At 63.1% G+C, this 66,465-nt stretch overlaps 4 protein-coding genes across 19 annotated transcripts; 1 reads left to right on the top strand and 3 right to left on the bottom strand.

The window, feature by feature from the left end:
• Positions 1 to 8,172: 8,172 nt before the first annotated feature.
• Positions 8,173 to 12,730, top strand: SFTA2 (surfactant associated 2). Of its 4 annotated transcripts, XR_014795602.1 has the most exons (5): positions 8,173 to 8,284; positions 8,654 to 8,759; positions 11,790 to 11,887; positions 12,360 to 12,448; positions 12,551 to 12,595. XR_014795602.1 is itself a non-coding variant. In XM_084890810.1 (3 exons), exons 1-3 carry the CDS (start codon positions 12,116 to 12,118, stop codon positions 12,632 to 12,634), a joined length of 234 nt encoding a protein of 77 aa, XP_084746936.1. In that variant the 5' UTR covers positions 11,992 to 12,115; the 3' UTR covers positions 12,635 to 12,730. The 4 variants fall into 4 exon arrangements, 1 of the variants encoding a protein (XP_084746936.1); XR_014795603.1 differs by lacking the exon at positions 8,173 to 8,284 and having other exon boundaries at positions 8,615 to 8,759; XR_014795604.1 differs by lacking the exons at positions 8,173 to 8,284; positions 8,654 to 8,759 and adding an exon at positions 10,893 to 11,268.
• A 2,973-nt stretch (positions 12,731 to 15,703) lies between these two features.
• On the bottom strand, positions 15,704 to 26,354 carry VARS2 (valyl-tRNA synthetase 2, mitochondrial). 3 transcript variants are annotated; one of them, XM_084890702.1, is made up of 30 exons: positions 26,162 to 26,354; positions 25,609 to 25,822; positions 25,415 to 25,496; positions 25,208 to 25,308; positions 24,855 to 24,976; positions 24,698 to 24,764; positions 24,517 to 24,614; positions 23,679 to 23,760; positions 23,416 to 23,535; positions 22,976 to 23,087; positions 22,436 to 22,524; positions 20,988 to 21,078; positions 20,696 to 20,823; positions 20,503 to 20,606; positions 20,261 to 20,342; positions 20,013 to 20,089; positions 19,853 to 19,931; positions 19,536 to 19,641; positions 19,359 to 19,429; positions 19,132 to 19,257; positions 18,852 to 18,956; positions 18,667 to 18,735; positions 18,468 to 18,546; positions 18,237 to 18,364; positions 17,983 to 18,135; positions 17,225 to 17,431; positions 16,595 to 16,706; positions 16,309 to 16,484; positions 16,057 to 16,185; positions 15,704 to 15,974 (listed from the first exon to the last, which is right to left on the bottom strand). In XM_084890702.1, exons 1-30 carry the CDS (start codon positions 26,266 to 26,268, stop codon positions 15,879 to 15,881), a joined length of 3,312 nt encoding a protein of 1,103 aa, XP_084746828.1. In that variant the 5' UTR covers positions 26,269 to 26,354; the 3' UTR covers positions 15,704 to 15,878. The 3 variants fall into 3 exon arrangements, with proteins under 3 accessions (XP_084746828.1, XP_084746829.1, XP_084746830.1); XM_084890703.1 differs by lacking the exon at positions 26,162 to 26,354 and adding an exon at positions 25,985 to 26,122; XM_084890704.1 differs by lacking the exons at positions 24,855 to 24,976; positions 26,162 to 26,354 and having other exon boundaries at positions 25,609 to 25,747.
• On the bottom strand, positions 26,345 to 31,380 carry GTF2H4 (general transcription factor IIH subunit 4). Of its 7 annotated transcripts, none has more exons than XM_084890706.1 (15): positions 31,156 to 31,373; positions 30,443 to 30,585; positions 30,129 to 30,233; positions 29,672 to 29,803; positions 29,363 to 29,459; positions 29,193 to 29,281; positions 28,885 to 28,996; positions 28,724 to 28,792; positions 28,445 to 28,528; positions 28,115 to 28,247; positions 27,806 to 27,936; positions 27,217 to 27,264; positions 27,001 to 27,079; positions 26,460 to 26,669; positions 26,345 to 26,413 (listed from the first exon to the last, which is right to left on the bottom strand). In XM_084890706.1, exons 2-14 carry the CDS (start codon positions 30,580 to 30,582, stop codon positions 26,497 to 26,499), a joined length of 1,392 nt encoding a protein of 463 aa, XP_084746832.1. In that variant the 5' UTR covers positions 30,583 to 30,585; positions 31,156 to 31,373; the 3' UTR covers positions 26,345 to 26,413; positions 26,460 to 26,496. The 7 variants fall into 7 exon arrangements, with proteins under 7 accessions (XP_084746832.1, XP_084746833.1, XP_084746834.1 ...); XM_084890707.1 differs by having other exon boundaries at positions 26,345 to 26,420; positions 26,489 to 26,669; XM_084890708.1 differs by having other exon boundaries at positions 26,345 to 26,669; positions 29,676 to 29,803; positions 31,156 to 31,380.
• A 7,235-nt stretch (positions 31,381 to 38,615) lies between these two features.
• Positions 38,616 to 58,168, bottom strand: DDR1 (discoidin domain receptor tyrosine kinase 1). Of its 5 annotated transcripts, XM_084889515.1 has the most exons (18): positions 58,033 to 58,168; positions 48,065 to 48,191; positions 47,880 to 47,982; positions 47,456 to 47,684; positions 45,598 to 45,745; positions 45,316 to 45,424; positions 44,784 to 44,970; positions 44,456 to 44,702; positions 43,968 to 44,063; positions 43,688 to 43,839; positions 43,035 to 43,200; positions 42,323 to 42,433; positions 41,206 to 41,450; positions 40,966 to 41,093; positions 40,563 to 40,781; positions 39,969 to 40,203; positions 39,491 to 39,640; positions 38,616 to 39,395 (listed from the first exon to the last, which is right to left on the bottom strand). In XM_084889515.1, the coding sequence occupies exons 2-18, from the start codon at positions 48,147 to 48,149 to the stop codon at positions 39,255 to 39,257; spliced, it is 2,751 nt and encodes a 916-aa protein (XP_084745641.1). In that variant the 5' UTR covers positions 48,150 to 48,191; positions 58,033 to 58,168; the 3' UTR covers positions 38,616 to 39,254. The 5 variants fall into 5 exon arrangements, with proteins under 5 accessions (XP_084745641.1, XP_084745643.1, XP_084745642.1 ...); XM_084889517.1 differs by lacking the exon at positions 58,033 to 58,168 and having other exon boundaries at positions 47,456 to 47,522; positions 48,065 to 48,185; XM_084889516.1 differs by lacking the exons at positions 42,323 to 42,433; positions 58,033 to 58,168 and having other exon boundaries at positions 48,065 to 48,185.
• Between the last annotated feature and the right edge of the window lie 8,297 nt (positions 58,169 to 66,465).

Here is a 66,465-nt window from a genome sequence, read left to right as displayed (position 1 = left end):
GTGGTCTTCTCATGGGCCCATGTGCTGTGTTGAACATGGGATGATGTGCTGTGTTGAACATGGGTTGATGTGCTGTGTTGAACATGGTCCGTAGGCATTGCCGGAGATCTTGTGGTCTTCTCATGATCCGATGTGCTGTGTTGAACATGGGCTGATGTGCTGTGTTGAACATGGGCCGATGTGCTATGTTGAACATGGGTTGATGTGCTGTGTTGAACATGGTCCGTAGGCATTGCCGGGGCTCTTGTGGTCTTCTCATGATCCGATGTGCTGTGTTGAACATGATCTGATGTGCTGTGTTGAACATGGGCCAATGTGCTGTGCTGAACATGGTCTGTAGGCATTGCTGGGGATCTTGTGGTCTTCTCATGGGCTGATGTGTTGTGTTGAACATGGGCCGATGTGCTGTGTTGAACATGATCCGATGTGCTGTGTTGAACATGGTCTGTAGGCATTGCCGGGGATCTTGTGGTCTTCTCATGATCTGATGTGCTGTGTTGAACATGGGCAGTTGTGCTGTGTTGAACATGGTCTGTAGGCATTGCCGGGGCTCTTGTGGTCTTCTCATGATCTGATGTGTTGTGTTGAACATGATCTGATGTGTTGTGTTGAACATGGACCGATGTGCTGTGTTGAACATGGCTTGTAGGCATTGCCAGGGCTCTTGTGGTCTCATGAGCTGATGTGCTATGTTGAACGTGGGTTGGTGTTCTTCCTTTGGAGGTAGTACATGTTGTTTTGCTCTTGGGTCTTGGGGTTGGATATTTTTCATTGGACAATTTTTTATGTGTGATACCAGATTCAGCAGAGCGTCCATTCCGGATAATTGGGTCTTTTCCTTGATTGCTAGGGTTTTGTTCAGAAGTGGGAGGAGTTTCATGATGCGTTGTAGAGTTTTTGGAGTTATCTATTGATTTGTGAATAGGTCTGAAATTGTGTGTGGTATTGCAATGGTGTTTGGGCTGATGGGTTTTTGTAGGTTTAGGATGGTCTGGACTACTATGTCCTAAATGAAGAGCAGTGTGGTGTGAGGGAATACTATAAACAGGGTTTGGAGTAGGAGGGGATAAATGATCAGATATTGGGGATTCACCAGTGTCCTGAAGTTCTTGAAGTGTGGTAGCATCTGTAAAGAAAGAGAGGCAAGTAAGAAACTTCCTCCATGTTCTTCCCTGCTCTCCTGCCCACCTCCATCTCTAGGAGTCCGTTTTTGACCCCAGATATAGCTCCTCATCCAGTCACCTCAGAAAACTATGATATCTCATCCTCATCTTCACCTCGACTTTCTAAACCTGTTTTCAGGCTGTGTCTTCAGCAAAAATGTTACCTCCCCCTTCTCCACCTCTAGTCCCCAATTCTGAAGTTTATATCTTTCTCGCTTTATAGAATTTTTCCTGGTCCTTTCAAGCAGATAAGATGTAACCTCACCTCAGAGTTAAAAAAAATTATTGTGAATTACTCAACTTTAAATGCTAGTTGAGTGTACCTCTCCCTCTGCCCTGCCTATCAAACCATACCGCTGAGAACAGATACTGATGGCATTTTGCTGCACACATGCTCCTTGAGGGTTTATATGGTGCTTATGGAATGGAGTTCCCTTTCCATGGCTGCGCGAGAAGAAAGGTAGTAAGTATCAGAATCTTTGTTTTTCCCTAACATTCCAAGTCCATCCCAAGTGTACCAGCCTGAGAGGCTGAGATCAGACTCTGGCAGAACTTCCCACAAGGATTAGTAAGAAAGCACAGGTGATGAGTGAGAAAGGCATTAAAAAGGGAATGGAGGGCCAAAGCCAGTTTGGCTCAGTGGATAGAGCGTTGGTCTGCGGACTGAAAGGTTCCGGTCAGGGGCATGTACATTGGTTGCGGGCATATCCCCGGTAGGGGGTGTGCAAGAGGCAGCTGGTTGATGTTTCTAGCTCTCTATTTCTCTCCCTTCCTCTCTGTAAAAAAATCAATAAAATATATTTAAAAAAGAAAAAGAAAAAAAGGAATGGTTGAAACTTTCATCTTGGTGGTGGAGTTTGGTCTGGGTAAAGGCAAGTAGAATAGATGGCTCAACCCTCTAGTTCCTTCCCTGGATGCTCCTCTTAGCCGCTCACAGCTGGAGCCTCTGGGGAGGTAGCACTCTTTAAAGGAAAAGAAGTCTGCTCAGGGTCCTGAGAGGAGTGAAGGAGGCGGCTGCATTCTGGGAGAAGCTGACTCTGTTTAAGGACAGGGTGTGAGGGAAAACACCCTATCACTGAACAGATATGATATGGGCCTTAATTCCATGAAAAGCAACACGGGGACAAAGGAGATGTCTCTGAGTGAGCCAGGAGATCGCCAAGGAATGAGAGATAGTGCTGTTACGTAACTGAGATTTCCAGCTGTTAGCTCAAGGTGGCGACCAGAGCCTGGACCCGTTCCCAATCAGGGGAGCCACAGTCCACTCAGCTGACAAGGACAGTGGGGGCTGGGGAACGCAGTCCTTGAAAGAAGTGTGGGCGGGAGGAGAAGGGGGAGGTGGTAGAGAAGCCCACGTCCCTGAAGGGGGTGGAGGCTGGGGCGAGAGAGGAAGGCTGGACAGCCAGGCCATCCCTTCGCTGTGCCAGCCATTCTCCCACCCCCTCGTTCACTGGGCTCTCGTTCACCGGGCGCCTTCCCTGGGCCACGCTCCACGCTCCTCACAGACATTCTCTTTGTGGATTCTCCTCCCATCTCCCCGGTCCCCTCAGGGCACCTTAGAAGCTGTCTACTTCCTTATTTTCCAGCCAAGAAACTTGAATTTCATGGAGAAATGGTGACTCACACAATCCCTGACAACAGCAATGGTCAGCCTTTGTTTTTTTTAATCCTCACCTAAGGATATATTTTCATTGTTTTGAGAGGGAGAGAAAGGGGGAGAGAGAGAGAGAGAGAGAGAGAGAGAGAGAGAGAGAGAGAGAGAGAGAGAGAGATCTGCTGCCTCCCTCACGCACCCCAGCTTGAGAGAAAACCCACAACCTAGGTTTGTGCCTTGACCAGGAATCAGACTCACACCCTTTGGTGTCTGGGATGACGTGCAACCCACTGAGCCACCTGGCCAGGCACCAACCTTTCTTGACTACGGACTGTGGAGCAGGCAGGCCCTACAAATGAGGACATGCACAACCTCACTTCCTATTCATCACAACCTTTGTTACTCTCCCCTTTTATAGATGGGCAAACAAGGGGGTTAAGTAATCTCCCCAAACCCTCAGCAAGTAAGCGGTTGAGCCAGAATGGACTCCATTCGGGCTCCTGGCACACAGGCCACGCTCACACCTGTAGGCCAGCCTTGTCCCGCGGGGCAGGGAGTGCAGCCCTCAGTGGGCCCTGGAGGAGGCTGCGTCTGTTCGCTTATTGCGTCTTTACCACAGACCGTGAGGCCAGCATGGACCGCGGCGGTGAGACGGTGAAGGAAGGAGGTTAAAGCGATGACGTAACTGGGAAAGGCAGGCTGCTCGCTGCACCCAGGGGCTCCCAAAGGAGATGAGGGAGCAGTGGGCGGCACAGCGCAGCCCGCTGCCCCCCAGGCCGGAGCCGGGCGCAGGGTCCCAGCTCTGTCCTTGCTCAGGTCACCGCACCCCCGAGGCGCCGGGTCCTAGCGCCTGCCGAGAGGCTGCCCCGCAGCGGTGAGGACGGGCGGGCCGCGCAGCAGCTCTGTACCGTCCCTCCAGTCTGAATGTCAGCTTTGAAACCGTCTCACACTTGCCCCGGCGGGGCGGCATGCAGCCCTGCACCCCGGGCCTCTCGGGACCACTGCTCTGTGCGCCTCTGCCCGGAGCGGGGCCGCCGCCCGGGTTCGATCAGGGTGGCTCCCCACTGCCTAGCAGATGGCACGTATGTAATTCCCACCGTGACCGGGTTGTCTGTCTGTTCGTCGGCGTCCCCAGCCCAGAACAAGGGCCGGCCCAGGAGCGTGCCTTCGTAAGTACTTGTTGGACGGATGAACCAGAGACTATTAGCCTGGTGGGCGCCCAGAGCCGGTCAGAGCCGGTCACTACGCACCTGGAGCGGAAAGCAAAGGCCTGCGGCCGGGGGCCTGAGCTGGGGGGAGGCCTCCGGGGGCCTGGGGCCCCGCGGGCACTGCCGTCCGGGCCGGCCTCAGACCCACATCTGGGACTCGGGTCCGTGTCCCACAGCAGTGGAGCCAGCGGCCAGACACTCGGACCCCCAAAACGGCCGCCCATTTACGAGTGGAAGCCCCGGCTCCTCTGCCCTGGCCCACCACAGGCAAACAGGCTGAACCCGGACGAGCTGACAGTCTTTCTCCCCAGAACACCCACCACCGCAGCGGCTGTTTCCCTGGAAGCTCACAGGGCGCTTCCCTGACAGCAGAGGCCGGGAGGCTGCTCCGTTCACCGGGTTTTTGTTTTTTAACATTTTTATTGATCAGAGAGGAAGAAAGAGGGAGGGAGAGAGAAACATCAATGCTGAGAGAGAATCATTCATCAGCTGCCTCCTGCACGCCCCACATTGGGAATCGAGTCCACAACCCAGGCATGTGCCCTTGGCCAGAATCGAACCTGGGACCCTTCAGTCCGCAGGCTGATGCCCTATCCACTGAGCCACACCGGCCAGGGCTGTCACATGTTTGACAGGAAGGCAGCGTTCCCGTGGCTGCTTGCCTGTCCTTGGCAGTCGAGTGGGGGGCTTGTTCAGATGTCTCCATGGCCCCACTGGGTGACACAGGAACAGCAGACGGGGGAACACACCCAAATGGTTACGGTGTATTTCCGGTGACCAGAAAGGGTTAGGAGAGTTTTCTTTCTAATTGTTTCTATTTTTTGGTTTCTTGATGTCTATATATTGTTTTCGCCGCAGAGCTTAAATGAAATAGCACTCCCATGGGTCTCCAGGACCCCAGGACGCCAGCCCCGCGGGGTCCCCTCAGAGGCGGCCCTCTCCCCCCGCATGGCGGCCTGCGGCAGCACCCCAGGCTAGGCACCCCAGCCGCCCTGTGGGGAGAGGCTGGTCCCGTGGATCAATGGTCCAGCCGCCACCTTCCCCCCTCCCTGCTGGACGTCACTGCTCACATGCATGTCACTCGCCGGGCCTCGAGCCCCCACTGTCCCCGCCCTCGCTGCTCCCCGCCCTGGCTCTGCCTGCAGGTCTGAGCGCCCGCCGCCCTGGCCTGGCCCACCGCCAGCCATCGCCAGGCTCACCGCCCACCGACGCCCCGCGCTGGCCCTCGGAGGTGACCGTGCTGGGGTTGATGCCCCGATCATGCCCTTCTGCCCCTCCAGGCCCGGCGGGCGGGGAGCAGAGCAGAGGGCAGCCCCGCAGGAAAGGGACAGGGCACGGAGATTGGGGCTGACCGTGGCTCTGTCCCTGACCTCGGAGCAGGAGGACGCAGGCGAAGGCGCTGCTGAGACCTGGCAGAGGCGGCCCAGGGCTCCTCAGCCGCCCTGTGCCCGCCCCGCGCTGGCCTCCGCCCCAGAGGCCCTGAGCTTCCCTGATGTCACCTGAGCCGCTCCGGAGAAGCTGCTGCCTGCTCTGCCCAGATCCTGCCCCAGCAGCCAGGCAGACCACCCCCTCTGCGAAGGGAGTCTCAGTGCTGGGCTCGTCGTCTGCCTGTCTGTCTGGCAGCCCTCCCTGGGCGCAGGCTCAGAGCTGCTCCCCATTGATGATGGGGGTCGCTCTGTCCTCCAGGGCCTGCCTGGCTCGTCCACGCTCACGTCCTCCGGGCAGCCGGGGCGTTTCCCAGCGGTGGAGCGGGACGTGCGCCCGCCGCTGCGGGAGGACCCCGCGGCCAGGCGCTGCTCCGGGGGTGGCGGGGCGGAGCAGGTCAGCACAGATCCGGACTCTCGGGTGGCGCAGCCGTGCCGGCGGCGGGCAGTGCGCAGCCTCGCCCTCTGAGCCTCGCTCTCCTCTGCGGCTGATGCCACCGGCCACTCCGGTTCCGGGAACGACGGAGAGGAGGCCCCGGCGTCCGGAGCCCCCGCACCGCGGGGCGTGCCAGGCGGCAGATGCAGGCGGGTCCTGGCCGCACCCTGGCCGCCCGGCGCGCAGCCCGCACTGGAGGCCGTGGCCCGCCGGCTGGCACGTTCACTGCGGCTCGTTTCCGTGATTGCTCGTTCAGCCCCAAACTCAGAAGCCCGTCTCTGCCTGTCCTTCCCCTCGGAGGGCATCTTACCTGCTTCCTGAGCAGCGAGGAGGAAGAGGAGGCAGCAGCCGAGGCCGAGGCCGGAGCGGAGGCCAGGGCCGGAGCGGGCGCAGTGGGCCAGGCCTGCCATGTCGCAGAGGGGGGCTGCTTGAGGCTGAGGCTGCGGTCCCCTCACCTTATACCGGGCCAGCTCTGACGTCACGGGGGCAGGGGCCCCTCGGCCTAAACCTTAAGCAAACGGAGCCGCCCCACCCCGCAGGCTGCCGATAAGGAGACCGACCTCGGCTGCCGGAGAGGGAGCCAGGACTGGACTTGGGGGGAGACACCCCTGCAGGGCTCTGGGAGGGGAGCAGGTGGCAGGTGCCAGGACTGGGTCCTGGCCGGCGGGACGGGGCGGGGGCCGGTGCCTGTTCCGAGGGAGTCAAATTCTGCTTTTTGCCACCTTCGTCCTCTCTCCCCGGCGGGCGGGCGCCTGCCTGCCCCACGCCCCTTGCTCACACAGGGCCCCTCTCGGGCTGGGTGGGGCAGCCGGGGGTCAGAGAAAGAGCAAAGGCGGGGCGCCCCGCAGGCCAGTGAGGGGCTGGGCGCCTGCAGGTGCCTGGCGGAGGGCACGTGGAGACAGGCTGCGAGGGGAGAGCGGACAGGGACCGGGAGGGACAGGCCGGGCCACCCAGAGGCCCCTCCCCCTCCTCCACCACAGAGACGCAGACCCTCATGCGAGGGTCCCCGGGCCCCTCCCTCCCTCCTGCTCCGAGCCCGAAGCAAGCATCAGCTCAGAGGCTGTCCAAACTCATCCTCTGGCCCCGGGCTGGGCCGGGCCGGGGGGAGGCGGAGGGGCCAGCCCCCTCCCTGTGCTCCCTGAGGGTCTCCTCCGGGTCTCCTCCGGCTCGGCCTGGCTCACAGCAGGACGGGTGGGTGCCAGGGGCCGCCCGGAGCGAGGCCGGCAGCACGGCCCTTGCCGGAGGGCACGGCACTCGGAGCGGAGGACCAGGACGGGGCCGAGGGTCGAGCGTGGGAACGCCGCCCATCGCGAGGCGTGACCAGTCCCCAGCCTGGGCAGGGCGGCAGTGGGCGGGAGGGAGAGCAGGCCAATTGCTCATTAATGCGATCAATGGGAGATTAATGAGGCTCCCTGGCGTCAGGCCAGGACTGGCTCCTCGGCGCCGGCACGCCGCACCGCCCCGGGCCCCTCAGGGACATCGGGCCTCCTCGCCGCCCCTCCACACGGAGCTCTCCGTCTGTCCGCAGTGCGGGGTGGGGGCTCGTTGTGTAAATAAACGCCCCCTCTTTTTAACCACAACTTCCCCAGAGGACCGGGCACCGGGCAGAAGAACCAGGACGGAGGGCTGTGTCCGAGCTACAGGCTGAGGGCCGGTCCCAAGCAGCCCGGCCAGCCCAGCGCGCTCCGTGCACCGAGTGAGGCAGCAACGCGGCCCGGTTACAGATGAGCAGACGCACCTCGGGCCTGGCGAAGCTGGCAGCAGCGGAGCCGGACGTGGCTGGGGCTGCCTGGCGCAAAGCCCTCGTACTCGGGCAAATGTCAGGCCGGGACCGGGGGGGAGGGGGGGGGCGGGCAGCTACCCTCAGCACCCACCCCACGTCCGGGGTCATCACAGGGGAGGGCCCTCGCCGCAGAGAGGAGGATGGGGCTTGGGACAGCCGGGCCCGTGCTCCGTATGGAAGGAGATGTGAAGGGGCCCCTTCTGTGCTGGGGACCCAGCGAGGTGCTCAGCTGCAGGGGGTGGAGGACTCGGTGAGGCCACGGAGAGAACCCTCGGGGAGAACACTGTGGGGGCGGGCGGGGGCGTGGAAGCTCGGTGCCATTCACAGGATTTCCTGTTACCCAACGTCCTTTATTGAGAACACACAGGCGTGACATGCACCCCTCTCCGCTGGACAGCGTCACACTGACCCCGTCCACCTGCACGGCCTCCACCCGAGTCTATTCCCGCCCCCGCCCCCCACCGCTCCGAGGGCTCTTCCTCCGGCTCTTTCTGCTTCCGGCTGTCCTCCTACGGGTCTGTTTCCAAGAGCAAGGAGGAAGGCCAAGGGAGGGGTGCCAGCCCAGCCCGTCACTTGACGGAGAAGCGCTGGGCGGTGACCTCGTGGTGGCAGCCGTACGGGGTCACGGAGCCGCAGCCGCACCCCACACTCATCTCCTTCCGGAACTGGCAGGCCTGTGAGGAGAGGGGGTAGGTGGGTCAGCCGAGGCCCCTCCCCAGCTCCTCCTGTCTCCCCCTCCCACCCCTCCCTCCCCCTCCCTTCCCTTCCCCCCTCCCTCCCCCTCCCTCCCCTCTTCTCCTCCCTCCCCCTCCCTCCCTTCCCCTCCCCTCCCTCCTTCCCTCCCCTCCCCCCTCTCCCTCCCCTCTCCTCCTCCCTCCCCCTCCCTCCCCTCTCCTCCCCCCTCCCCCTCCCTCCCCTCTCCTCCCCCCCTCCCCCTCCCCACTCCCCCCTCCTCCCCTCCCCTCCCCCCACCCCCTTCCCCCTCTCCCCTCCTCCCTCCTCGCTCCTCCCTGTGTGCGGCCAGCCGTCACCCTTCTCTCCGAAGCCTTGCTCTTGTCAGGACCTGGCACAGGTCCCCGCCCCTGCGTTCGGACACCGCGTCCCTCACCTTCTTGACGCCGTACAGGGAGCTGCCGATGGCTGCCACCACGGTGAGCGTGATCAGCACGATGGCCCAGTCTGGAAGCGCGGGGCCTGAGGGGCAGAGCCTTGCCGGTCAGGGACCCAGGCCCGAGGGCCTCAATTCCGCCTCCCGCTGCGACTAAGACCACTCCTCTGGGTGGAGTCCCCGTCCTCTTGGGAAGAGAACCTCGGCGGGGCGGGCGGAGGGGCCTCAGTGGAGTCTGGCAGACAGACCTGCCTCCCCAGAGGCCCTGCACAGCAGCGGAGGGCGGCGAGGGTCCGGGGGATCAATGGTTCTGGGAAAACTTGAACTGGAGCCCCTCCATGCCCAGGAATTAACCTGCGATGGCTCCCAGGCTTCAGTTTGAAACTAATAACAAAGCTTCGGGGAGAACATGGTGGAGAATGTTTTCATGGCCTGGCAGTCGGCGGGCGGCTGTCTTGGCGGCTACAAAAGGCAGTCACCACAGGGGAGGCGAGGAGCTGAAGAGCAGAGGCCCCCTCACGGCGCTCACAGGCCGCAGAGAAGCCCGCCCGCGGCCGGAGGGACTGAGAGCAGGAGCCTCACCTGGCAGCGCGCAGCCGGGGCCGGGAGTCAGAGGGTGACTGGGGAGGTTTCCAGAGGCTGAAGACACGGACACCGTGGGGACAGTCGCAGACACAACGCCAGGGACCGTGGGGAGGCCCCCAGGGACAGAGGGGAGGCCCCCAGAGACAGAGGGGAGGCCCCCAGGGACAGAGGGGAGGCCCCCAGGGACAGTAGGCAGACCCCCAGAGACAGAGGGGAGGCCCCCAGAGACAGAGGGGAGGCCCCCAGGGACAGAGGGGAGGCCCCCAGAGACAGAGGGAGGCCCTCAGGGACAGTAGGCAGACCCCAGAGACAGAGGGGAGGCCCCCAGAGACAGAGGGGAGGCCCCCAGAGACAGAGGGGAGGCCCCCAGGGACAGAGGGGAGGCCCCCAGAGACAGAGGGGAGGCCCCCAGAGACAGAGGGGAGGCCCCCAGGGACAGAGGGGAGGCCCCCAGAGACAGAGGGGAGGCCCCCAGAGACAGAGGGGAGGCCCCCAGAGACAGAGGGAGGCCCCCAGGGACAGTAGGCAGACCCCCAGAGACAGAGGGGAGGCCCCCAGAGACAGAGGGGAGGCCCCCAGGGACAGAGGGGAGGCCCCCAGGGACAGAGGGGAGGCCCCCGGGGACAGAGGGGAGGCCCCCAGAGACAGAGGGGAGGCCCCCAGGGACAGAGGGGAGGCCCCCGGGGACAGAGGGGAGGCCCCCGGGGACAGAGGGGAGGCCCCCAGAGACAGAGGGGAGGCCCCCAGGGACAGAGGGGAGGCCCCCAGGGACAGAGGGGAGGCCCCCAGAGACAGAGGGGAGGCCCCCGGGGACAGAGGGGAGGCCCCCGGGGACAGAGGGGAGGCCCCCCGGGGACAGAGGGGAGGCCCCCGGGGACAGAGGGGAGGCCCCGGGGACAGAGGGGAGGCCCCCGGGGACAGAGGGGAGGCCCCCGGGGACAGAGGGGAGGCCCTCTGGGACATCCCCTGAGAGAGCGAGACTGTCAGAGACAGCGGGGAGGCCTGCAGATGCTGTGGTCCTCCATGGGTTCAGCTGAGCTGTTGGAAAGAACAGCATCAGTGAGAAGAGGAGATAGAGGAGACGTCCCTGGGTCTTCGCCTCGGCACCCGGCTCCCCGCACCCCGCACCCGGCACCCGGCTCCCCGCACCCCGCACCCGGCACCACTTTGGAGCCTGCTTACTGAGTGCGGCGAAGGCCTGCAGGCCCAGGAGCAGCACCCTCGCGGTGTCCATGGTGCAGCCTGGTGCCTTCGCAGGCCACGGCCCGGCTTTTAAAGGCCCTGGCACCTGTTTGTGCCTCTGGACCTCCATCAACACCAGGATCTCCGTCCCCAGGGAGAGGTCCCCAAGCTGTCCCCAGAGGATTAACCCATCCCAGCTTGATCCCAGGAAGCACTGGGCGAGGGGGGGCATGAGTAAAAGCCTGAGGACTCCCCTACCTGGCCCTCGGGCTCCTCCCAGACCAGGCGCCTACCCCCCAGCCTGAGTCAGCGCCGCAGACCCTCCTGGGGAGGGCGTGCCCCGCCCCCGCCTGCTGCGCTGGGAGCGCTGCCGTCGGGGAGGACACGTGGTCTCTGGGAGGAGCAGGGATTGGGAGCTGGTGAGTGAGGACGTCCTGGCCTGGGGTCGCACTGACCCTCCGGAGACCCTGGGAGGGGGGTGGACACCGGAGTCCTGCCGCACCCGGCTGCAGCCAGAGCAGCCCCGTCCCAGGGGAGAGCAGCAGGGAGGACCCCACGGTGCCAAGGGTCAGGGCCAGCTCCGGCCTCCCAGCTGTGCCGGCACGTCTGTCACAAGAGGATCGTCGCTCCCCAGAGGGCTCCCGCCGTTCCAGGGCCTGCAGGGCCGGCCAGGGAATGTCCGCTGGGACCGAGACACGACGCCCCTGCGTCCCTCCGGGCGCCTGCCGCTCCCCGAGCCTGCTGGCCTTCCTGGGTGCACACGTCTGGGTCCCGCTGCTGGGCAGGTGCCTCTCTCTGCTCCGTCTCCTGTGCTGGGCCCTCTGGTTTTGGGGGTGGGGGAGGTGTCACATACAGAGGCAAACAGGAAGACAGACTGGGGTGTCCATCTTGTCAGTCAGAATGAGGGGTGAGTTCTGAGCCCGCTGCTGCTGACTTGTGTTGGCTGAGTAAGCTATGTGCCCCCTCCGACCTCCCTTCCCGGTTTTAAAGGAAGATGGTGCGTGGATGGCTCCAGCCCGCTCCACATCTGCGGGAGTCTGCGTGCCCGCCGAGCCTGGGGCGCGGGGTCCTGCCCCAACGGAAGCGGGAGGGTGTTGGTGAGGCCGTGCCTCCACCTGAGCGTCCTGGGATGTTTGGAGCGACGGAGGCTCCAGAGGAAGCTGCCCGGCCGGGACTTGGCTGCGGAGCGGGTTCCTGGTCGGGAAGAAACTTGGCTAATCCACCCCTCCCTTGTGGCCCCACATTCCTGAGCCCTTCGTGGCCCGAATGGTGAAAATTAATTGTGGTTAATAATTAATCCCTACAGAGCGATGAGAGGCCCAGCTGGGTGAGGCCCAGACAACCTGCAGGACCGCATCCATGAAGGAGGCCGAGGAGGGACCACCCACTCTCCCCAGCAGCCCAGTGAGTGGCTCTCCTGGGTCCTCAGAACCATGTTGGGAGAACCGGACAATCCAGTTACCCACCTCTCCCCTCCACACGGACTCAGTCGTCCCCGCCCCCCTAACACACACACCCACACACACACACACACACACACACGCCTGTGCTAAGGACAGGCTGTAGGAGGCAGGCCCGCAGGCCAGCGGGCTCAGGCGCCTCTGCTACCCGCCCGAGGAGAGCTGGGCCACCATGGGGGCCAGGCTGCCCCTCTTCCTCCTCCTGGCCCTCCTGGGCAGCTCCCAAGGAGCAGGTGAGGGCTCAGGGTCCTCGAGGCAGGAGGCCGGGAAGGGGAGCCGGCAGGACGGAGGCAGGGTCCTGAGCTGAGCCCCGGAGACCCGCCGCGGAGGGGCTGGAAGGGCTGGTGCGGAGGGGAGAGGGAGCAGGGGCCCACTCCTCGGCGGGGCTGGGTCCTAAGCTGTGTCTGGGTCCCCAGGGCCCGGCCTGGCTTTGCGGCTGAAGCTGAAGGATTCCTTTCTGGCAAATGCGTCCTATGACTCGGGCTTCCTGGAGCTGCTCCAGAAGGTAGCTCTTCCGGAGGGGAGGGGTGGGGCTGTGGAACCCGTGTGTGCGAGTGGGTTTGGGCTCCTGGCACTGGGTGAGAGCCATTAACCCTTCTCTCCGCAGCTCTGCCTCCTGCTCCGCCTCCCGCCAGGGACCCGCATGGCCCCCCGTCAGGCAGGAGCCCACCACGTCACCTGCCCAGGCTGAGCGGTCGGAGCTGGCTTGGGGGGGGGGGGGAAACTTTAGCAGGCCCCCTGCTGTGTGGCAGTAAATATGCTGAATTCCGACTGCGGGTTCTGATACAAGGCGGCTGTGGGTTCTGGTAGAGGGGCTGCGGGTTCTGGTAGAGGGGGCTGCGGGGCGGCTGCGGTTCTAAGGTGAGGGCGGCAGGAAAAGGACCCGGGCCCTGGGCAGCAGGGGTCCAGGAAGGACATGCTCCCACGGTGGCGTGTCACGGGCCTAGAAGGATCGGAGGAGTGAACGGGGCACACCCTCAGGGAGCACACACTTCCGGTGAGGTCACAGAACACGGGAGGAGGGGGCCACTGAGTCCGTTGGGAGTCCGTCTGGTCCCAGGCTGCGCCCGGGTCAGCGCCCGCAGCCGCACCGTCCCGACGCAGGGATCCACACAGGCCAATCCGGTGAGGGTGGGGAGGCGGCTCAGTGCGAGGCCCGGGTTCCACTGATGACAGGGTGGCCGCTGGCCCGGGAAGGGGGTGGGGGGCAGCCACACAGACCCACACTGAGTCCTGGGGGTTTCTCACCGCATGCAGCCTGCACAATGGAACTAGCACTGCTTCGGCGGGATGCCGAGGACCCACGGCCAGCCACTGGGCACAGGCCCCGTGCCTCCAGGAAGGGCCCGGCGGGAGGGTGTTATCTGGGTGGAAAGCCGTCCCATCAGTTTCCTCATCTGACTCCCCACTTGAGACCGTCTTGACTTATTTTTTAATCCTCACCCAAGGATATTTTTCCATTAATTTTTAGAGTAAAAGAGAGGGAAAGACGGAAATATCGATGTGAGAGAAACACATCGATTGGTTGCCTCCTGCATGCGTCCAACCAGGGCCTGGGCCGGGAAGGAGCCTGCAACCACGGTACTCGACTGATCAGATGGAGATGGACCCGGGACCCTTGGGCCCACAGAAGACGGTCTTGACTTGTCAGCACCGTCGCACACTGTGAGCACGCCGCCCAGACCTGACGGCCTGGGTGTGGATATGATGGCTGCCTGCTCTCCACAGGCCCACCGCCCCTGTGCGCCCACCGGCACGGCCACCGCCTGGGCAACGAGAGCCGGCTGCTCGGGGGAGGGGCTCCCTGACACGAGGGGGGCACAGGAAGTGGGAGAGGAAAAGCAAGCTCAAAATCCCCCATTCCCTCGGCACCTGCGCTGGGAGTTAGCCCAGAGAGGCGGCCGAGGGCCCCGAAGGGCCCCCATGTCAGGACTTGCCCCAGCCTGCCTGCACAAGTGACCCCTCTGCCGGCCCAAACAAGCTGGGGGACTGGACATCTGGATCCCCAAATGTCTGGAGGAGCAGACTGACTGCTGCAGAGCCTGGTTCTTAGACCTCAGGGCCTGAGGTGACTGGCTGTGACTCCAGATTCTCTTCTCTAAGACAGAGCGGTGCAGTGCTGTGGGGTCCGTCAGACCGCGGTGGCCAGCTCTGATACGCACGCGCCTCCGTTTGGAGCCGTGTGAACCTCAGCGCGCACCTGGCCAGACCCAGCCATCGCCGCTAGCCACGGCCGCGGTTAGGGCCCGACTGGGTGTCCGCGGGAAGCGGGCAGCTTCCTGGCACCATCTGGCTGCTTCCGAGGGAGGGCAACAGCCCTTACGATGGCCAGCAAGGGCCTGGCCGGCACTGGCAACAGGGCTTGCCGAGATGACGGAAATGCTTGGGAGCCGCCGAGCGGCGTGGGAGCCACCAGCCACGTGCGGCTGTCAGGTCCTTGAAGTCGGAACTGAATGTTGAACTTTTAATATTACTTTCGACAGCCAAATGGCCCACTTTGGGCAGCACACCCTAAACAACCCTCCTGAGCCTCCCCGCTCCCGCCGCTCCGCCCTGACTCGGCCCCGAGCCGCTCCCGGCCGTCCGCCCGGAGTCCTCGTCACCTGACCGTCCATCACCACCCCCGCTGTCCCCCACCAGGCCCACGGGCCCCCCGCCCTCGTGCCTTCGGGCACGCTCCACACTGCGCATGTACACCGGTTATTTCCGACTCTCCCTGCTAGGACCAAAGCACTACCGGGCAGAGACCTTGGCTTCTTGCATTCACCGATGAACCCAAGGGTCCGGACAGGCCCAGGACCCAGCGGGTGCTGCAGACCGTGAGCGGGGCCCGCTGCCGCGCTCCGGCGGCTGTGGGTGTGCTGGAGGGCCGGCAGACGTCATCTGGTTGGAAGTGCGTGAAGCTCGGTTACAGCCCGGAAAGCCGCGCACGTCAGTCACTGGGCTAAACCCCGGGCGACAGCTACACAAGCTGCTTATTCTCTGCGCGCATTTCGTCTCAGAAATGGAGAACGCCCGCCGTGAGGTCTCGGTGCAGCAGCACCAGGCGGCCCAGCTGCCAGCGGCCACCATGGCAGGGGCCGGAAGGGCCAGGCCTGAATGCCACTGGGACAGGACAGCCGCTGGGGAGCCCTCCCAGCGGCCCCTCCGGCCTGTCTCAGCCCCGCCCAGAGGAGCAAGGCGTGCGGAGGGCAGGCCCAGAGCAAGCCGGGCATAGGTGATTTGGGTCACTGTGCCAGCCACGACAAAGCCCCGCCTTCCTCCAGCGAGGCCGCCCCCCCCACTCCCACACCCCCCACCCACTCCCACACCCCCCACCCACTCCCACACCCCCCACCCACTCCCACAGCCCCCCAACCCACTCCCACGGCCTCCCCACCCACTCCCACGGCCCCCACCCACTCCCACGGCCTCCCCACCCACTCCCACGGCCCCCCAACCCACTCCCACGGCCCCCCACCCACTCCCACGGCCTTCCCACCCACTCCCACAGCCCCCCACCCACTCCCACGGCCCCCCACCCACTCCCACGGCCTCCCCACCCACTCCCACGGCCTCCCCACCCACTCCCACGGCCCCCCAACCCACTCCCACAGCCCCCACCCACTCCCACGGCCCCCACCCACTCCCACAGCCCCCCAACCCACTCCCACAGCGGCTGAGCCCGAGGCACAGGCAGCCTCCTTTCCAGGCAAGAATCTCGGGAATGGGGGAAGGCGGGAGTCAGCACTGGGGGGAGGAGGACAAAGAACCACGCAGACGCATTTGAGAGAGTTTATCTGCACCTCCCCTCCCCGTGCCAGAGCCTCCGGGCGCACGGGAGCGGGCAGGAGCACGGGCCGGCTCCCGGGAGGCGAGCGAGGGGCACCCGTGTTTCCGAGGCCCCGCCTGTCTGTCTCCACAGGCAGGTCTGCGGGCGGAGCGCCAGCCGAGGCTCACGGGTCCCTGGGGCTGGGAGACGCAGCCATCAGCTGCCGGAGGTGAGAGGCCGCCTGGTCCAGTTTGGACAGTTCCAGGTGGAGGGCAGAGAGCTGGAGGGCGAGAAGCAGTAAGGGCCGGCAGGAGCCCCCCCTCCCTCGGGGGCGGGCTCCCTGGGCAGCCACCCAGCCTCACCCTCTGCTGCCGCCGCGCCTCAGCCTCTCCCTCTGACGGGGTCCGGGCCACCAGGCCGTCCAGCTGCTTCTGCAACTTGTGCCTCCGGGCGGCCAGCAGAGGCAGGTGGGCCTGCGGGTCCACCAGCCCCTGCGGGAGGACAGGCATCGTGGCCGCCCCGCGCCTCCCACACGAAGACCCTCCCCGCTTCAGAGCCCCGCGCCCACGGCCCCGCACCCCTCGGGCCCGCCCAGCTCCCAGCCCCTCTGGCACCTGCAGCTCCATGTGGACCTGGGCGCCCCCGCCGAGCGGGGCCTGGGCCCAGCCGGAGGGGGCGGGGGCACCCGCGGGCAAGAGACCCACAGCCCCGCAGCGGCCCAGGGTGCCCAGCGGCTCCAGGAAGGCCTCGAAGACAGCCCGCTCTCCGGGCTCCGAGCTCTGCAGCAGGACTGGGGAAAGGGCCGGTCAGGGTCAAGGCCTGCCCGACCGCCCTGCCCGACCGCCCCCGCCCTGCCGGTGTGCTGCTTCTCCCCAGGCACTGGAGCCAGGCGCGCCTCACCTCGGGGCCGGGCCTTGGTGAGCTGGTACGTGGCCCGCAGAGCCCTCAGCGCCTGCACGGCCTCCTGGACCCGGGAAAAGCGCCGCTCCAGCTCGGGGCGGTGCCAGTGCTCCTGCAGGCGGAGGAGGTAGAGGCGGCTGCGGGCTCTGGTAGCGGCTCCCGGACCTGCCAGCGCTCCTGGCTCTCCTCTGCCCACCCGCCCGCCTGCCTGCGCCTCTGCACTGCCACAGGGATGCACCCACCAGAGGCTGATGTCTGTCAGTTGCTCTGACGACACCAAACAACCAAAAATAAGACATTTAAAACACAAAACCACTTAACTCACAAAACACATCATTTAAAAACTCAGTTCAGCTTGCAAATGGTTTTGGGTACGTTTGTGGCATTCATCCTTCGCAGGTTACTGAAGCTTAGAACTGCAGAGCCCGAGCCCTCCGGGCCATCCACTCTCATCACAGCACGGCCCTGCCTGCTGCCGTCCTGCTTACCGACAGGGAAACTGAGGCACGGTGCTAACAGGGCCCCCACTGCAGAACCCCCAAGCCCCACAGGGAAGTGCCAGCTGCTAGTGACCCACACTACGCCTTTCGGAAGACCCCGCCCACAGGCACCCAGGGATGTGTGACTCACCAGGCTCAGGGCACTGGGATAGGGGGCAACAGAGATGCTGGGGGCGCGGGGGCCGCCCGGCCCGGGGGGCAGCCTCTGCCAGAGCTCCTCCGCCAGGAAGGGCATGAAGGGGGCCAGCAGGCGGAGACCGACATCCGCACAGCAGAGCAGCACCTGGGGCGGCGCGGGCGGGCGGGGGCCGTGCGAGAGCCCGGGCTTCAGGGCCTCCTGCGGAGGAAGCCTGCGTCACGCCACAGCAGGACCGGGCCACAGCAGGACCGGGCCAGCACTGGCTGTCCCGTAAGGAGGGGAGCCCCAGGCAGGACTCTCAGAGGTAGGCGGGTAACCGAACTGCAGGGAGGTGATGTAATTCGGAAAGAAAAGTATTGTGTTCTGCTCATCGAGGGGACAGTTTTTAGAAGACCGAGAAGCAGCATCCCGGACAGCGGTCCTGAGCTACGGCACCCCGGGGACAAGCAGTGGCCATTTCCACAGCCGCCGCCTGGGGAGCCCGCGCCGGCCCTCCCGCGGCATCGGCTGGGAGACCGGTGCACCCCACGGCGCTCCCGCCCGGCCAGCCCAGCGCCAGCGCCAGTGCCAGCGCCAGCTGCCCGGCCTGACCCGAGTCAGGCTGAGGGAGAAGCTCCCTCCACCTGGGGCCTGCCTGTCGGACCGCTTCAGAAGCCCCCGCCTCCCGCCGCCCCGCGCCCCCGCCCAGGCGACGGGCAGGGCAGGCTCGGCAGCCCCGGGGAGTCAGGCTCCCGGCTCGTCGTCCTCACCAGGTAGACGGCACAGAGGCTGTGGAGCCAGAAGTGGTGCAGGGCGTGGGTGGCGAGCGGCAGCTCCCGGGCCAGGAAGCCGCGCTCGCACTCCCGGGCGGTGCGGGCCAGGCGGCTCAGGATCCAGGCGTCCATGGGGGACGCGGGGCTCAGCTGCAGGTGAAGGGGCTGCAGGTCACAGGGGGCTCGATTCCCACGCCCCTCCCTTTCCCCAGACAGCAGACAGACAGCCCCACCGCCAGGCTCTCCCTTACCTCCTCCACGGGCTGCGGCGTGAAGTTCTCCCCTAGGACGCCCAAGATAAAGCGCAGGGCGTTCCAGACCTTGTTGCAGAAGTGGCGGGAGCTCAGGACCTCAGAGACAGACAGGTGCAGGTCCCCCGCTGGGAGGAGAGAGGGGAGCACATGCAGGCGGGCCGCGCTGGCACGGGGCGCCCTCAGCCCTGTCAGCCCCTCTTCGAGACCCCAACGCCTTGCCCGGCTTACCCAGGGCCCCATGGGAGCACAGAGCGAAGCGCAGGGCGTCTGTCCCGCACTCGGGGATCCCGTGAGGAAAGTCCTTTCTCTGCAACCAGAGGGAGGAGGGGTGGCAGATGCCCATGAGGCTGCAGGGCCAGAGCCTGGGCCGCAGAGAAGGCCAGTGGCTGTGAGCTGGAGGCCGATGGGGCAGACACTGGGGACACACCTGGGCGGCAGCCGCGATCGCCAGCTCTTTGGGGTCCAAGTTCCCATCCCTCAGCTTCTCCTGCAGCACCTGGGACAGGAGAGTATCTGCTGGCCTCAGTCCCAGACCCACTCCTACAAGGGTCCCCCGATCCCCCAGATGGCTCCTCCCCCCACAAACTCAGCCCTACCCGGCTCTCATCCTACCTGCAGCTCCGCCCCCCGGATGATGTCGCGTGGGTCCAGCACGTTCCCCAGGGACTTGCTCATCTTCCGGCCCTGCCTGTCCCGGACCATGGCGTGCAGAAGCACCTGGGGCAGAGGGCGGAGGGCGGAGGGCGGCCTGGAGAGCCTTCCCGGGGCCCCGTGGGCTTTAGGGTTGAAGGTGGGGAGGGATTCGGGAGGGGAGACCACCAAGGCAGGGGTTAGAGCGAGGACAAGGTTGGGGACATGAGCTACCGAGGGACAGGGCACGACAGGGCGTTACCTTGCTGAAAGGGAGCTGCCCCGTGAGCTGGGTCCCCAACATGACCATGCGGCCCACCCAGAACAGCAGGAGGTCACTGCCCGTCTCCAGCAGCGACAGGGGGTAGAAGCGAGCGAGGTCTGGCGTCTGGGAGGAAAAGACAAGCGGAAGAGGCCCTGGTGCCATCTCCTCGAGACAGGCCACACGGTCCTTCACCTCCACCTCCCTCTGCGGCTGCAGGACCTCACCTGCTGAGGCCAGCCCAGGGAAGAAAAGGGGAAAAGAGCTGACGAGAACCACGTGTCCAGGACATCGGGGTCTGCGAAACAGAACCGGAACCTCAGCTTCCAGGCCTCAGCCTGTGCGCTCAGCCCTGCCCTCCCCGCCAGCTTCCCCTCCCCACCCCCTGCAGGCCTGGCCCTCACCGCGCTCCAGGGTCAGCTCGGCGCCTGGCCTCCCTGACAGCTCTGCGGCCGCCTCCCTGGCCTCAGCCTCCGTCCGCCCGACCACCCAGCAGTCCTCCCCGTGGCCCTGCAGAAGGAGGTGCGTGAGGAGCCGCCGCAGGCGGGAAGCCCATCTCTGGGTCTCCCAGGGCCTCCGCAGGGAGAGGAAGGCCAGAGCCAGCGCAGGGAGGTCACAGGACCTGAGGCTGGACCACGGCGAGATGGCCTGAGCCCCCACAGGCCTGCACCTCCAGGCTAAGCCCCATCTGCCCGCTCCGCCCGCCGGCTCCGCCTCCTACCACCGTCCCGGGCTCCCCCACGAGCAGGTAGGCTGGAATCCGATGGCCCCACCACAGCTGCCGGGAGACGCACCAGTCCCTGCGCAGAGCCAGAGCAGAGTGGCTTCTCAGCGGGCGCAGCGCCACCCCTCCCCGCCCGCCCGCCCCACAGCCCTCTTACTCAGTGCGGGAGAACCAGAGCCGCCAGGTCTTCTCGTGGAAGGAGGGGCTCAGCTCCAGGGCCCCCGACGCCACAGCCTGCGGGAGACACTGCCAGTGCTCGCTCCCTCCCGCCCTCTGCTTCTCGAGCTCAAAGGACCCCCGAGCCTCCCGGAAGGTCCTGGGCTCGAGGGAGGACACGAGCCGCCCGCTGGGCCACGCCGCCGCCCTGCCCCCAGCGTCCTCACCGCACCCCGGGCCCTGCCTCACCTGCGCCGCGCGCTCCGCCATCTCCCGGCAGCGGACGAACCACTGGCTCTTCAGCAGGTACTCCACCACGTCCCCGGAGCGGCTGGAAGGGAGATGGCTGAGCCCTGGCCCAGCCCCGCCTCTCCCCTGGGCTCCGCGCCCTGAGGACACGGTGCCAGTGACATGAGGCGCCTGCAATCCTGCCCGGGAGCCCGGGCCCCCTCCCCCGCCCCGGAGCCCGCGGAGCCCGCCAGGGGTGTCACCTGCAAAGGGGCAGCACCATGGGGTGGCTCTGGAGGCCCCGGAGCAGGCCCCGCTCCCTCAGCGCGGACAGGATCTTCTCCCGGGCCACGAAGCGGTGCAGCCCCTGGGAAGGCGCAGTATAAAGCTTCAAGGCCTCCACAGGAAGGAGAACGGGGCGCCCCCCACAGGGTGGGGACAGTAGGCCGGTCCCACCTGCAGCCAGTCCCCACAGGCGGGGGCCATGGTCCCGTCCTCCGCAATGACGCTCAGGGGGCGCAGGCCGTGGCGGGCCCCCAGCTCGGCGTCCGCAGGGCTGTGCGCTGGAGTCACCTTCACTGCCCCTGGGGAGCACGGAGGCCGACAGTGTAGGCTCCTCATGGCCCGTGCCTCCCGGCCCTCCCTCCTCCTGCTACCCCCCACCCAGACCACTCCATGCGGTCCCGCTCCCCCTCCTCCCGCCCCATCCCGCATGGCCTCCCCCTTCCCCACGGCACCACGCACTCACCCGTGCCCACGTGCGGCTGCACAGCAGAGTCTGCGACCAGGGGCAGGCGCCGCCCTGTCAGGGGGTGACGGAGGTGCCGCCCGTGCAGGTGCTGCGGGAGGGAGAGGGCAAGGGCGGCCCTGTGGGCAGAAAGGCCTGGGCAGGCGGGGCCCGAGGACAGAGGGAGCCAAGTGAAGAGCCAGAGGGCAGCCATCGTTTCCTCAGGGGCTGGGGTGACCACTGGAGGCTCTGCGCGGAGGGCCAACCGCCTCTGGCTCCTCCCCCTGCCTGGAGGTGGGCGCGTGGTCGGCAGCAAGGATCTGGCCTGCCAACCTGGTCAACCCCAGCTAGAGGAAGTGTGACACGAGAATGGCAGCCTCAGGACCCCTGGAGGGCTGAGGGGAGGGAGAGGGAAGCTAGAGAGCAGGAGCCACCGGGGGGGGGGGGGGGGGAGGGAGCCGTGGAGAGGGAGGGGGGAGCCGTGGGGAGGGGGGGAGCCGTGGGGAGGGAGGGGGGAGCCGTGGGGAGGGAGAGGGAGCCGTGGGGAGGGAGGGGGGGTGGGGAGGGAGGGGGGAGCCGTGGGGAGGGAGGGGGGAGCCGTGGGGAGGGAGGGGGAGCCGTGGGGAGGGAGGGGGGAGCCGTGGGGAGGGAGGGGGAGCCGGGGGGAGGGAGGGGGGGAGCCGTGGGGAGGGAGGGGGGGAGCCGTGGGGAGGGAGGGGGGAGCCGTGGGGAGGGAGGGGGAGCCGTGGGGAGGGAGGGGGGAGCCGTGGGGAGGAGGGGGGAGCCGGGGGGAGGGAGGGGGGAGCCGGGGGGAGGGAGGGGGGAGCCGGGGGGAGGGAGGGGGGAGCCGTGGGGAGGGAGAGGGAGCCGTGGGGAGGGAGGGGGGAGCCGGGGGAGGGAGGGGGGAGCCGGGGGGAGGGAGGGGGGGAGCCGTGGGGAGGGAGGGGGGAGCCGGGGGAGGGAGGGGGAGCCGGGGGGAGGGAGGGGGGAGCCCGGGGGAGGGAGGGGGGGAGCCGGGGGGAGGGAGGGGGGGAGCCGTGGGGAGGAGGGGGGGAGCCGTGGGGAGGGAGGGGGGAGCCGGGGGGAGGGAGGGGGGGAGCCGTGGGGAGGGAGGGGGGAGCCGTGGGAGGGAGGGGGGGAGCCGGGGGGAGGGAGGGGGGAGCCGGGGGAGGGAGGGGGGAGCCCGGGGGAGGGAGGGGGGGAGCCGGGGGGAGGGAGGGGGGGAGCCGTGGGGAGGGAGGGGGGGAGCCGTGGGGAGGGAGGGGGGAGCCGTGGGGAGGGAGGGGGGGAGCCGTGGGGAGGGAGGGGGGAGCCGTGGGGAGGGAGGGGGGGAGCCGTGGGGAGGGAGGGGGGAGCCGTGGGGAGGGAGGGGGGGAGCCGTGGGGAGGGAGAGGGAGCCGTGGGGAGGGAGGGGGGGAGCCGTGGGGAGGGAGGGGGGAGCCGTGGCAGGATGGTGGGGCAGGCATTACTGTGTATCGGGCATCATCGGGATGAACAGCCACTGCCACGTCTCCCGGCAATGTCTCTGGTCTCGTGGTCCCTACCACGACCTCTGCGTCTGGGGGTAAAGTTCAAGCACATCCAGCTAGAGGTCGTTCTCACCCTCACCCCAGACACAGCTAAAGGCAGGGGGACTGGGAGAGGGAGGGACTGAAATAGGAGACAAGAGGACCAGGCCTAGGAGCTGGGACAGAGGCTGGTGCCTGGCATTGGGAAGGCCCGGGGCCAGGGACCGGGGCGGTCGGGCCCCAATCACAAATGCTGCGCCTCCCACCACCAGCACCCTGACACTGCAGCTCATCTAGCAGCCCCGCCTGGAACCCAGGGCACCGCCTGCCCACACCCACTCCAGAGCGGACCCGTCTGCCCGGACGGCTCCTGCAGTCACTCTGAGCCCGGGGCCCAGGAGCAGGCTGACTGCCCAGGGAACACAAACGCTGCCAGGTCTGCCCCGCTCCCCAGCCTCGTGGGCTCGAGAAACAGGGAACAGGGGTGAGTGGTGGCCTCACCAGGCTCTCCATCCACGGGGAAGGCCACCGAGACGAGGAGGCCGAAAGTCACAGGCGTGGGGCAGCCGGGCAGCCGGAGCTCAGTGGGGCCAGGCAGGGACCGGAGCTCCACCTAGAGGGTGGACGAAGCAGGTCTGAGGGCAAGGCCCACACCCCGGCCGCCCAGCCCCTGCAGCACACCTGCTGAAGCCCAGGGGGAGGGGCCGCTGCACAGGGCAGCTGCAGTGCACAGGGCACAGCCACACAGGGGCTGGGCTGACCCTCCCAGGAGGCCTCCCCACGCCCTCACAGCACCCAGGGCTCCCCATCAGCCCTCATGGTCAGACTGCGAAAGCCGAGGCTCAGCGCGGTGGCGGGGACTTGGACGAGCCGGGCAGCCTGGCTCCAGCCTCCGGCTCCCACCCGCCACGCGCTCCGCAGCCGCCTCTTCCCCGCCTCACCTCAACATCCGAGATGGCCGACCTCAGAGCGCACGACCAGTTGACCAGCTGCCGGCTGCGGTACAACAGCCCTGCCTTGTGGAGTCGCACAAACGCTTCCGTCACAGCCACCGAGGAGCCCTAGGATGACCGAGCGTCCACACCCAGCAGCCCTTCTCAGCCCGCCCCGGTCAGGGCCGGCACTCCCGCCGCTGCCGACACTCCGCACCCGCCCATCGCGCTCTCTAAGCCCCTCCGGCCCACAGGGCCTGGCGGGCACTCACTGCGTCCATAGTGAAGCACTCCCGGTCCCAGTCCAGGGAGGCCCCCAGAGCTCGGAGCTGCCTGCAGATCTCGCCCCCTTTCCTGTGCCCAGAGAGGTCTGTCAGCAAGCGTGTCCCAGCACCAAGGCCAGGCCAGGGACACGCAGCCGCACTGGGGGCTGGCGGAGGGAGCATGGCCCAGCCTCCGGAAGCTAATGTACAGCATGGAGCCTTCTAGAACACTGAAAAGAGCAGAGCCCCCGGCGAGGCTCAGTGTTGAGCGCTGACCTATGAACCAGGAGGTCCTGGTTCGATCCTCAGTCAGGGCACATGCCACGGTTGCAGGCTGGATCCTCAGGGTGGGGTGTGCAAGAGGCAGCCGATCAATAGTTCTCTCTCTTCATTTATGCTTTTACCTCTCTCTCTCTTCCTTTCTGAATTAATAACATTATATATACTGTAAAAGCATGAAGTTCTATAGTAACAGGGCGGCCGACTCGGGAAACGCAGAGCAGCTTTGCAGAGGAGCTGGCATGGGCTGCTGACCGGGGAAACCAGGGCAGGCTCGGCAGAGGGCAGGTGGCCGTGGGTGAGGAGGAGGATAAAATCTAGGCAGGAAAATGGGGCCAGGGGGCGAGTGTAAGTGCACACACATACACGTACAACAATAAACACACCTCACTGTGTCACACACAGACACACAGACACACACACGGCCTGGAGACCCCACCAACGCTAAGTGGCTCCAGCACTCAAGTCTCTGGAAGTTAGGGAAGTGGGGGATGGGAAGAGCAACCACAAGCTGGGAGGCTGGGAAGGAGGTCCCACCCCATGACCTCCTCGCCCACGCCGCACTCACTCCTCCTTCCACTTCCACACCTCGCGGAGGAAGTCTTCCCGGCCCAGCTCGTGTCTGCTCACCCCCTGCTCCTTCCACAGCTGCTTCTCCACCACAGCCTAGGAGTGAGGCAGCCGGTGAGCCGGGGCTTCGGGGGAGAGCTCTCTTGCACCCGAGAAAAGGAAACTGGCAAAAGACATACCTGGGTAGCAATCCCTGCATGATCTGAGCCAGGGACCCACAGCACGCAATCCCCACGCATCCGGTGCCTGCAACAGGAGCACGCACACGTGAAGCCCTGAGCTTACACACCCATCCTCCGCCCCCTCCCCCCAAACTCCAGGGCCCCCTCCCCTCACCAGCGCACAAGAGCGTCCTGGATGGCCACGGTCAGCGCGTGCCCCACGTGCAGGGACCCGGTGACGTTGGGGGGGGGCAAGCACATGGAGAAGGTTTCCCCGGTGCTCTGGGGCAGCCTGGTCTAGGAGCCAAGGCAAAGGGCGAGAGAGGGGTGAACAGCTCCCTCTGCTGTCTCCAAGGCGTAAGGACTGGCGGGAAGGAAGGGTCCTGCAAGTTACAGGGAGGGGGACCTGCCCAGAGGAGGTGAGGGGACCTGGAGCAGGGGACAAGCTCTCCAGTGACTGGCTGTGGGGGACTCAGCCCGCCCACCTCACGGGCACTGCCCTGGGGCCCACTCCCCGCCAGGACAGACCTGATACTCGGGCTTGAAGAAGCCCTCTCGCACCCACCAAGGGTACCAGGCCGCCTCCACGTAGCGGGGGCTGTAAGCAGCAGGCAGCGGCTGGGAGATGTCTGTGGAGGCGGGCAGATGGGAGCCATCAGTGGGGCAGGCAGAGCTCCTCACTCGGCCGCTCGGGCTGCAGCCCCACGGGCGACCACGGGAGAGAGCGGCTGTTACCTTTCTTCTCACCGGGTTCCGTGGGGATCTCATACAGCACGACTTCTTTGGGAGTCCAGGCCTTACTGGATTCTGCGGGGGGCTGGGGGAGGGGCCGGCGGGAGGGGCTGCAGCTCCCAGTGTAGCCCAGGCACCGGGTCGTCTCCCCAGCCCCTCCCGTCTTCCCAGGGACCCCGACAAGCGGTGCCACCCACCTGGCTCTCCCCGGCTAGCCCGGCCTCCAGCGCCGCCTGCTTCTCTCGCAGGCGCTGCTGCCTGGCCTCGCGGTTCCTCCGGGAGGTGGGGGGCCCAGAGGGCTCCGACTGGGTAGAAAGGGGATGGGACCTGGGGAGGCCCCGTGAGGGCCTCAGCCCCCATGGCCGGAAAGAGGCCAGAGGCCAATGCGGCATCGGAGGCTCGGACAGGCGCCTGGGGAGGACACGGTGCGGGCGGGTCACACCCCTCAGGTCACGCTTTACTCCCGCCTCCTCCTCGCACCGCGGTCACCGCATCCACCCGCCCTGGGCACCAGGCCGGAGCCACGAGGGGCCCTCCGGGGCGAGGGTCAGTTTCTGGCCCCAACCTACGCACGTGCGAAGAGGGGTGACCGCTGACACGCGGGAAGGTGAAGGGCTCGGGGAGACGGCCGACACCGGCGCGCCGAGAGCCAGCAAGGGTCCGGCCAGTCACCACGACCCCGGCTGCCCAGCGCCGCCCGCGCGTCCCGGCCCCGCGCGTCCCAGCCCGGAGGCCGCCCCACGCGCTCACCCGGCGGGCGCGCACCGCCACCCCAGGGCGCCCCGCAGCGGCGACGCGGAGGACTGAGCTACCGGAACCGGACCCGCGGCGCAGGGGGCGGGGCTCGGCGGGCGCATGCGCGGCAGTCGAGGCCCCGCCCACCCCTCCCAGCCAATGGGCGCGCGGGGGACGGCGGAGAGGGAGGGGCCGAGCCGAGGAGCAAGCACTCCACTTTATTGAGCGGCAGCGTCCGACGTGCACACCCGCCCCCAAGTCCCGGGGCTCCCGGGGCTCCCGGGGCTCCCGGGGCTCCCGGGGCTCCCGGGGCTCCCGGTGCTCCCGGTGCTCCCGGCGCCACGCCGCGCTCAGGAGCTGTGCTTCTGCCGCTTCCAAAAGCGCTTGACGTCGCCGTGCCCCGCAGGCGTCACCACCATGAGCCGCTTGGCCGCGTTCTCGAACACCAGCACGCCCAGCTCCCGCGCGTGGGCCAGCAGCAGCTCAAAGTCCACTTGCGACAGGAACTGGTTATACAGGACGCCTGCGGGAGAGGCGGCGAGGGTGAGCCCCGGCACAGGCCACCACCATCTCCATCTCGCCCTCCACGTCTCTCCCATGGCTCATTCAACCATAATCAGGACAACACAGTACAATAAGAACACCCATAATGCTTCCCCAACCAGAGAGGTTAATAACCCTCCCAATTTCCCTCTTCTAAATCCAAATTGCACAGATTTGAGACTCACCCGAAAATAAAGTGTCTTGTCAGCAAGACAAAAAAATAAAATGCATCAATAGCTTTTTCAGCTCATCAAGATGGAACTGTCCTTCCTCTGGCCAATGGCTGAGAATCAACCAGCAAAGCCACTCACCCTCGGTGAAGCGGAGTCTGTCCCTCTCCAGCTCCCACAGCCGAATCTGGTCTGTGATGGTGGGCGGCAGCACAGGAGTCTGCGGGCCAGGGGATGGCCGTAAGACTCCGGAACCCTGCTCCAGAGGACCAGCCCTCCACGCACCCCCAGACCTTCCAGCGCTTCACCACCAGCGCCAGGGCTGTCAGCCGCCGGCAGCGTGGTACCTGTCTGTACCTGTTTAAGCATCACTGGGTGGGCCCTTGTCCTTAGGAAATGAATGATCTAAAACAACAGAGAAGAATGAAATCAAGGGCTTGAATAAGAGGGCAGGAACACTACCTCGGCCATCACCCAAAGTCACTGGAACATCACCTTCTGTTTACAAGCTTAGCCACATGCGTCAGCAGCCCATGGCCTGCTCACTGTTGTCCCAAGCTGCTGTTCCCACCATCATGTCTGCCATCCCATCACCCTTTGCACAGTCTTATTTCGTTTTCCCTTACAATAGCAGAACTTACTGTGTGGCAGCTCTGAGCTCAACGTTTTACTGCTGCTCCTCACTGAATCCTCCCTTCAACCCAGCGAGTGAAAACTCATGGTTCCCGTTTCCCACGTAAGGAGACTGAGCCCGAAAGGAAGCACCGCGCCTGCGCATGCAGCTAGAAGCAGTGGTGCCAAGACACATCAGAGCTAGCCTCCTCCCTGCAGCCTCTCCCTCCTAGAGCCGCGCTGCTCCTCACTGCCTGCTCTGTGCTCGGCAGCTCGTCACACCACCTGCTGCAATGGTGCACCGCGTCTCCCGCCGCACCCCGAGGGGGGCTACCTGCTGGGCTGTAATGCCGCTGGCGATGGCCTGCTGCACGCTCTCCCGGGTGACCTGAGCCACCACCATGTTGGGGAAGCGATAGAGCATCTCAGAGAAGAGGGCAATGAGGGCAATCTGCAGCTCCGACTCTGCCCGGGGACAGGAAGAGAGGATGAGGGGGCCGCCCCACACCCAGCTCCCTCCCCCGCCTCATGTGTAATCCGAAGTGTCGGGAAACTGTACAGTGTCAGGTAAACTGAAAAAAAGACACTTCCTCCAGCCCCTTCCCTCCCCACTCCCATCCCACCTGCTCTCCCAGGGCCTCACCTGTGTAGGCGTACAACCGGTAATTGGTTTCCACGACGATGAAGCCTGGCTGGTGTGCAGTGCCCCCGGCCCCAGAAACACCGGCTGAGAGGTTGATGGCCAGGCGCGTGGGGTAGTACCGCCGCGACTTCCTCTGGGAAGGGGGGGCAAGGCAGAGCCCGCAGCTGTCATGCCTTCCTTCCGAGACACCGAGCCCGCCCAGTGCACAGAGCCCCACCCCAACTCCTCTCCCAAGGGGCCCCAGCATCCTGGGACCGCTTCCTGCTGCCTCCCGAAGGCCACGGCAGCATGGACCCCCTCTCCCCGGCAGCTGAGTGTGGGTGCGCATACCTTCCTCTGGAAAACAAGCCCAAACTCACGCAGGTGCTGCAGGAAGTTCAACAGAGAGTCACTCATGCCCTCCACAGAGTAATCCTGGGGAAGAGGTAGCCAGCTGGGGTCCGAGACACCTCCCATCCCCCCGCCACGCCCGCCCACTCGCTCTCCTCCCACCTCCGGCCGAGCTATGTTCCTTCTCACCTTCCACTCCATAGCCGCACGGCCGCACTTCCCCTTCCCACCTCACCCCTTCAGCTCCCCTCCAGCCCCCCAGCTCCAGCCCCTGCGTACCTTGCCCAGAGTAGAGAAGCTGAGCTGGAAGAGGAAGGAGAGGATCTCCACCAGGTCCATGCCCCGACTCTAAGGAGGGGTGGGCAGAGACAAGGAGAGGAGGGTCAGGGAGCAGGCTGCTGGCAGCAGCCTTGGAGGGGCCTCGGGAAGAGCGCCCTCACCTGGGCTGTCTGCAGGTACTGCAGCATGAAGTACCAGAGCTGGGCGGGCGTGTCCAGCAAGAGGAACTGGAAGCCAGCAGAGGTGATGCAGGGCGGCTCTCCAGGCTCAGCACTGGGGACGGGAGAGGGACGGTGGGAGAGGCAGTGGAAGAGGCCATCCACCCCCCAAACCCCATCCTCTCCCGGCTTCTGCTTTATCTCCGGCCGCCCTCCGCTCACTCTCCCTCAGCCAAGCCCTCCACTCCTAGCCCCGGACGCTCGGTTCAGAAGGCAGGTGCAGCAGGCAGGTGTTCGTGTGGCTTCCTCACCTCTTCATCAGCCCCGCCTGGCTGAGGAGCTGAGCCAGGTCCTGGCTGACGGCCGCGCTCGGGGAGCCCACCATGAAGTGAAGGACCACCTGAGGGATGCGAGAGCAGATGGCTCTAGGGCTGGGGAAGCAGGAGCACAAGCAGAGGCACCCAGTGTCCCGAGGCCTCACCTCCCAGCGCTCCTCGGCATACTTATCCAGCGAGGGGACATCCCGGGCGTGCTTGTCTGGTCCCAGCTGACTTGTGTCATCAGACCAGGCCTTGCCCCTGTGCCCAGATAGGCCAAGCGTAAGGAGCCCTGCCTGTGTTCCATGGCCACGCCCGCCCTCCTTCCACCCTCGTCCCCATGGGCCATGAGGGGAGGGCTTCCCACACTGCGCAGCCACGTCCATCCCACTCGTTCCTAAGGGACTCCCTCAGGAGCTCTGCCTCCACCAGCTGAGTCCCTGGCCCTGCCAGGAAGATCAGGAAGGACATACCCACCCAGAAGGGCAATGCGGAGGTTCTGGCGGAAGACGGGGTTCAGGATGAGGCCCTGGAGACCACCAGGAAGCAGCTGCGTGTGCCAGATCCGGAGGCCGCTCAGCAGCCCTGTACTCTCCTCCTGAGCTCTGACACAGAAACAGAGAGTGAGGGGGTGTCTGGAGAACAAAAACAGGAGGCCCAGGATGGCCTCCTTCCCTACCTTTTCTGAACTGGTGATCCATGGAGCTGTTTCTGCGTGAAATCAGAGCCTTCTTCAGGCAAATGTCCGCACCGCAGCCCTTACCAGAGCCTCGCTATGGACAGCACAGCCCGCCCTCCCCGAGGAATACAGCATGCCGAGCTTCCCAGCCTTATTTCTCACAAGCTCGGGCTGTGCCGTTAACATTTCCTGAAAACGTTCCCAGGAACAGCAGTCTGGGAATGTGGCTGTTGAGAACACAGCAGACTCACTTGCTGAATTCCTTCTTCACCCACAGGGCCACCGCGGCCTGTGGCAGAGGCTGCTCCAAAAACAGCATCCGCATCACCCAGTTCTTAGCCAAGGACGGGAGCTCCCTGCAAGGGGCAGAGACAAAGCGTAATGTCAGCACCTGCATCTCAGCCCTCCCCCCACAACCTGCCCGGTTCGCTGCCCACAAACACCATCTGTTCTGACTAACACGCTTCAGTCTCCAAGCCCCTTAGCATCATGCTTCTACCCAGACTCACCCAGTCTGCAGGCCCATTTCATCTCCCACATGTCCTGTCATGGAGGGCCTCCTCACCTGAAGACAGCCAGACAGGTGGCAGGGTGCCCGTACAGTCGGTCCAGCACCCCAGGGCTCAGGCCCCCGAGGAACTCCTGCAGATTCCTGCACTGCAGGTGTGCTCGGTTCAGTCCACCCCGCGACGGGGTGCTCTCCATCACCTGAGAGATGCAAGTGTTAGAAACGCAACCCGCAGTGGTGCCACGTCACCCTCTCCTTTCTCATTCAGGTCCCAGATCCACTGGCCCCACCGTGACCCATCTTTTCTCCGGTTTCCCTTTCCATGCTATTCATCTCTTGTTTCTCCCAAACTTCTTCCTCTCCTGCCTCCTCTCCCCACTCTGGCCTCAACTCCAGTCTTCTCTCAATTTCCAGGCAACAAAACTGTTAATTGTCCCCTATTTTCAAAATAACTTTGTACTTCGGTAATCTGTCTCCTCTTTACTGAGCAGTGACCTCTCCTGGTCAGAGGAGCCATAAGCTCCACATCTATCAGACCTTCGCATCTTCCGGTATTTCTCGGCCCCACGTCTCTTGCTGGGCAGGCAATACGCTACCTCTCCCCTCCCTGTCTCCCAAATCCAATCCTACCTCTTTCCTTTTCCTTCCCCCAAGACTACTCACCCAACTCAACCTGATCCACAACGTCCCGTCTAACTTCCTGCTTTTCTCCTACTCCTCCCTCCACTCGCCGCTCCTGCACTCCGCCATCCCCGCTCCCGGCCCCTTACCGCTCGGTCGACCCCAACTCGTGAACGTCGCTTAATCGGAGTCAATGTCTCGCATTGGCTCCAGGAAATAGGGGGGAGGACGGTTAAAAATTAGAGAAAGGGGTAAGGAGAGCGACGAAGGATTTCACAGACAGGGGTCCCGAGTGGAGGATTTAGAAGAGAAGGGAAAGAGTGGGAAAGTGGGGAGGATAAGAGCAGGCGCTGCACTCGCCCGCCGCAGGGCATACTGGGATTTGTAGTTTTTCCTTTGTCCATCCAACAAACTAGCTGAAGCGCGTCTGACTACAACTCCCAAAAGGCACCGCGGGGAAACAGCAAGTAAAGAGAGCCCGGGACACCCGAGCCCGGGACATTTGGTTCCGCGTCGCACTCCGCTCTCGCCGCCCCTCGGCTGGTCTAACCCACCGGAAGGGGAGGCAGGCCGGAGGACTTCCCGGCGGAGGCGCGGAGACAGCTCGGTGGTGAGGCACTTAGTTTAAAAAACCAGGAATCTGGGTTCCGTGGACTTGGTTGCTCCAGGTAAAATTGGGATACTGCGTTCTCCAGAGCGTTTGCGCGAGTTGGGAGTTGTTAACACGATCCAATGCGCTTACTGGGCACCTTAAGGAATAATCTTAATGGCCATGTGCACCGTGCCCCGCCCCCTCCTCCTGAAGTTAGAAGAGCCTAGTAAAATACAGTGTTTAACTCAATTGCTCGCTCTGATCTGACTTATGAACCTAATTCAGGAAATGAAAGCTACATACGTCCCTAAATTCCTGTAAGGCCAGTTTTATTATTCCCGTTTTACAGACTGCAGGGCCCAAGTCAGGTGAGATCTGCTAGGTGTACTGGTTACAAATGCGGATTTTGTGATCAAAGAGAACACGATAATTTCAAGAGAAACATCAGAAGTGCTTTATTCAAAGTAAGGTCCATCACTAACTACACATTTCCCCATCTTTCAGGTCATTTGTGGATACCGTCCCCAAAGAACTTCTTGTTTTGAGGCAAACCATTCAGAGACCGAATTTTCCACTTCTTCATACGTTTTGAAGTGCTGCTCAGAAAGTGCATGTGCCATCTATCAGAACAAGTGGTCATCTGAAGGAGCAAGGTCTGGTGAACATGGCGGGTGGGTTAATACTTCCCAGGCAAGATCTTTTCACGTGTCTTTAACTGGTTTTGAAGTGTGTGATGGTGCGTCATCATGAAGCAAAATTACTTTGCCGTGTATTCTGGCACAATCTGGTCGTTTCACGATCTAAGTGTGGTTCAAATTGATTATTTGTTGTTGGTAGCGATCAGTATTAACGGTTTCACCTGTTTTAGAAGTTCATAATGCACCACACCTTCCTGATCCCACCAAACGCAGAGCAGTGTCTTCTTTCTGAAGCAATTTGGCCTTGCAGTCAATGTTGATGGTTGACGTGGATCAACCCACTATTTTGTGCCTTTGGGATTCTCAAAATAAATTCACTTTCAATCGCCAGTCACAATTCGATGCAAAGAAGACTTTTTCTTTCATGCCATTGAAGCAACATTTTGCTGATGACTTTTCGGTTTTCCATTTGTCTTTCCTTCAGTTAATGTGGCACCCACTTTCCTTCCTTTAAAATCTTTCCCATTGCTTGTAAAGGATCTGAAATTGTTTGCTGAGCAATGTTTAATCTTTCTGCAAGTTGCTTTTGATTTTGACATGCATCTTCATCCAATAATGCTTGTAATTGTTGTTCTTCAAACTTTTTCAGTTGACCTAGTCGTTCGTTGTCTTTCATGTCAAAGTCATCACTTTTAAAGTGTTTAGGCCAGCGTTCTCAAGTATCTTGAGAGGGAGCATGTTCACCATAAGCTTCCCGAAATATTTGATAACTTTTTCTTCAAAATAATGAATTAAAACTTCCTGCAAATGCTCTTTTTTTAAAAACGAAATTCAACATTTTTAAGTGTAAAAATATCTATAATGTTAACACCTTCAGCAAATTTGATATATGAAGTTTTGAAGCTTGCTACCAATACATGTCAAATCTTATATATATCAACATATGTGTAACTCCAGCTATTGGAAAAAATCCGAATTATTAACCAGTACACCTGGTATTCACCCTGGACCAGGGCTGACTGCGTAACTTCGTCATGTCTGCTTTGTTGTTTCTTCTTTAGCAATTAATGTTTAAAGTCCTCAAAGAAGCCATAAAATTAACAAGGCTTCTCTATGCAAATGCTAAGTTAACAGACAAGTTACAGTCTGGGAAGAAGTGTTTGATAAAATGGACAAAATACAAAGGGCTCTTCTAAAGCAATAAGAAAAAGAAACAACATAGCAGAAAGACTGACAAGAGAAATAACAAGCAGAAACTGAAGAAATATAAGGGCAAACCTCTCAACTTTACTCGTAATTCAGAAACAAGTAAACCAAAGAAACAATAACATCAATTTAAAAAGCATTAAGAACTGTCCACCTTGCCGAAACCGGTTTGGCTCAGTGGTAGAGCGTCAGTCTGTGGACTGAAGGGTCCCAGGTTTGATTCCGGTCAAGGGCATGTACCTGGGTTGCGGGCACATCCCCAGTAGGGGGTGTGCAAGAGGCATCTGGTCGATGTTTCTCTCTCATCGACGTTTCTAACTCTCTATCCCTCTCTCTTCCTCTCTGTAAAATAATCAATAAAATATATTAAAAAAAAAAAAAAAAAAAAAGAACTGTCCACCTCGATGTTGGAAAGCGTACTTATGCACTTTCATTGAAGGTTGACGTAGGCATGCTTTTTTAAGGACAATTTAGCAACCCCCGCCCCGCCCCCTTTAAGAATGTTTCATACTAAAATTCTACCACCTGGGTACAGAGCTATACATGCAAAGATGTTTCTGGAAGTGTGTCTGTCGTGTTATGAAACCAACGGGAACAGCCCAGGCGTCGTCGCTGGGACTGGCTGTGAGGTGGCTCTTTGCCGCGTGAAGAACACGGGGCGGCCCTCGGGGGAGGAGGCACAGCGGCCGCCTCGCGCTCCGCACCACTCATCAGGAGGGAGAGGAAAGCAGAGTACAAAACGCCATGCCCTGTGCCACCTTTGTGGAAGCTGCCCCGCGTGAGTAAGACTCCGCTGGGGCCTATGCTTCGTGCTGTGCGAGAGAGACGGTGGGGCGGGCAGGCCAGGCCACATGTGAGGAGAGCTCTGAGGCTCGGCCTGCTAGCCACCTGTAGCTATTTCCTTCAGCGCAGACACTGACACTTAGTTCTCAGGCACACTTGCCCGTCTCGGTGCTCAGCAGTGGCTACCTGCTGACCAGCGCGGGAGAACCGGCTCCTCCTCGCGTGTCCTGCTCGGGGGCACGTGCTCCTGCAGGAAGTGAGCAGTTCCTGGAACTGGCCTTCGGAGCAGTCAGCCTGGGCCCCTAGAGCTGATTGTAGAAGGCGCCTGGTTTAGGGCTATCCAGCCTGTGCTCCAAACTCGCTGTTGAAATAGGAATTTGGGGGTGAAAAAGGCAGGTGTAGGGAATTTTTTATATATATATTTTTTTTATTGATATTTCACAGAAAGGAAGGGAGAGGGATAGAAAGCTAGAAACATCAATGAGAGAGATACATCGACCAGCTGCCTCCTGCACACTCCCCACCGGGAATGTGCCTGCAACCAATGTACATGCCCTTGACCGGAATCGAACCCAGGACCTTTCAGTCCGCAGGCCAACGCTCTATCCATTGAGCCAAACTGGTTTCAGCAGGTGTAGGGAATTTTTTAAATTAAGGGGTCCATGGAAGTAACACGGGGCTACAGAACTGCAAAAGATACATTCCCATAAAACAAGGGAACTGGGAGTAACCAAAAGTCTATATTTACAAACTAGAGGAGGGCCTCACATATCCCATGTGAGGTTTAACCTTTGAGCTCAGGAGTTGCTATAGTGACCACATCAAATGGGAATAGTGGCCAGTCAGAGAGGAAAGCAAGGCACAAAAGCTGCAGCCTTTATAACCGGAAGGAACTCGGAGGCTTCCTCCTCCCCACCTGGGAGTCGTGCTTGCTCTTCAGTAAATTCCCACCTTTGTCATTCCACCTTCGTCTTCGGACTCACCCTGTGACTCTGACGGACAGAGAATCCGGGGAGCCATCCTGTCCAGGGAACACCGGGTGTCCGGCCCAAACGTCCCGCATGCCTAAGATGTAGAGTGAGCAGCGCCTTCTCAGGCAGTGTCCTGGAGACCAAGCCGAGATCCAGGAGCCCAGAGTCTGCTTCTCAGCAGCACTGCCCTCTGCGGCTGCGTCCCCTCTGCATCTGCGTCCCCTCTGCATCTGCGTCCCCTCTGCATCTGCGTCCCCTCCGTATCTGTGTCCCCCCTGCATCTGAGTCCCCTCTGCATCTGCGTCCCCTCTGCATCTGCGTCCCCTCCGTATCTGTGTCCCCCCTGCATCTGCGTCCCCCCTGCATCTGCGTCCCCTCTGCATCTGCATCCCCCCTGCATCTGAGTCCCCTCTGCATCTGCATCCCCCCTGCATCGGCATCCCCTCCGTATCTGTGTCCCCCCTGCATCTGCGTCCCCTCTGCATCTGCGTCCCCTCTGCATCTGCGTCCCCCCTGCATCTGCGTCCCCTCTGCATCTGCATCCCCCCTGCATCTGAGTCCCCCCTGCATCTGCGTCCCCCCTGCATCTGCGTCCCCTCTGCATCTGCATCCCCCCTGCATCTGCGTCCCCTCTGCATCTGCGTCCCCTCTGCGGCTGCGTCCCCTCTGCATCTGCGTCCCCTCTGCGGCTGCGTCCCCTCTGCATCTGCGTCCCCTCTGCATCTGCGTCCCCTCTGCATCTGCGTCCCCTCTGCATCTGCGTCCCCTCTGCGGCTGCGTCCCCTCTGCATCTGCGTCCCCTCTGCATCTGCGTCCCCTCTGCATCTGCGTCCCCTCTGCATCTGCGTCCCCTCTGCGGCTGCGTCCCCTCTGCATCTGCGTCCCCTCTGCATCTGCGTCCCCTCTGCATCTGCGTCCCCTCTGCATCTGCGTCCCCCCTGCATCTGCGTCCCCCCTGCATCTGCGTCCCCTCTGCATCTGCGTCCCCTCTGCATCTGCGTCCCCTCTGCGGCTGCGTCCCCTCTGCATCTGCGTCCCCTCTGCATCTGCGTCCCCTCTGCGGCTGCGTCCCCTCTGCATCTGCGTCCCCTCTGCATCTGCGTCCCCCCTGCATCTGCGTCCCCTCTGCGGCTGCGTCCCCTCTGCATCTGCGTCCCCTCTGCATCTGCGTCCCCTCTGCGGCTGCGTCCCCTCTGCATCTGCGTCCCCCCTGCATCTGCGTCTCCCCTGCATCTGCGTCTCCTCTGCATCTGCGTCCCCTCTGCATCTGCATCTCCTCTGCATCTGCGTCCCCCCTGCATCTGCGTCCCCTCTGCATCTGCGTCCCCTCTGCATCTGCGTCCCCTCTGCATCTGCATCTCCTCTGCATCTGAGTCCCCCCTGCATCTGCGTCCCCCCTGCATCTGCGTCCCCTCTGCATCTGCATCCCCTCCGCATCTGCGTCCCCCTGCAGCTGTGTCCCCCCTGCAGCTGAGTCCCCTCTGCATCTGCGTCCCCCCTGCATCTGCATCCCCCCTGCAGCTGTGTCCCCTCTGCAGCTGTCCCCCCCTGCAGCTGTGCCGCGTTGGGCCAGTGCCTTCACCTGCGGACTCTTCCCTGTGCGGTGGGGCAGTTAGCTAGTTCCTCTGCAGGGAGGGTTAAGTGAGATGTGATATGTAAGGAGCATGGTGCATGCACACAGGAGAGGAGTCTGTTCCTTAAAAGCACCCATTAGAATCACACCTGTCGTAAGTGCTGAAAGAAGAGTGCATCAAGAGGGAACGTGAGCTCCTGCAGGTCGGGTGTCTGCTGAGGGCCAAGCAGACGCCCCCAGGCAGACAGAGGGGTGCTGTGTCCCAGGTGGGGGACACGTGCTCTGAAGGCCATGCCATAGGAGGGCGAGAGGCCCAGGGGGAGCTGAGAGGCCAGGGCCCAGAGGAGGAGCAGGCACGGATCCCGCGGGACCCTGTCCTTGTCCGGCAGGAGGGACCGTGCGGGATGGAGGGCGGGAGGGGAAGCTGGGAGCCTGTGCACAGGGCTCCGTGGTCCGGGCTGGGAGGGCGCGGCGGGAGCCAGGTGCCGGCTGTGCGCTGAGCGGTGCGGCTGCCGTTCATCGGGGAACGGGCCAGGACACTCCGAGACGGAGGCGCACTGGGCTCCGTGTGCCGCGAGGCTGTTAGGAGGGGACACCTGACACTTGGCCGGGGCATGGCCTTTCCCGCGGACCCACAGTGGGCGCACAGCCTGGCCCGGAGCTCCGCCCGGAGCGCCGTCCTCACGTGGAGGCTGCAGTTCAACCCGGGTCAGGGCACAGGAACAGCCAGCCAATGCATGCCGATAAGGGAACCACAGTCAGCCCCTCTCTCTCTCTCCCTCTCTCAAAAATAAATAAATAAATAACATTGCATCCAACACAATAGCCATCCAGTGTGAATGAGATTTTTGGCCAGGTGAGCAAAAACTGATTTCTTTAGTGTGCCACCGAATTCTACAATTAGTGTGCCACAGGATGGGAAGGAAGAAAACCGCTGTCTACAGCTCCAGGCTCAGCGCAGCGGCCGCCCGCCCGCCCCTCACCCCAGCTCAGCTCCTCCTCTGTCGCATCCTGGCCCCCGAGGCCCAGGTCCCACCGGAGCGGACCGGTCTCCACGCCGCACGCCACTGGCTCCTGTGTGAGCAGCCACCGTGTCCCGGGTCCATATTCACGAGAACGCCATTGAGGCGTGCTGCCTTGCTAGTACTTGCAACTGGTTTTCCCTCTCCAGCCAAGTCTGACCTTCCCGTTAACTGCTCTGCTGGTGATGGATCACCCTTCGGAGCCCGAAGCCGTTAGGCTCTTGCTTCTGGCTCCAGCACGACCCCCACTGGGCGGCTCGCACACTTGACCAGCCTCGTCCGGGCGAGCCTCTCCAGCGGGACTTGGGGGGGGGGGGGGGCGGAATAGGGGCTGGAAGAGGACAGGCCTGTTTAACCTCTAGTGAAACGCAGCACCTGCTCCACGTGAGTGAGCAAACCCCGCGGACTGTCCCTGACGGACACAGCTGTCTGCACAGCCCGCCGCCACAGAAACGTCAGGCACTTGTTACGACTGCTGCTGGATGTTATTAAATATGTTCTAAAAACCCGGGCATCGATACTTTTTAACATTGGTACAAACTCTGCATCACCCTGTGCACACCCCCGTAGGGGTCACAGCGGAGTGCTGCGGGGAGCTCAGGCCCGCCCGGCGCCTGTGCCGCGGGTCAGACCAGGTCCAGACGCAGCCTCGGGCAGATCTGCCGAGCTCAGACACCCCGGTGCCCGCAGGCCTGGCCAGGACACAGCACCTGCCGGGCAGCGCACAGAGGGGAGGGGGTCAGGAGGAGGACGAGGAGGAGGAAGAAAGAAAATGGGACGGCAGGAGGAGATTTTACCAAAACCCCAAGAAACCTGCTCATGGCTGTGGAAAACTCAACCTTTATTGGCACCTGCCTAGTGCAGGGGGTTAACATTACACTGCGCTTGATCCATATATTAGTGTAAAAATCTGTCTCTTCCGCCAAAAATGTACAAACCCCAAGTGACCATAGAAAAACCGACGTGGCAGCTACAACAGAGATGCCAGACCCAGGGCCACGGCCGTTTCCCCGTCCCCTGATTCCAATATTTATTCCACAGAAGCACCCGCTTCACGGAGTGCTAGCTACAGGCAGGAGAGGTGGCGGACGGGCCAGGCAGGGCCCCCAGGTCCAGTGTTTCTGAGGATTGGCGTCCCCCTCACTTCCCCAGTCCTCAGCCAGTGGGTCCAGTGTGTGACGGAGGGAGAGGCGGGGGCCGCCTCCCTCCAAGAACCAGTGTTGTCCAGGGGCCCGGTGGCTCCAGGGCCACGTCCAGTGTCTGCCCTGCGTCTGGCCCGGGCCTCCCCCAAGGCCGGCCAGAGGCCTCAGAGGGTCTGGCCACAGGCCCGCTGGGCGGGCGGGGGCCGCCAGGAGGGAGCGGCGAGGGTCAGCTCCCGAAGGCGCCCCTGTGCCGCACTGCCTCTCCGAGGCCAGGGGCAGGCGCGCCGGCTCCCCTGAGCTCCAGGGGGGCTGGCGCAGGGCTCACGCCGTGTTGAGTGCATCCTCTGCCAGGAAGCGGTGCAGCTGGGCAAAGGGTGGCCGCTGCTCCGGCTCCCGGCTCCAGCACCGGAGCATCAGCTCGTACAGGCCCAGGGGGCAGGCGGAGGGCCGGGACAGGTACACCTACGGTGGAGCAGGTGAGGAAGGCGAGGGGCAGATGCTCATTGGTTCCTGCCGGCGGCCCCGCCTCCCGCCCCCGCTGTGCGGAGCCCTCTCACCTGGCGGCCCTGGTCCCGGAAGAACTCCCCTGCGTTCTCGATGACCTGCTCGTCTGTCAGCTGCCCGAAGGGCTGGGCCCGGCAGAGCATCAGCACCTCCCACAGGGTCACCCCGAAGGCCCACACGTCGCTGGCCGTGGTGAACTTGCCCTGGTGCGGGGGTAAGGCATCGGGCAGCAGACCGCCCTTCGCACACCCTCGGCCCGGGGCCTGCCCTCTGCGCCTTGCTTCTCTGGCTCGGCCTCCCCCTCCTGCCCCCATTTTCTGGTCTCGACTAACTCCCAACTCCCCTTCCTCTAGCTCTAGCCCCGCCCTGTCATTTGGTCTCTCTTGCTCTCTGCCCCACTCCACCTGTCAGACCCACTCTTGTCTCCGGGCCCTCCCAGCGGCCCTCCCTCCCTCCCGCCTCCGTGCTTCTCGGGTCCGAGCCACACCCTCACCATGGATGAGCTCGGAGGCCGCCCCTGCAGGCTCTCACCATGAGGATGCACTCCCAGGCCATCCAGCGGATGGGCAGCACCGCCCGGCCCTGCACCCGGTAGTAGTCCCCAGCGTAGAGGTTCCTGCTCATGCCGAAGTCGGCGATCTTGATGGTGAAATTTTCCCCAACCAGGCAGTTCCTGGTGGCCAGGTCCCGGTGCACAAAGTTGAGTGTGGCCAGGTAGCGCATGCCCGAGGCGATCTGGGTTGCCACGTGCAGCAGCATCGGGTAGCTGAGTGGGGGGCACGGACAGAGGGTCGCTGGTAGCTTCACAGATCCCCAGGGCAGCCGCAATGCCAAGATGGAAGTACCAGGCGGAGGTGTGGTCAGTGCCCGCCCCACCCTTCTGTGGTCACCTGACCCCAGGGAGCCGCTGCCTTTCTTATGCGCCTGACCGAGGCTCTGCAGTGAGGTGACGGGCACAGGGCACTCTGACGGGTCCAAGTCCCTCCGGGCCTCGCAGCAGGCAGGCCAGCCTCCCCGCCCCGCGGTCCTGGTCCCGGGCCCTCCCCAGCCTGTGTGCCTCCCACCCCGTGCGCTCGGCCCCCAGGCTGGCGCTCTCAGGGCGGGGCCTGCTGGGCAGCGGCTGACCTGATGGTGGGCCCCTGGGCGGGCTCCCCGCCCTCGGGGGGCCCCGCGGCCGCCTTGTCCTCCAGCTGGTGCGCACTGAGGAACTGGTTCAGGTCGCCGTTCTCCATGTAGTCGGTGATCATGCAGAGAGGGTCGTCCTGCACGCACACGCCCAGCAGCCGGATGATGTTTGGGTCCTTCAGCCTCGCCATGATCTTCACCTCCTTCAGGAAGTCGTTCCTGGAGCGGGGGAAGGCGAGAGGGCACGTGTTTGGCCTGCACAGCCCTGCTCCACGGGCCGGCCCGCCCGCGGCACAGGCTGACTCCCGGGGTGCCTTCCCCGGACACCCCTCTGCTGTCTCCCCCATGCGCTCCTGGATCGCTGTGGCCGCGCCTCCACTCCCAGCCGCCACCTGGTGCTCACCTGGCGTTCTTGGTGGCATCTGGCCGCAGGATCTTGACAGCTACCAGCAGGGGGCGCCCCTTGCGCACACTAAGGGGGAAGTCGAGGCTGACGAGCTCCTCAGGGCGCTCCACCTCACACAGGTGCACCTGCAGAGAGGGTCCCGGGCGATGTCACGGGCGGCGGTTCCTGCTCCAGGGCCGAGTGCGCAGTGCCAGCCCCGGACGGCCCGGCATTCCCGACGGCCGGGGTCCTCCTTACCTCCCCAAACTGGCCCTCGCCTAGCTTCTCCTTGAAGCAGAGCCGTGACCGAGGGAAGTCCACTCTGGGGGGCCCGTCCCCCGCGCCCCCGGGGGGCAGCGCGGGCACGGCGTAGGTGTTGCCCCCCGTGACGCCCTGCAGCGTGAGGATGTCGGCCTCGGCGTAGTGGGGCACGCTGCTCTGCGGCGGCGGGGGCAGAAGCGGGGCGCCTGGCTTCTCAGGCTCCATGTAGTCCCCGCTGCAGGCTGCAGGGCAACGGAGAGAGGGCATCAGGAGCCGCCGAGCCACGCCCGCACCCAGCCTCCCAGTCTGCTGGGTCAGAGCCTGGTCTGCCTCCCTCCGTCCTCAAACAGAAGCTGTGTGCGGCGGGGAGAGCTGGGGCCGGGCTTCCCGGGCACCGATGGCTGTGCATGTTCTCCCGGCGCCCAGCTCGCCCGAGCCGGGAGCCCCAGAGGGACTCCTCTCCGCACCCTCACCAAGGCCTGCGCAGCCGCACCCTCCACTTTCCAGCCTGTCCCGCTGCCGGCTCCTGGCTCTCACTCAACTGTTCCCAGCCCCCCACCCCCCAACCACCTCCAGCCTTGGCTCCTCCCTGCTCCCATCCCCCCCACCACACCCCGAGCTCAGAGACAAGCAGAGACAGGCACACAGCGGGAGGGGCGTCCCTCAGGCCGCACAACAGGGTCTACAGACAGGAGGGCAGAGCCCCCTCAGCCCTGGAGGAGGGAACAAGGAGAAGGCGACACTGGGAGGGGAGGCAGACAGAGGAGGGGCGAGCCTTCACCTCGGGGCTGCGGAGAGGACACAGGGGGGGCAGGGCCAGCACCCAGGGAGAGGCCCTCCTCCTCGGAGCTCTGGAGAGGGGAGAACAGAGGAGTCACAGCAGAGCCTGCCCGCCTCTCTGCTCTGGAGAGCCGAAGAGGTGAGGGGAGGGGGAGAGCTGGGGGCCGGGCTCCCTCCTCAGCTCCGGGGAGGCCGAGGGGCGAGCAGAGGAGAGTTGGGGCACAAGAGAGGCCATGGAGCTCGGGAGAGAGGCCAGTGAGGCGAGGGCAGTGCGAGGTGTGAGGCCCTTTCCCTGTCCCGTACAGGCCTGGCGGAGTCCAGGAGAGGGGCTTACCCTGGGTGTTGGTGGGTTTGGCCCAGGCGGGTGTGGGGGGGCCCGGGCCTCGAGGGGGACGGGCGTAAGTGGCCAGAAGGAGGCGGTAGGCCGGATTGGAGAGCAGCAACGCTGTCGGGAGAAGGAGGGGTGGGGGACACGGGGAAGGGATGAGACTCAAGGCTAGACAGACAAGGCGACCAGGAACAGGGCAAGACCAATGTACTGAGAGAGAATAAAGCACGATGCGGAGCGCGCTGGCAGCTGGGAGGACAGTGGATGGAAGCACGAAGAGACGGGTGGAGGGATGATGCGTGGAGGGATGACTGGATGGTGGACGGGTGATGCACAAATGGGCGGGTGGGTGGGAGAATGACAGGTACGTGAGGAATGATGAATGATATGTGCAGAAGGTGGGGGGGTGGCGGATAGTGGTGGGTGGAAGGAATGGGGTGAGTCTAGGAGAAAGGCGGGGCGGGAGACACAGTGAGAGAGCACAGCAGAGAGCAGGGCGGCGTGTGGACCGGACAGGAGGCCGCTGGGGCTGTGGGTGGCAGGTGTGTGGGAGCCCTGAGTGAGATCCTAAGGCAGGGACCTGGCAGTGGGCAGTGACCAGAGACACGGAAATAAGAAAAGGAGCTGAAACTGGGGGCGACATAAAAGCACGGGAACGGGAAAGGAGCACAATGAGAACAGGCGGAGAGCACGGAGGCAGGCGGGAGCGAGGTCTTACCGGAGCCACCGGGGACACTGGGGGCAGGATGGGCTGGGTTCCCACGAGGCCGGGGCTCCTGGTAGGGGGGTGGCTCTCGAGGGCTCGGGCGGTTGTTGATGAGGATGGTGTCGCCAGGGACAGAGAGATGAACCGTCAGCTCCTCTTCTAAGACCCGCCGCTCGGCCTTGGGGAGAAGGCAGTGTGAGCTGCCCGCCGCTCCCTCCTCCCGTCCTCACTGAACGCCACCCGCAGGCGGCGAACCCAGCTCCAGAGCATTCGAGTCCGCAGATGGGACCCCCAGTCTGACAGTCCACATGGCCAACGTGAGCCGCTGACTCCCCGGAAGACACGGGTGTGGGGTTTGCACACTTCTCCCGGGCCCTGCAGCTCCACCCTTTCCCACCGCATGCGAGTCCAGAGGCCCTGGACAGCGGGTCGCCACTCCTCCTCCCCTTCCCGCCCTCCCTCCGGGCTTGCCTCCTCGCAGCAAGCAGCCAGGACGCTGTGGTGACTGGCCCGCAGGCCCCCGCACCCCTGGATTTCCATGCACCCCACCCACACTTCCATAAGCGTCTCTTCAGCGACCCCTCTAATTATTCTGGTTAGAGGGACCCTGACTGCAGACGCGGGGGTGGGGGTGGGGGTGGGGCCAGGCCCGGAGCCCCGCCCACCTTGCTGAGGAGCCGGCGCCAGTGCAGCCGCCAGAGCATGAGGGCGATGATGAGCAGCAGCAGCAGGATGATGGCCACCAGGCAGCCGATGAGGATGGCGGTCGGGCTGCCCTCTGCCTTGGCCACGGGCTGCTGGCCCCGGGGCCCCAGCTCTGGGCGGGGGGGGGGGGGGGGGGGGGGAGGCGGAGGAGGATCAGAGCGGCAGGAGGCTCCTCACCCACGCTGGGGTGCCGGGGGAGTGGTGCCCAGGACCCACCCTGAGGAGGCCCAGGCTGCTCACCCAAGCCGCTGAAGTTGGTGGGAGGTGGGCCAGGTGGCCACCAGGGGGCTGGTGGGAAGGTGCCCCCCAGAGCCAGGGAGGACTCGTTCACAACATCTGGGGAGAAGGAAGACAGAGAGGGAGGCAGACAGGGCAGCCGGGCAGGGCAGGGACTGCAGAACCAGGGGGAGGCCAGTGGGAACAGGGCTGACACTCAACACATGTCCCAACCAATCAGAACGAGAGGAGGGATGGGCCAGGCGGGAGGCCTGGCTGTGCTGGCGTTAACCATTTAGCTGCTGGGCTGCGGGAAGATGCGGGGCCGGAGATGGGCTCCTTCCCAGCCAGCAGTTTCGGTGTTTAGCAGCCAGTGTCACACTAGGGTCTCACCACAGACGGACAGAGACAGGTGGGGGGAGGGCTGCCACCACGGGGAGACCCCTGCTTGGGAAGTGCCCTGGGTGGGTGCCAGGGGCGGGTGTCGGGGACTAGGCGACATCAGGGCTTACCAGAGATGAAGGAGATCTCGCTGAAGAGCAGCCACGGCCCAGCAAAGAGGAAGCGGCACTGCAAAAAGCGGGCCACGCGGCCGCCCAGGGGCACCGACAGCGCCCGGGCGCGCGGGTCCCCCAGGCCACCCCCCAGGCCGTGCCGCACAGGCTCGCCCTCCCAGGCCGCCGCCGGGCCCCGCTTGAAGCGACACTCCACGCCGCCGGGCAGGCGGGCCCCCAGGGTGTGCATGTTGTTGCAGTGAGCCTGGGGAGGGAGAGGCGTGGGCAAGGCGGGCCGAGCGCCCGGGACCCGGCCCGGCGCCCCCCCGGGGGCACACACACTCACCTGCATGGCCTGGAAGGCCCTGAGCCGGTCAAACTCAAACTCCATCTCCACGTAGCCGCCGGGGAAGCTGTGGTTGCTCCATCCCACATAGTCATAGCCCGGCCAGACCCGCAGCTCCCGGCTCTCCCGAAAGTCATCCAGCCCCAGCACGCCGTCGGCCAGCTGGCCCAGCCCGCCGTACTGCAGCCTGCGGGCGCGGCCGGGAGAGAAGAAAGCGTCCGAGCCAGTGCTTGGCAGCCGGCCCCTGGCCCGGCCTCACCGCTCTCCCACACCAGGCCAGGACGGGTCCCCCACGACGTGCGTGTTTATTGTGACACTGAGGTGTCGGCAAAGGGGTGCCTTTTTCTACTTCCGGTGTCACATGAGCTACTGGTCGCCTTGCTGGCCTTCAGTCCTGGTCCTGTCCCTTTAGCCCACCTGACCCCGCCCCCCCATTCTTCTATCTCACTGCATGACTACTTGCCCCCACCCCCACCCCCGCCCACTGTACTCCCTCCCTCCCCAGGCCCGCCAGCAGGGCCCGCTTCTTCACCCGCCAATGGCGTGCGTGGTGTGTCCGTCGTAGGTGGAATCATTGAGGTGCACGGCCTCAGCCAAGTTCATCGTCTGCCCCACAGGGGCTGTGTAAGACAGCAGTCCATCTGGGCAGGGTGGGAGGGGGCATGGGGCAGGCTTGGAGGAGGCCATGCTGGCCGGTCCCCTCTTCACTCAGAATGCAGCTCCGCAAGGGAGAGGCCCCGATGCTCCTCCCCGGCCCTCCCCCCACCTCCAGGACAGGGACCCAGTTTGGGCGAGGAGCCCCTGAACAGCTCACCTTTCCAGAGGCAGCCGTAGAGCTCCACCCGCAGACAGACACTCATGACCCGGTCAGCGCGGGGGTAGAAGCGGACCAGTCGGGCCACCATGGGGGGCCCAAGGTCCTTCAGCACCACTCCCCCCGGGTCCTCATTTCCCAAAATCACCTGCAAGCCGGGGAACAGGTGGGTGGGTGGGAAAGGCAGGTCTGCACCCCTACACCTGCTCCCGCCCCAGCCCCCAGCCCTCCGCTCACTCTGCAGGTGCCCAGGGCCACAGGAGACAGCTGTGCAGAGTGAGGCGGCAGAGGGCTGGGGCAGCGGGAGAGGGGGTGGCCAGAAGAGGCTGGCGAGGTGACATCTGGGGGAGAGAGGGGGGCAGGGCGAGCCTTGGACAGGGGGTGGACATGGGGCGGGAGGAGCTTTCCAGACAGAGAAGAGCCAGCGAAAATGCTGAAGGTGTGGGATGAGCCTAGCTGGCCCACAAACGGCCGGAAAACCAGAGTGGCCAGTGGGCAAGGCCGGGGAACGGGCACAGCCAGGGCCAGGCGGTCACGTGGTGTTTGCTGCGAGTGGAGCCGACTGCGGCGGCAGCCGCTGGGCCCCGTCGGACATGCATCTCCTTTTTAGTTTTTTTTTTTTTTAATATATTTTATTGATTTTACACGGAGAGGAAAGGAGAGAGATAGAGAGTTAGAAACATCGATGAGAGAGAGTCATCGATCAGCTGCCTCTTGCACACCCCCTACTGGGGATAGGCCCGCAACTAAGGTACATGCCCTTGACCGGAATCGAACCTGGGACCTTTCAGTCCCCAAGCCGATGCACTATCCATTGAGCCAAACCGGTCCCGGCTCCTTTTTAGTTTTTTTTATTTGGAGTTTATTAAAGCTGGAAAGAGCGAGACACAGGAGAGCCTGGGACAGAAGACACAGCAGGGAGGGCGCGGCGGGAAAGGGAGCCGGGCTGGGCTGCTGGCTCACTAAGAAGTCAGAGAAGCTCTGGCCGGTGCTCAGAGGTGAGAGATTCCGCCTGGGCAGCAGAGAGCCACAGGTTCGATTCCTGGTCAAGGGTGCGTGCCTTGGTGGCGAGTCTCTCACAGCACATCTAACAGCCTCTCCCCTTCCACTCTCACTAAAAATCGATGGAAAAAATATCCTCACTCCTTGGGCAAGGATTGAATGAATGGATGAATGAATGAAGTCAGAGAAAAGGAGGCCTTGGGGACAAGGTCAGGGGTCAGCCCGGGATGAGCTGCCGCTGCCTGGTGGTCCCCAGTTGCCAGGCTTGCGGGCCCTCAGGGTCGAGGAGGGGCACGCCTGTGCGGGCCTGCCTGACCGCCTCGTCCGAAGGACACTGACGCCGCCTCCAAGGCGAGCTCTGACTCAGGCAGGACGGGCAGGAGCAGGGAGAACAGTTGGGGACCCCTCAGCCCGCACCTGAGCGGGATGGGGTGGGGAAGGTGGGGCTCGCCCCGGCAGGTGGAAGAGGGGGGGAGGGGGGAGTGGTGGAGGCAGGAAACAGCAGGAGGCAGCACAGACTGGTCTTGCTGATGCGTTGGAAGCAGGAGGTGAGAGAACAGTCGGGGTATCATCTTAGCTCCTGGCCTGAGCCGCCCAGTGGGCACATATGGTGCCATCTCCTGAGCTGGAGGACATGGGGAGGGGGCGGGGGCCAGGCTGGGCGGGCGTGGGACTCAAGCTCAGCTTGGGAAGCTGACGGTAAGTTCGAAACCCCCTTGGGCGTCCAGGTTGGACAGCGTCCAGGTTGCACAGCTCGGGTGAGAGGTTGGGTTGAGAGGGTGTGGACCGGAGGGTGGTCCGTGGACAGGTGGAGGAGAGGAGAGCCACCCTCCTGGCTGTCCCCCTGCAGCCTCACCTCCTGACCCCAGCGGTCCCTCCAGTCCATCCAGCGGTGGCCGTCCCGGGAGTAGCGCAGCCGGTAGCTGGGGGAGAACTCCTTGCCCAGGCCGCCGGCGTGCCGCCCCTGGGTGCCCACCAGAGCCACCAGGTGCAGCCGCCGGAGATCCACCTGCAGGTACTCCTCCTCCTTGGGAAAGACCGGCCCTGCCGGGCACCAGGCCCCGTCCCCATCGCTGCTCTCCAGCCTGGGAGGGGGCAGGAGGTCACAGGAGCACCTGGCCTGGGTCTGCCTCTGGCTCTAGTTTAAAGCCCCCAGGACTGCGGGTCTCACGGGCACGGGCCCCCTCAGAAGCCTCTTGGCTTGCGCAGAGGGGCTGGAGGGGCAAGCAGAGACCCCAGGAGCTAACCTCCAGGGCCGCCCTGCCCGGAGAGCCAGGTACCTGCTGTGGCGAGCAGCCGTGGAGTCTGACCAGGAGCTAGAGGCAGAGATGTCCCCGTCCGGGATGGTCCGGTCCTGCATGCCCAGGGCATAGCGGCACTTGGCTGGTGAGGACAGGCAGGTGAGGGTCCTGCCTCTGACTGTCTCCCAGGCCCCACCCTCAGGCACCGAGAGCCACCTCCTCACCAGGGTTGAAATGTCCTGCCATGTCGGCACCTCCAGTTGCCACGGAGAACAGCAGCAGCAGAGATGAGAGGGCCCCCGGCCCCATAGCTCCTGATCCCTTGGGCCTAAGGGGGTGGGGGCAGCATCTCTACAGGGAACAAAATGGGGGGGGGGGTAAGTTAAAGGGCAACCAAGGAGCCAGGGTCTCAGCGAGCAACAGCAGAGAGAGGCAGCGCGGGCTGCTTGGGGAGGATGCAGTAAGAGGACGGGGGCTGTTTGACAGCACCCGCCATGTTTTTAGAATGCTCCCCGAGAACCAGACCCTGGGCCAATCTCTCCCTCCCCACCTAGGAGCCCCCGTTTTTTAGACAAGTGAGGGACCCCGCGCCCTCCAGTCTCACAGCCCCTGTAGCCTACGAGCACAGTGTGACCCCGGGCCAGGCCTGGGCAGCACCGGGAAAGGTGGAGAAGTGCAGGCTGCAGGCCCCCCCCTGGGCCCTCCCGGATCTGTGCCAGGGACGTCTGAGAGCCTGCTTCCCCCCGGGGGCCCAGGCAGCTCCTCCCGGCGGAACCCGTCCCAACGGTGCCTCCTAATGAACCCTGGACCCCCTCCAGCCCAGGCAGGGGGACCCCTCCAGCCGGCAGGCAGAGCCTGGCCTATCCTCTTCCCAGGTCCGCACTGAACTCCCAGCCCTGGAACCCTGAGGGACCCCCAGGACCACCCTGCACCCCGCAGCTCTTCCTGCTGTGCCTTCCCTCCTGGCCTGACCACCCAGTCCCCACTTTCTGAAGGTCACTCCAGGGTGTAGGAGGAGTGGGGCACACTCCCCCATCCTTTTGTCCTCCTCCAGCTGCTCCCACAATGCTCTAGGCAGGAATGTAAGAGGCAGCTGAGACCCCACAGCTCTGAAGCAGCAGCTGAGGGCTGAGTTACGGAGGGCACCCTGCATCCAGTCAGAGCTAGAACCAGAGGCATCATACCTAGTCCCCTGGGGTCCAGGAGCCACCCACAGGGGCTGGAACCCTGGGTGCCACTCTCCACCACAACCTCCCCCCCCCCCCCCCCCCCGGCAGAACAGCAGGCCCTTGTTCCTGAGCAACCTTCCTGCCAACCCCAGATGAGTCATCAGAGCCAGACGGGCAAGAGGAGCCGGGCAGAGACACAGCCGGGCAGACACAGCCGGGCAGAGGATGGGAGGTGGGGGGCAGGGAGGCAGGCGAGAAACACAAAGCAAGGGGTAGATAGGCAGGCTCAGAAACACGGCGCCAGGCCACCCTTCCCCGCCTCCCATCCCCCGTTCTCTCCACTGGGCCGGACCCAGGAGGCAGGCCCACAGCCCACCCAACGCACCGCCCTGCCCAGCAGAGCCAATGACAACCTGGAGGCTGGACACCCTCCCCCTGCCAGACACACTGACCCCGCTGTGTATGCAGACATTCTCACACAGACACACTCACATACAGACACTCACACATGGACACTCTCACACACACAAACACACACTCTCACACAGACACTCACACACACTGTCTCTCACACAGACACACTCACACACACTCTCACAGACACACTCACATACAGACACTCTCACACAGACACACTCACACACACTGTCTCTCACACAGACACACTCACACACACTCTCACAGACACACTCACATACAGACACTCTCACACAGACACACTCACACACACTGTCTCTCACAAAGACACACTCACATACAGACACACACACTCTCACAGACATATTCACACACAAACACACACACTCACACAGACACTCTCACACAGACACACACACATAAACACTCACACAGACACATTCACACACTCTCACACAGACACAGACACTCTCACACAGACACACTCACACACAGACACACACAGACACTCTCACACAGACACTCTCACACAGACACACTCACACAGACACACTCACAAACAGACACACTCACATACAGACACTCTCACACAGACACTCTCACACAGACACACTCACACAGACACTCTCACACAGACACACTCACACAGACACTCTCACACAGACACAGACACTCTCACATGGACACTCACACACGGACACTCTAACACAGACACAGACACTCTCACACAAACACAGACACTCTCACACAGACACACTCACACAGACACAGACACTCTCACACGGACACTCACACACGGACACTCTCACACAGACACAGACACTCTCACACAGACACTCTCACACAGACACTCTCACACAGACACACTCACACAAACACACTCACACACAGACACTCTCACACAGACACTCTCACACAGACACACTCACACACACACTCTCACATAGACACAGACACTCTCACACGCACACAGACACTCTCACACAGACACTCTCACACAGACACAGACACTCTCACACGGACACTCTCACACGGACACTCTCACACAAACACACACACTCTCACACAAACACACCCACTCTCACACGGACACTCTCACACAGACACAGACACTCTCACACGGACACTCTCACACAAACACACACACTCTCACACAAACACACACATTCTCACACAGACACGGACACTCTCACACGGACACTCTCACATGGAAACAGACAGTCTCACACGGACACTCTCACACAGACACACTCACACAGACACTCTCACACAGACACTCTCACACAGACACACTCACACACACACTCTCACACAGACACAGACACTCTCACACGCACACAGACACTCTCACACGGACACTCTCACACAGACACACACACTCTCACACAGACACAGACACTCTCACACGGACACTCTCACACAGACACACACACTCTCACACGGACACTCTCACACAGACACACACACTCTCACACAGACACAGACACTCTCACACGGACACACACACTCTCACACAGACAGAGACACTCTCACACGGACACACACACACTCTCACACAGACACAGACACTCACACGGACACTCTCACACAGACACACACACTCTCACACAGACACAGACACTCTCACACGGACACACACACTCTCACACGGACACTCTCACACGGACACACACACTCTCACACAGACACAGACACTCTCACACGGACACACACACTCTCACACGGACACTCTCACACGGACACACACACTCTCACACAGACACTCTCACACAGACACACTCACACAGACACAGACACTCTCACACGGACACTCTCACACAAACACACACACTCTCACACAGACACGGACACTCTCACACGGACACTCTCACACAAACACACACACTCTCACACAGACACGGACACTCTCACACGGACACTCTCACACAGACACACACACTCTCACACGGACACTCTCACACAGACACAGACACTCTCACAGGGACACTCTCACACAGACACACACACACTCACACGGACACTCTCACACAGACACACACACTCTCACACGGACACTCTCACACGGACACTCTCACACAAACACACTCTCACATGGACACTCTCACACAGACACAGACACTCTCACACGGACACTCTCACACAGACACACACACTCTCACACAGACACAGACACTCTCACACGGACACTCTCACACAGACACACACACTCTCACACGGACACTCTCACACAGACACACACACTCTCACACAGACACAGACACTCTCACAGGGACACTCTCACACAGACACACACACTCTCACACAGACACAGACACTCTCACACAAACACAGACACTCTCACACGGACACTCTCACACAAACACACACACTCTCACACAGACACAGACACTCTCACACGGACACTCTCACACAAACACACACACTCTCACACAGACACACACACTCTCACACAGACACAGACACTCTCACACGGACACTCTCACACAGACACAGACACTCTCACACGGACACTCTCACACAAACACACACACTCTCACACAGACACAGACACTCTCACACGGACATTCTCACACAAACACACACACTCTCACACAGACACACACACTCTCACACAGACACACTCACACAGACACGGACACTCTCACACGGACATTCTCACACAGACACACACACTCTCACACAGACACAGACACTCTCACAGGGACACTCTCACACAGACACACACTCACACGGACACTCTCACACAGACACACACACTCTCACACGGACACTCTCACACAGACACACACACTCTCACACAGACACAGACACTCTCACACGGACACTCTCACACAGACACACACACTCTCACACGGACACTCTCACACAGACACACACACTCTCACACAGACACAGACACTCTCACACGGACACTCTCACACAGACACACACACTCTCACACGGACACTCTCACACAGACACACACACTCTCACACGGACACAGACACTCTCACACGGACACACACACTCTCACACAGACAGAGACACTCTCACACGGACACACACACTCTCACACAGACAGAGACACTCTCACACGGACACACACACTCTCACACAGACACAGACACTCACACGGACACTCTCACACAGACACACACACTCTCACACAGACACAGACACTCTCACACGGACACACACACTCTCACACGGACACTCACACGGACACACACACTCTCACACAGACACAGACACTCTCACACGGACACACACACTCTCACACGGACACTCTCACACGGACACACACACTCTCACACAGACACTCTCACACAGACACACTCACACAGACACAGACACTCTCACACGGACACTCTCACACAAACACACACACTCTCACACAGACACGGACACTCTCACACGGACACTCTCACACAAACACACACACTCTCACACAGACACGGACACTCTCACACGGACACTCTCACACAGACACACACACTCTCACACGGACACTCTCACACAGACACAGACACTCTCACAGGGACACTCTCACACAGACACACACACTCTCACACGGACACTCTCACACGGACACTCTCACACAGACACACACACTCTCACACGGACACTCTCACACGGACACTCTCACACAGACACAGACACTCTCACACGGACACTCACACACAGACACAGACACTCTCACACGGACACTCTCACACAGACACAGACACTCTCACACGGACACTCTCACACAGACACACACACTCTCACACGGACACTCTCACACAGACACAGACACTCTCACACGGACACTCACACACAGACACAGACACTCTCACACGGACACTCTCACACAGACACAGACACTCTCACACGGACACTCACACACAGACACAGACACTCTCACACGGACACTCTCACACGGACACTCTCACACGGACACTCTCACACAGACACACACACTCTCACACAGACACAGACACTCTCACACGGACACTCACACACAGACACAGACACTCTCACACGGACACTCTCACACGGACACTCTCACACAGACACACACACTCTCACACAGACACACACACTCTCACACAGACACAGACACTCTCACACGGACACTCACACACAGACACAGACACTCTCACACAGACACTCTCACACGGACACTCTCACACAGACACACACACTCACACACAGACACAGACACTCTCACACGGACACTCTCACACGGACACTCTCACACGGACACTCTCACACGGACACTCTCACACAAACACAGACACTCTCACACGGACACTCTCACACAGACACAGACACTCTCACACGGACACTCTCACACGGACACTCTCACACAAACACAGACACTCTCACACGGACACTCTCACACAGACACAGACACTCTCATACAGACACTCTCACACGGACACTCTCACAGACCCCGCACCTGGAGCCCGCTGAGTGCGCGGCTGGATGAGCTGGGCACACAGACTCGGGGAGGGACGCGCCCCCACACGCGGGCACGCGGCGCCCAGAGCCCCGCAGGCGGACAGCCGCCCGCACTCGGCCTTCCGTGCGCACCGCCTGCCCTCAGCGGCTCAGACACCTGTGGGCGAGCGACGGCCCGGCCGGCCTCCGAGCGCAGGCGGCCCGCCAGCCCCGGCAGGAGCCCGGGGAGCCGGGCGCAGCCACCCCTCGCCCCGCCGGCCAGGGAGGGCTCCCGGGCGCGGCGCCGGGCAGCCGGCGGCGGGGGGCGCCCTGCGGCCCAGCCTCGCGGTGCCGCCCAGCGGGGCTCCGGGGCCCGGGCGCCGGGCCGGCCGGGCGGGGCTGCGGGCGCCGGGCGGCTGTGCTCGCTCTCCGCCCGAGGGCGGTGGCCGCTCGGCAGGTCCGGGCCAGGCCCCTGGCAGGAACGGGAGCTGCGGGCGGAGGCCCGGGCTAGCCCGGCAGGAGGCGCCACTGCTGCGTGAGGGCCCCGCCGCCGGGGCCTGCCCGAGGCCGACTCCCCCCACCCCCCACCCCGGGCAGGCAGACCGCGGGCCGGGGCAAGTGCAGCTCCGCGCGGCCCCCGCCAGGTCCCCGCCGCCAGGCCCCGGCCCGCCCCGCGGCCCTACCTCTCCTCGCGCGGCCCGGGAGGCGGCGGGCGGCGGGCGGCCCGGGAGGCGGCGGGCGGAGCGGGGCCCGGGGGCGGCGGGCGGCGGGCGGGCGGCGCCTGGCGGAGTGGAGGCGCCGGCGGGCTCGGACGGCGGCGGGAGCAGCTGTCGGGCCGCGGGGCCGAAGCCAGGCCTCCGCCCCGCCCGCCGCCTCCCAGGCCCCGCGGGCCCGCGTCCCCGCCCACCTCCGCTCCGCGTCCGCGGCGCCCTTCACCCCCCGAGCCCCAGGTTCCCCCGGAGAGCCGCCTCCCAGGCCCCGCTCCGGCCTCCCGCGCCCCGGCCTCCCTGCCCCGCTGGGCTCAGTGCCCGGAGAGGGAGGCGGCGGGCAGGTTCCCACAGGCCGGCGGCGGGCAGGCGTCTGCTGGGAGAGGCTCACCTGCCCCAGCCCGATCCGCGCCCCTCTGTGCCCCCACTCCCCCCCCCTCTGTGCCCCCTCTCCGCACCCCTCTGTGCCCCCACTCCCCCCCCCTCTGTGCCCCCTCTCCGCACCCCTCTGTGCCCCTCTCCGCCCCACTCTGTGCCCCCTCTCCGCACCCCTCTGTGCCCCCTCTCCGCGCCCCTGTGCCCCCACTCCGCCCCACTCTGTGCCCCCTCTCCGCACCCCTCTGTGCCCCCACTCCCCCCCCCTCTGTGCCCCCTCTCCGCACCCCTCTGTGCCCCTCTCCGCCCCACTCTGTGCCCCCTCTCCGCACCCCTCTGTGCCCCCTCTCCGCGCCCCTGTGCCCCCACTCCGCCCCACTCTGTGCCCCCTCTCCGCGCCCCTGTGCCCCCACTCCGCCCCACTCTGTGCCCCCACTCCGCACCCCTCTGTGCCCCCACTCCGCCCCCCTCTGTGCCCCCTCTCCGCCCCACTCTGTGCCCCCATCCGCACCCCTCTGTGCCCCCACTCCGCACCCCTCTGTGCCCCCACTCCGCACCCCTCTGTGCCCCCTCTCCTCCCCCTCTGTGCCCCCTCTCCTCCCCCTCTGTGCCCCCTCTCCTCCCCCTCTGTGCCCCCTCTCCGCGCCCCTCTGTGCCCCCATCCGCACCCCTCTGTGCCCCTCTCCGCACCCCTCTGTGCCCCCTCTCCGCCCCCCTCTGTGCCCCCACTCCCCCCCTCTGTGCCCCCATCCGCACCCCTCTGTGCCCCCATCCGCACCCCTCTGTGCCCCCATCCGCACCCCTCTGTGCCCCCTCTCCGCCCCCCTCTGTGCCCCCTCTCCTCCCCACTCTGTGCCCCCTCTCCGCGCCCCTGTGCCCCCTCTCCTCCCCACTCTGTGCCCCCTCTCCGCGCCCCTGTGCCCCCTCTCCTCCCCACTCTGTGCCCCCACTCCGCGCCCCTGTGCCCCCTCTCCGCGCCCCTCTGTGCCCCCTCTCCTCCCCACTCTATGCCCCCCACTCTGTGCCCCCCACTCTGCCCCAAGCCTGGCGCCCCTCTGTGCCCCCATCCGCACCCCTCTGTGCCCCCACTCCGCCCCATTCTGTGCCCCCTCTCCCCCCCCTCTGTTCCCCCATCCGCACCCCTCTGTGCCCCCATCCGCACCCCTCTGTGCCCCCACTCCCCCCCCTCTGTGCCCCCTCTCCTGGGCCCTCCCGTTCCTCCCTGACTCGGTCCAGACTCCGGCCCTGGGTCCCCGGGAGGCCTCCCCACGCGCCCTGGGCCGGGGACTGGAGGGACTGGAGGGGCTGGCTGGGAGGGGGGCGAGGGGGCCGGGGGCTGGAGGGGCTGGCTGGGAGGGGGGAGAGGGGGCCGGGGGCTGGAGGGGCTGGCCCGGAGGAGGGTGGGGGAGGCTGGAGGGGCTGGCCCGGAGGGGGGTGGGGGTGGCGCGGGGCAGAGCAGCCAGCCCGGGCCGCACACACGCAGGCACCGCGGGCCGCGGGGAGGTGGGCAGCGGATCCGCCCACCCGCTCAGGCCAACCGCCGTGTCTCCGCCTGGCCCCCTCCGGTCCCCAGCGCCTCTCACCAGCTGCCGTCCGCCCCGCCCAGGACCGGACTCCCCGCGACCGGCACCCAGAGCGCCGGGAAGAGGCGGCCCGGGCCCGCCGCCCGCGCCCCGCCGCCCGCGCCCCCGCCGCCCGCGCGCCCCACCTGCCAAGGGACGCACCCGCCCACCGCAGAGGACGCGAGGCCGGCCTGCCCCACGGTCCGCTCCGCCGAACCCGCGCCCAGCACCTACCCCTGGGGACGGTCTGGGGATCGGGCCGGGAGCGGGCGGGGCGGAGCCGGGCGGGCGGGGCCCGGGCGTCCCGGAGCCTCACCTGGGGCGCTGGCCTGGGCGGCAGGCGGGGCCGGGGGCGGGGCCCCACGCCAGGGAGAGGCGGGCCCCTCGCACTCGGGCGGGACCTTCCACACCCGCCGCGGGCGGGGGGCGGGGGAGCACGGCGGGCCCGGGGTCCGCCGCGGGCAGTGAACCATAAACCCCGGAGACCCCCGCCCGGAGGAATTCCTAACGGGTGACGCCGGCTCGCTGAGGGACGCGGCTGACAGCAGACCCGGCTGAGCCGGCTGGAATGCGGGGCTCGGAGCCCGGATTCCCAGGGGCCGCGCGGGAAACCCCAGCCGTTCCGGGGCCCGGAGCCGGGCCAAGGCTGAGCGGCCACCCCGCGCCTCCGGCCACCCCTCCACAGGCCGCTGTCCCCCCGGCCACGGGCCTCCCCTCCCCCCCGGGCCTGCTGCGGCGGGGATGGCTGGCGGGGCGCGGAGGGGCGCTGCAGGCCCCGCGGCGGCCCTCTCGGGCGAGCAGCGGGGCTGGTGGGGCGGGTGGGGGCGGACGAGGCCCTGACACCCGGTACCAGGGAAACCCGCTCCGGAGGGGGGCTCTCCGCGGGAGAGCCGGAGCACCCAGAGCGGCGGTCCCGGTGGCGGGGACGGGCGGCGGGAGGCACCGGGGCGGGGGGGACGGGCGGCGGGAGGCACCGGGGGAGGGGGGGGGACACGGGAGGCGGGAGGCACCCGGGGGGAGGAACACGGGCGGCGGGAGGCACGGGGGGGGGGGGCGGGCGGCGGGAGGCACCCGGGAGCAGGGCTGGGGGCGCGGGAGCCTGAGAGCGACGGGCGGGGAGAGGGCACGTACGCAGGAAGGCGGGAGCCTGGGTCCGGGGAGGACGCGGGCGGGCGGGCGCCCTGTGGGGCCGGAGAGGGCAGGAAGCCGGGCCGGAGCGAGCGGCGGACCGAGGGGACGGGGACAAAGACAAAGAGGAGAGGCCGGACAGAGACCCCGCTGGGGAGCGCGGGGCCGGAGCGCCCGGAGAGCCGGAGGCTGGGAGGGCGGCGGGTCTGGCCCGGGGAGAGCGAACCGGCGTCGCTCCCTGTCTGGGCTCAGGACCCAGAGGCCGCAGACTCCGCTGGGGCGCCCGGCCCCTCAGCCCACAGGCTCCCCCTCCCGCCTCCCCAGCAGGCGAGCTGCCCCCGCCCGCCTCCGCCCGCACCGCTGTCCCGCCCTCCAGGGGAGGCCGGGCTCAGGCCCACTCCGGCCTCCCAGTCCAGCTCCGGCTCCCTCTCACCCGTTCAGTCCTGGGTCCCAGTCCCCCCAGTCTCAGGCCTTTGGGGTCCCAGGTCTGAAGCTGCCAATGCTGCCGGGCTTTGTCCGCCCTTCGGGGCGGGAGCAGCTGCCCCAGCCAGCTGCCTCGGCTTCAACGTGACCATGGCAACGCGGCCGGCGGCCCCGCGGAGGGGGAGGAGAGCCTGGCCCCGAGACAGGAGGGGGAGGCCAGCGCGAGAAACGAACCGGAGGGAGCCCGCAGACAAAGAGCCCGAACAAAGGGGGTGGAGGCTGGCCGGGAAAGCTCACGGGCTGCTGGGGCGCAGCGGGCGCTGGGTCCTGCCGAGGGGGCGGTCCAGGCGGGAGGGACTGACCGCCAGGAGGTGGGAGAAGGACAGTTGCCATGGTTTGGCAGGTCCTTTGGAGGTCTCCTGAGTCCCCCATGTTCTCTCAGTCTTTGCACCCTGGGGAGAACCAGAGTTCCAGTTTCTTTTTTTCCTTTTTAAACATATTTTTACTGATTTCATAGAGGAAGGGGGGGGGGGAGAGACAGAAACATCAATGATGAGAATCACGGATCAGCTGCCTCCTGCAGGCCCCCCACTGGGGATGCAGAGCCACCATCCAGGCACGTGCCCTGAGGTGACCTCCTGGTTCATAGGTTGGCGCTCAACCGCTGGGCCATACTGCTGGGCAAGAGTGCGTTTCCTGGCTGGTTGCCCCAAGTTGTACCAGTGTCCACAAGTCACTCTTAGTTTTCAAGAATAACCCCAATGTAAACATAGTCCGGCCTGTCCCCTCTAAAGTACCAATGTCCGCCGAAACCGGTTTGGCTCAGTGGTAGAGCGTCGGTCTGCGGACTGAAAGGTCCCAGGTTCGATTCCGGTCAAGGGCATGTACATTGGTTGCGGGCACATCCCCGGTGGGGGGTGTGCAAGAGGCAGCTGGTCGATGTTTCTCTCTCATTGACGTTTCTAGCTCCCTATCTCTCTCCCTTCCTCCTCTCTGTAAAATATCAATAAAATATATATTTAAAAAAATAAAATAAAATAAAGTACCAATGTCCTTGTCAGAAATGTTGTCCGATTCTTGGTTTAGAAACCAGGGCCCCAAAGCCAAGGTGCTGATTGGACCTGGAGGGGCAGGGAGGGAGGAGGAAGCGCCCCTCACAGCACCATGGGGGGGGGGGGGGCTGAGCAGTGAGCTTGCCACTGGCATCTGCACCCAGACCCCTGGCCCTCAGGACGGAGAGGGAATGGCGGCCTGCCCCAGGAGCCCGCCGCAGGTCTTGTGCGGGCGGCGCAAGGGGCAGGCCCTCTGACGCAGCACAACCCACAGCCCCAGCGCCACTGGTGTCACCCGTTCCACCTCCACTTCATCCTCAGTCAGAGAGGGTTGTCAGCCTCGAGGTGTCTGACAGGAAGAGCTGTCCTGTTCACAGTCCAGAGGGGGAGCCAGGCAGGTGCCTGTGTGCGCACATATGTACATGCATGTATGCATGCCTATATGTGTGTGTGGTGTGTGTGTGTGGTGTGTGTGTGTGTGGTGTGTGTGTGTGGTGTGTGTGTGTGGTGTGTGTGTGTGTGGTGCGTGTGTGGTGTGCGTGGTGTGGTGTGTGTGTGTGGTGTGTGTGTGGTGTGTGTGTGTGGTGTGTGTGTGTGTGTGGTGTGTGTGTGGTGTGTGTGTGGTGTGTGTGTGTGGTGTGTGTGGTGTGTGTGTGTGTGGTGTGTGTGGTGTGTGTGTGTGTGTGTGGTGTGTGTGTGTGGTGTGTGTGTATGTGGTTTGTGTGTGTGGTGAGTGTGTGTGGTGTGGGTGTATGTGTGTGCTGTGTGGTGTGTGTGTGGTGTGTGTGTGTGTGGTGTGTGTGTGGTGTGTGTGTGTGTGTGGTATGTGGTGTGTGTGTGTGGTATGTGGTGTGTGTGTGTGGTGTGTGTGGTGTGGGTGTATGTGTGTGTGTGGTGTGTGTGGTGTATGTGTGTGTGTGGTGTGTGTGTGTGGTGTGTGTGGTATGTGGGGGTGTGTGTGTGTGTGTGTGTGGTGTGTGTTGTGTGTGGTGTGTGTGTGTGGTGTGTGGTGAGTGTGTGTGGTGTGTGTGCATGGTGTGTGGTGTGTGTGGTGTGTGTGTGTGTGATGTGTGTGTGTGGTGTGTGGTGTGTGGTGTGTGTGTGTGGTGTGTGTGGTGTGTGGTGTGTGTGATGTGTGTGTGTGGTGTGTGTGTGGTGTGTGTGATGTGTGTGTGTGTGGTGTGTGTGGTGTGTGTGATGTGTGTGTGGTGTGTGTGTGTGGTGTGTGTGTGTGTGGTGTGTGTGGTGTGTGTGATGTGTGTGTGGTGTGTGTGTGCGGTGTGGGTGTGGTGTGGGTGTATGTGTGTGTGTGTGTGTGGTGTGTGATGTGTGTGGTGTGTGTGGTGTGTGGTGAGTGTGTGTGGTGTGTGTGTGTGTGGTGTGTGGTGTGTGTGGTGTGTGTGATGTGTGTGTGTGTGGTGTGTGTGGTGTGTGGTGAGTGTGTGTGGTGTGTGTGGTGTGTGGTGAGTGTGTGTGGTGTGTGTGTGTGTGGTGTGTGTGTGTGTGTGATGTGTGTGTGTGTGGTGTGTGTGGTGTGTGGTGAGTGTGTGTGGTGTGTGTGTGTGTGGTGTGTGGTGTGTGTGTGGTGTGTGTGGTATGTGGTGTGTGTGTGGTGTGTGTGTGGTGTGTGTGTGTTTGTGGTGTGTGTGTGTGGTGTGTGTGGTATGTGTGTGTGTGTGTGGGGGGTGTGGTGTGTGGTGTGTGTGTGTGGTGTGTGGTGAGTGTGTGTGGTGTGTGTGCATGGTGTGTGGTGAGTGTGTGTGGTGTGTGTGTGTGTGGTGTGTGTGTGTGTGGTGTGTGTGTGTGTGTGTGTGTGTGTGTGTGGTGTGTGTGATGTGTGTGTGTGTGGTGTGTGTGGTGTGTGGTGAGTGTGTGTGGTGTGTGTGGTGTGTGGTGAGTGTGTGTGGTGTGTGTGTGTGTGGTGTGTGGTGTGTGTGTGGTGTGTGTGGTATGTGGTGTGTGTGTGGTGTGGGTGTATGTGTGTGTGTGTGTGGTGTGTGTGTGTGGTGTGTGTGGTGTGTGGTGAGTGTGTGTGGTGTGTGTGTGTGTGGTGTGTGGTGTGTGTGTGGTGTGTGTGGTATGTGGTGTGTGTGTGGTGTGGGTGTATGTGTGTGTGTGTGTGTGGTGTGTGTGATGTGTGTGTGTGTGGTGTGTGTGGTGTGTGGTGAGTGTGTGTGGTGTGTGTGTGTGTGGTGTGTGGTGTGTGGATAAAGTTCTCAGCAGTCTGGAGGGCCTCTGGGCAGAGCGAGGGCTCATGGGAGTTCTCCCCCCTAAGTGACCCTGAGCCCTGCAGGGGAGCTGCGGGAAGAACCCTGGACAGTAAAGCTCTCTCTTCTAATCCCCCAGCCTCCCTTCCCTTTGTAAGCAGCCCTCTGTCTGGCACGCAGGCGGCAGCTGGTTCTTTCCCTGAATCAATCCCTTCTGGTGATGGAACACTGACATTATTTTCCGTCATCATTTGTGTGTGTGTGCACATGTGTGTGTGCACATGTGTGCGTGAATACGTCCATGATCACAGCATGCAGCGTGACGAGGTGGACAGGTGTGACTGGGAGACGGTCTGTCCAGGTGAGGAAACCCGGAGGCAAGGGGAGCTTATTCTGCAGGCTGGAGGAGGAGCCTGGCGTTGGAGCCGGAAATCGCATGATTCGGTTTGTGTTGTTTTTAAAGCGGTTTCTGTGGGCCGAGTGCGGGTGCTCATGCAGAACAAGGCTGCCGGGGAGGGAGGCTTACCCCACTCAGTCCCTCCACACGCCTGGTGCTGCCCCCAGCCCCAGCCCGAATGCCAGGAGGAAGTGGTGAGCTCCTCTTGACCCTGGAAGCCAAGGTCAGTGCTAAGATAGTGTGTCTCAAAGGCGTGCCCTGTGGGAATGCCAGGCCTTTTCCTGGTATTTTCTCTCATCTTCTAATCGCCTCGTTGGGCCTCTGGGTGGGCGGGCAGGGCTTCTGGGAGAGGGAGGCTGCACCTTGCCTGGATCTGTGCAAGTTGCTGCTTCCCACGCAGAGTTGGCCTGGATGCTCCACCTGACAATCCGGGAGCGGCGGGCCGCGTGGGGCTGGGCGCTCACCTGAGCCTCTCGGGTCCAAACCACACACACACACACACACACACACACACACACACACACACACACACCCCGCCCCTCCGTCTTCTGTTGGCCTCAAGACCCCTGCAATGAACAGGAGAGACACTGGGGGCGCTCGCTGCACAGGTGACCTCCACCGCTGGAGGGAAGGAGGTCAGGCTGCAGCCGCGGGGAGGAGGGGCGGGGAGGGGGGCGCACAGCTGAGAGGCTGAGAGGCGGGGGCACTCAGGGCAGCTGAGGGATCCTCAGGGTGAAGCGCCTGGCAGTCACCACCAGACGTGGCTTACAGACTGCACTTCAGAACTTCACTTTCTCTTCTCTTGTCACCGGCCGAGCGCCTGCGGCAGTCTCAGCAGCCCCTGGCCACTTCCTGTGATGATGGCTGGCCTTGCTGGCTGCCAGGCTCTGCCCTTGGCACTTTCCGAGTCGGCCTGCACCATGGCTCTGTACAGCGGCATTTTAAAATATGCCCACTTGCCGAAACCGGTTTGGCTCAGTGGATAGAGCTGCAGACTGAAAGGTCCCAGGTTCGAGGTCAAGGGCATGTACCTGGTCAAGGGCATGTATCTTGGTTTGTGGGCACATCTCCAGTGGGGGGTGTGCAGGAGGCAGTTGATCAATGTTTCTCTCTCATTGATGTTTCTAACTATCTCCTTTCCTCTCTGTAAAAAAATCAATAAAATATATATATTTTTAAATTAAAACAATAACTTTACTGGGGCAGAAACTAAGGGTAGAGAAGTCAGGACACTTGCCCACAGACACACAGCAACATGCAATCTAGAATTCAAACCTGAGTCCTTTTGACTCCAAAGCCGAAACCAGACTGGAGAGCCTCAGGCGTCATTATTGTTAGGGTCACCGAAGGAGGACGCAGGTAACCATTCAAAGTCGTAAGGCAAAAAGGTCAGCTCAAGGGCACACGGGAAGTCAAGGTCAGTGCTACGATAGTGTTTCTCAAACTGAGGTCGCTGGACTCCTTAGGACCCGTGAGCGCCCTGTGAAAATTATTTCATTTCATTGGTAATTTTTTTTAAAAGCATCATAAGCATGCTCCAGCTCACATGGAACTGACCTTGGCTGCGGGGGGGGGGGGGGGGTGTGTGTGTGTGTGTCTACCTTCAGTTCTATCACCTCCTCAAGCTCAAGTTAGCACTTCTTAATGGACTGGGTTGCATTTGTACCAGATGAAGTCCAGCAGCCGTGTAGGGACACAGATTTCTTAGGAATTCGAAGACACGGGGGACGGGGGTCACCACAGGCACCGGTGGAATGCTGTCTGTTCCAGAAGAGCCTGCAGCAGGCAGAGCGTTATAGTGCCACATCAGGCAGCAGCTCATTTCAGAAAATGGCCAATCCTCACACACAGCGAAGCAGCCAGGCACCGGGACACCGGCCTGGGAGCTTAGACAGTAACCTTTCCCCTCACCTTTCCCCTCACCTGTCCCCACTCCCCTTTCCCTCACCTGTCCCCTCACCTGTCCCCTCACCTTTCCTCTCACCTTTACCCTCACCTGTCCCCAGACCTTTCCCTCACCTGTTCCCCCACCTTTTCCTGACCTTTCCCCTCACCTTTCCCTCACCTTTCCCTCATCTTTCCCTCACCATTCACTCACCTTTCCCCTCACCTTTCCCCCCACCTGTCCCCCCACCTTTCCCTCACCTTTCCCCTCACCTTTCCCTCATCTTTCCCTCACCTTTCCCCCCACCTGTCCCCCCACCTTTCCCTCACCTATCCCCTCACCTTTCCCCTCACCTTTCCCTCATCTTTCCCTCACCTTTCCCCTCACCTGTCCCCTCACCTTTCCTCTCACCTTTCCCATCACCATTTCCCTCACCTATCCCCTCACCTTTCCCCTCACCTTACCCCTCATCTTTCCCCTCACCTTACCGTCACCTTTCCCCTCACCTGTCCCCTCACCTTTCCACTCACCTTTCCCATCACCTTTCCCCTCACCTGTCTCCTCACCTATCCCTTCACATGCCGCCCACCATTCCCACCAACTTCCCCCCCACCTTTCCCCTCATCTTTGCCTTCACCTTCCCCCCCCCCGTCACATTTCCCCTCAAATTTCCCCTCACCTTTCCGCTCACCTGTCTCCGCACCTTTCCCTCACCTATCTCCTCACCTTTCCCCTCACCGTTCTTGTCACCTTTCCCCTCACCTGTCTCTTCACCTTTTCCCCCTCACATTTCCCCTCACGTTTCCCCTCATCGTTCCCCTCACCTTTACCCCTCACCTTTCCCCTCACCTGTCTCTTCACCTTACCCCTCACCTTTCCCTCACCTTTCCCCTCACCTGTCTCCTAACCTTTCCCCACACCATTCCTCTCACCTTTCCCCTCACCTGTCCCCTCACCTATCCCCTCACCTTTCCTCTCATTTTCCCCTCACCTTTCCCCTCACCTGTCCCCCCACCTTTCCCCTTACCTTTCCCTCACCTTTCCTTCACCTGTCCCCTCACCTGTCCCCCGACCATTCCCTCACCTGTCCCCCCACCATTCCCGTCACCTGTCTCCTCACCTTTTACCCCCTCACTTTTCCCCTCACTTCTCCCTCACCTTTCCCTCACCTTTCCCCTCACCTGTGCCCCCACCTTTCCCCTCAACTTTCCCTCACCTTTTCCTCACCTTTCCCTCACCTTTCCTCTCACCTTTCCCCTCACTTTTCCCCTCACCTTTCCCCTCACCTTTCCCTCACCATCCCCCTCACCTGTTCCCCCTCCTTTCCCGTCACTTATCCCCTCAATTTTCCCCAGACCTTTTCCCTCAACTTTCCCCTCACCTTTCCCCTCACCTTTCCCCCACCTTTCCCCTCACCTTTCCCTCACCATCCCCCTCACCTGTTCCCCCACCTTTCCCGTCACTTATCCCCTCAATTTTCCCCAGACCTTTCCCCTCACCTTTCCCCTCACCTTTCCCTCACCATCCCCCTCACCTGTTCCCCCACCTTTCCCGTCACTTATCCCCTCAATTCTCCCCAGACCTTTTCCCTCAACTTTCCCCTCACCTTTCCCCTCACTTTTACCCTCACCTTTCCCCTCACCTTTCCCCTCACCATTCCCTCATCTTTCCCCTCACCTGTTCCCCCAACTTTCCCCTCACCTTTCCCCTCACCTTTACCCTCACCTGTCCCCCCACCTTTCCCTTCACCTGTCCCACCAACTTTCCCCTCACCTTTCCCCTCACCTTTCCCCTCACCTGACCCTTCACCTGTACCCCCACCTTTCCCCTCACCTGTCTCCTCACCTTTCCCCCCTCACCAGTCCCCTCACCAGTCACCCCACCTTTACCCCTCACCTTTCCCGTCACCTTTCCCCCCACCTTTCCCCCCACATTTCCACTCACCTGTCTCCTCACCTTTCCCCTCACCTTTCCCCTCACCTGTCCCCAAACCTTTCACCTACCTGTCTCCTCACCTTTCCCTCACCTTTCCCATCACCTTTCCCCTCACATGTCCCCCCACCTTTCCCATCACCTTCCCCCACCTTTCTGCTCACCTTTTCCCTCATCTTTGTAGTCACCTTCCCCCACCCTCACCTTTCCCTCACCTTTCCCCTCACCTTTCCCCTCATTTTTCCATCACCTTTCCTCTCATTTTCCCCTCACCTTTCCCCTCACCTGTCCCCCCACCTTTCCCCTTACCTTTCCCTCACCATTCCTTCACCTGTCCCCTCACCTGTCCCCCCACCATTCCCCTGACCTGTCCCCCCACCTTTTCCCTCACTTTTCCCTCACCTTTCCCTCACCTTTCCCCTCACCTGTCCCCTCACCTTTCCCCTCACCTTTCCCTCACCTTTCCCTCACCTGTCCCCTCACCTGTGCCCCCACCTTTCCCCTCAACTTTCCCTCACCTTTCCCTCACCTTTTCCTCACCTTACACTCACCTTTCCTCTCACCATTCCCCTCACTTTTCCCCTCACCTTTCCCCTCACCTTCCCCCTCACCTTTCCTCACCTGTCCCTCACCTTTCCCATCACTTATCCCCTCAATTTTCCAAAAACCTTTCCCCTCAACTTTCCCCTCACCATTCCCTCAACTTTCCCCTCACCTTTCCCCTCACCTTTCCCCTCACCTTTCCCTCACCTTTTCCCTCACCTTTCCCCTCACCTTTCCCACACCTTTCCACTCACCTTTCCCCTCATCTTTCCCTCATTTTTCCCCACATCTTTACCCTCACCTTTCCCCTCACCTTTCCCGTCACCTGTCCCCCCACCTTTACCCTCACCTGTCCCACCAACTTTCCCCTCACCTTTCCCCTCACCTGACCCCTCACCTGTACCCCCACCTTTCCCCTCACCGTCTC

This window comes from Pipistrellus hanaki (assembly GCF_964339955.1).
Source record: "Pipistrellus hanaki genome assembly, chromosome: 7".
NCBI classification, from domain to species: Eukaryota; Metazoa; Chordata; class Mammalia; order Chiroptera; family Vespertilionidae; genus Pipistrellus; species Pipistrellus hanaki.
The sequence above is the reverse complement of the archived record's forward strand: the minus strand, read 5'-3'. Positions and strand labels throughout refer to the sequence as shown.

Excerpts from the sequence above, each read along its gene's own strand:
- DDR1 (XM_084889515.1), bottom strand. The coding sequence starts at position 48,149 with ATGGGGCCGGGGGCCCTCTCATCTCTGCTGCTGCTGTTCTCCGTGGCA. Across the intron at positions 44,064-44,455 it reads CGAGATCTCCTTCATCTCTG|ATGTTGTGAACGAGTCCTCC; the intron begins GTAAGCCCTGAT and ends CCTTCTCCCCAG. Across the intron at positions 41,094-41,205 it reads GCGAGGGCCAGTTTGGGGAG|GTGCACCTGTGTGAGGTGGA; the intron begins GTAAGGAGGACC and ends CCCTCTCTGCAG.
- SFTA2 (XM_084890810.1), top strand. The coding sequence starts at position 12,116 with ATGGGGGCCAGGCTGCCCCTCTTCCTCCTCCTGGCCCTCCTGGGCAGC. Across the intron at positions 12,177-12,359 it reads GGGCAGCTCCCAAGGAGCAG|GGCCCGGCCTGGCTTTGCGG; the intron begins GTGAGGGCTCAG and ends CTGGGTCCCCAG. Across the intron at positions 12,449-12,550 it reads TCCTGGAGCTGCTCCAGAAG|CTCTGCCTCCTGCTCCGCCT; the intron begins GTAGCTCTTCCG and ends TTCTCTCCGCAG.
- VARS2 (XM_084890702.1), bottom strand. The coding sequence starts at position 26,268 with ATGCGCCCGCCGAGCCCCGCCCCCTGCGCCGCGGGTCCGGTTCCGGTA. Across the intron at positions 20,824-20,987 it reads GCAGCCGCACGTGGGCACGG|GGGCAGTGAAGGTGACTCCA; the intron begins GTGAGTGCGTGG and ends CGTGCTCCCCAG. Across the intron at positions 18,547-18,666 it reads CGATCGCGGCTGCCGCCCAG|AGAAAGGACTTTCCTCACGG; the intron begins GTGTGTCCCCAG and ends CTCTGGTTGCAG.
- GTF2H4 (XM_084890705.1), bottom strand. The coding sequence starts at position 30,582 with ATGGAGAGCACCCCGTCGCGGGGTGGACTGAACCGAGCACACCTGCAG. Across the intron at positions 29,804-30,128 it reads GTGAAGAAGGAATTCAGCAA|AGCTCAGGAGGAGAGTACAG; the intron begins GTGAGTCTGCTG and ends TTTCTGTGTCAG. Across the intron at positions 28,793-28,884 it reads AGTACCTGCAGACAGCCCAG|AGTCGGGGCATGGACCTGGT; the intron begins GTGAGGGCGCTC and ends ACCCCTCCTTAG.